General features: G+C 38.9%; 2 protein-coding genes across 7 annotated transcripts; one reads left to right on the top strand and one right to left on the bottom strand.

Moving 5' to 3' along the window:
- The first annotated feature begins 1,000 nt into the window (after nucleotides 1-1,000).
- rmnd5b (required for meiotic nuclear division 5 homolog B) lies at nucleotides 1,001-9,924 on the top strand. 2 transcript variants are annotated; one of them, XM_028460199.1, is made up of 10 exons: nucleotides 1,001-1,066; nucleotides 2,699-2,888; nucleotides 2,977-3,119; nucleotides 3,617-3,754; nucleotides 3,999-4,099; nucleotides 5,099-5,265; nucleotides 5,642-5,807; nucleotides 6,056-6,158; nucleotides 6,321-6,475; nucleotides 8,199-9,924. In XM_028460199.1, the coding sequence occupies exons 2-10, from the start codon at nucleotides 2,750-2,752 to the stop codon at nucleotides 8,260-8,262; spliced, it is 1,176 nt and encodes a 391-aa protein (XP_028316000.1). In that variant the 5' UTR covers nucleotides 1,001-1,066; nucleotides 2,699-2,749; the 3' UTR covers nucleotides 8,263-9,924. The 2 variants fall into 2 exon arrangements, with proteins under 2 accessions (XP_028316000.1, XP_028316001.1); XM_028460200.1 differs by lacking the exon at nucleotides 1,001-1,066 and adding an exon at nucleotides 1,073-1,389.
- Nucleotides 9,925-13,384: 3,460 nt separating this feature from the next.
- n4bp3 (NEDD4 binding protein 3) lies at nucleotides 13,385-46,408 on the bottom strand. Of its 5 annotated transcripts, none has more exons than XM_028460284.1 (10): nucleotides 46,235-46,408; nucleotides 21,381-21,661; nucleotides 21,131-21,302; nucleotides 19,615-19,827; nucleotides 19,247-19,368; nucleotides 17,954-18,146; nucleotides 16,829-16,921; nucleotides 16,486-16,737; nucleotides 16,157-16,406; nucleotides 13,385-14,730 (listed from the first exon to the last, which is right to left on the bottom strand). In XM_028460284.1, exons 2-10 carry the CDS (start codon nucleotides 21,626-21,628, stop codon nucleotides 14,372-14,374), a joined length of 1,902 nt encoding a protein of 633 aa, XP_028316085.1. In that variant the 5' UTR covers nucleotides 21,629-21,661; nucleotides 46,235-46,408; the 3' UTR covers nucleotides 13,385-14,371. The 5 variants fall into 5 exon arrangements, with proteins under 5 accessions (XP_028316085.1, XP_028316082.1, XP_028316084.1 ...); XM_028460281.1 differs by having other exon boundaries at nucleotides 17,951-18,146; XM_028460283.1 differs by lacking the exon at nucleotides 46,235-46,408 and adding an exon at nucleotides 34,077-34,331 and having other exon boundaries at nucleotides 17,951-18,146.
- Nucleotides 46,409-72,089: the final 25,681 nt, after the last annotated feature.

Consider the following 72,089-nt stretch of genomic DNA (forward strand, 5'->3'; position numbering starts at 1 on the left):
AAATGTGTCATCCATCCATCCATCTATCCATCCATCCATCCATCGTCAAACCCGCTAATTCCCGTTTATCAGGGTCGCGGGGGTCTGCCGGTGCCTATTTCCGGCTCTCAGTGGGCGCTGGGCGGGGGTACACGCTGGACAGGGCGCCAGTCCATCGCAGGGCGAAAATGTGTCATCTATTACACAAATAACAAAAACGAAATGTGTTTTTTAAAAAATTACAAGAATAGTAAACAAATGTAATTTTGCTGGCTAGAGTTGGTAAACTATTGAGCAATCGCAAATTTAGATTATATTAACTGTTGCAATCTATTACAAAAAAATAAATATTGCATGGGTTTTGGGGAAGAAAAAAAAAAAAAAAAACATCTACACAGATTCACTCAAAAACAGACAAAAAATATAAAATCTAAATTAATTTAAATGTAATTTAATATATGATAAGTAAGGTGACTCAGGAAAATTGTCAAAGTTCTTATTCTTCTGTGTAGTTTTAAGGCAAAGTTGACAAAGTTACTTTGGTTCCAATCAATCCATATGCGTATTTCTAAACATTGGTTTAAAATAATTACTTTTTTAAACATGTTTTTATATATGGATTAAAATAAAACCTTTATTTAAATTGAATGGCACAATGTCTTTATGCCTTTACTGTTAAGTGTGTCTTTGGAAATGCAAGACTCTCCTCTATAAAGCCCATAGAGTAAAAAGGTAATCAAAAAGTGAACATATATTGGACAAAAACGAATGTCCTTACCTCTAAAAATGAAAAGGCTGGTTCTCATCAAACTCGCGTAAGACAGATCAAGGGGCTCATTTATAATGCTCGCTTATGATCAAAACGGGGTCTTAAATTTGAGAGAATGTTATGATTAATATCAAAAATAAATAAAAAGTTAAAATAAACCTCATATGGACTGCTCGCCATATGTTTCACCTGTAAAAGTGAGATGAACAGTCGTAAAACGAGAGAACACGTGTATTTTATTTTGAAGTTCCAACCTACAAGGTGCTGCAACACCGGAACATCCGTCCTGCGACTGCTGGTCGAGCGTTGCCATAACAGGCAAGTGGCTAATGTTTGCTAATTGTCTGTAAGGATAGGGTTTTTGTTTTAACAGTGACTTGTATGTGTAGTTAACCATCTTTAAAGCTCCGACCCGTGTATGTAACATAGACGTTATGGGGATGAACGGGTTGTCATTGTTGGCTTTGTTACACAGCTGCTGGCTAACACCGACGAGCTAACTAGCTGCTAACGACGCAGAGCTTTTGTAACGAGCGGCTGTGATTCGGTTTGTTTACGTTAGCTGTGTTTTCTAAACTACGAGCTTCACCGGAGCTAATGCACCGTATGTTGTGTGGCGACCGGTCAACTTTAGTTGAGAGGTACGTGGCTCATGTTGAACTAAGCTGTGTTCATGTCTATGTTCAACAATAGGTGGACATTTTCTTCAAGCGGTGTCACAACTAAGACTCAGATGTTATAGAAATATTTTTTTATATATCCTGTTCAACATCAACACTTAACGTTGTAATAATAGTTAATAGTAAAGAATAGTATCGCTAACTAGAACATTGCGGAGGACAAAGTAAACAGCAGGCCCCATTAGAGGACACTGCGTGTGTGTATCAGGCCTGGCCTGGGTTCAGTCAGTGTCACTCCAGGACAAACTTCTAACAAGCGCAAAACATGCCGGTCTCATTATTCCTCTCACCTGCATCGCCACTGTTTTTGGATTTTATTGATCTATTGTTATTGTAGTCTGAGTAATGCATTGCATTGGTGTTCCTCGGACCTGGGTCTGGTTTGATTTGGAGCAGCCAAGCTCTCCAGATCCCTGTGCACACTGAATCCACAACAACACAAGCCTTGTTCACAAGTTAATTATGTCATCACAATCAAAATAAGCATTCTAAAATGATTTGCAAATAATACACAATGGGTGTTATAAATGTAAATATCTGACTGATTTTGGTGGCGTCATTGGCTGTGATATTAAAAACGATACCAATAACAACATGTTTAAATATTGGCATTCCCTGTTTTGTGTAACACAAGTCTAACTTCAAAATTACGTTCTGGCAATTATTTTTCACACATTTTTCTTGTTGTTTTAGATTAGTTTTTTTTTAATTTAATTTTATCCCACAGTGGGGATATTCACAAGTTACAGTAGCCAAGACACATAGAGGAAGCAAAACAGTTTAAAATTATCTTTAAAAATAAAAGAAAAGTTAAAATGGAAAAATAGATATTGGTCGAGATAACAGTAACATATATATATGTACATTTTAGATGTTTAATAGTAAATAATGTGTGCATTTTACAGGCATTTTTATTATTTTCAGACCTCTAATATTTTTTCTTGTTTTGGGCAACTAATTTGTTTTTTTCTAACTTTTGGGGATTTTAGGCAGGGCTAAAAATAATAAATCTGTCAGTCACATATCTGGTTTAAAAAAAAAGATAAATAAGTGTATTTGTTTATATTTGTCCATTGGAAACAAAGTAGAACCCCAAATATCAGCTTTTTATTGCGGTTTGTTTTTTCTCTCCTCTGCTTCGGTCTACAGAGGATAAGTTACTTTGCATTAGTTTGACACCTCTGATTTAGATGAAAACTAGTTTTACCTGTTTTACTGAAGTGTGAGAACAGAGAAGTTATCTCTCAGTAAACTTGTCTTGTTTTTCTAGGTGTCATCACTGGGGTGTGTGTGTGTGTGTGTGCCTGTTCCAGTCTTCACCATGGAACAGTGTGCATGTGTTGAGAGGGAGCTGGAGAAGGTGCTGCATCGCTTTGTAATGTACGGCCATCAGTCCGAGGAAAGGCTGGATGAGCTCCTGCGCAGCGTCTGTGAGATCCGAGGACAGCTTGTTGCTTTTGGTAGGAAAGCATCGTCCGAGTAAAATGTGTTTGTGTTGACTGCCTAAAGGCAATGATTAAAATAGTGCTTTTCCTCTTTGTTTAACAGGAGTCCAAGATGCAGACTTATCAGTTCTATCCCAGACCATGGCTCAGTGTTGTAAGAATATCAAAGAAACCGTGCAGATGCTAGCATCCAGACATAAGGACATTCATGGCAGTGTCTCAAAAGTTGGAAAAGCCATCGACAGGGTGAGTAAAAGCTATAATGTCCTATTCCATGTGTTTAATCTAGGGCTCAACGATTTTGGAAAATAATCTAATTGCATTTTTTTCCCCTCATTATTGCAATTGCGATTTAATATGCAAATATTTTTTCAAGGGCCTCTTGTCATGTAGTTTTCAATGAACACAAGCAATAAATCAATCTTTCATAATAAACAATTTCAGATTTATTTAAACTTTAAATAAATCTAAAATATACATTTTAAAGCACAGATTACAACAATAAAGCAAACAGATCAGTGGCTTTACATCTTCAACATCTCTAACTAACTTCACATTTCATGAAACATGTGAACTGCACTTCTTAAACACTCTCAACTTAACAGGACAGTACAAGACAGAACAAGGAAGAAAAGAAAAAATTGCAGCCTTTGCGATTAGAAAATTGCGTTTTATGATAGCGCGATCATATCGCAAATGCCAATAATCATTCAGCCCTAGTTTAATCCCTGCTTTTGTTGTAGAATTTTGACGCAGAGATCAGTGCAGTGGTGGCAGAGACAGTGTGGGACACTCCAGAGAGACAGAAATACCTGAGTGAGACAATTGTGGAGCATCTGTACAGACAAGGCATGCTGGGTGTAGCAGAAGATCTGTGTCAGGTAAACCACTTGGATTTCACAGTAGTTTCATGAAAAACAAGTAAAGCAAAGTAATCGTGGGGCTTTGGCGTGCAGAAAATTATTTGATTTGTTTATTTATTCAAGGGACAATGCATATTAAAAACAAGAAAATGCTAAGAAATAATCTACCTGTGAATATGCAGGATTGTAGCCAAAGCTAATTTCCATCCTCAGTAAAAATGTATACCAGCTTTTAAAGTGTATTTTATTTCCTGGTTTCTAGGAATCAGGTGTTGTTATCGACATGAGCATGAAGCAGCCTTTCCTGGAGCTAAACAGGATCCTCGAAGCTCTGAGGATGCAGGACCTACGGCCAGCATTAGAGTATGTTTTATGCTGAATCATATCAACCCACTTTGACCTGTGGATTTATACCTTTTCCTAAGTCTGCCTCAGGGTTCGGGTCAGTTACATTTTTCAATTACGTTTTCAATTATCCATGTTCAATTACAGCTCAATTACGATTACGTTGACCGGCATTTTTTCCATTTACAATTAAAATTATAATTATTATTTTTCCCCTGAAAGTTGATTTCTTAATTTTAAGTTCAATTACAATTATTCACAATTACTGAGCCTTTAATAAATAAGCCCATAAAACTCAACCTTCCTCTTGTGTTAGCTTTCCGTTAGTATCTCTTGTGACAACGGGTCAGTTTTGACCCATGTCTTAAATCAGCTGTGAAATACACAAAAAATATTATCTATAATCGAATTTGTTTTTCATCTCTTTGTTACCTTGTTGGACTTCTTTATCCCTGAAAATATATATTTTTGGTGTGGTCTTTTTGGTGTCAGTATACCCCTTTATTTCATTTTTTATTTTATGGTAAAATAAGAGAGAGAACTGAGAGGTAAACTTAATAGGAAACATATTTTAATTGCTAACAACATATGTTGTAAGCCATTGAATGGTAGCGTGGTTCTCCAATTTAATTACATTGTAAATGACAGTTTTTATAGAATTTCCGTGCCAATTACAAAGTCAGTATCTGAACTCCATTACAATTCAATTACGATTACAACAGTAACACATTTTTTTACAATTATAATTGCCGTAATTTTGATTAATTACAAATTACGCAATTAAAGTTATTATTGACCCCAACTCTTGTCTGCCTACTCCAGTGTATCTGATTTAAGTAAATAGCTTGTTTTTTGTTTTAAGACAGGTATTTTGATGGGTCATTAATATTAAATACTTGGTTTACTGTTGTGTAGAGTTGAAGGCTCAAATTTTATTCATTTTTTTAAATCTAAAAAAAAATCATCTTAATTGCAGTTCCTTGACTACTCCTGACTTTGTTATGTGTCTGTTATTAGGTGGGCTGTGACGAATCGGCAACGTCTTTTGGATCTCAACAGCAGTTTAGAGTTCAAGTTGCACCGCTTGTACTTCATCAGCCTGCTTAGTGGAGGGATCAGCAATCAGATGGAGGCCTTACAGTACGCCAGGCACTTCCAGCCCTTTGCCTCTCAGCACCAGAGAGGTAGGAAACACTTGGTTAAAAAGATCTCCAATGATACAAACATTCAGAACATTTACTTCTTACATTTGAGTTTAAAGGTGACATATTATGAAAAATGTTCACCTTTTAAACCAGTTCCCTGTGGTCTAAATGACATATCTGTGCTGGTGTTTGGTCAAAACATAACATGAATTAAGCAACAGAAGAGGTTTAATACTCTGTAAAAATTAGTTCTATGAGAGTGCTCTGTTTTTTTTTTTGGGGGGGGGCGTTTCCTAGATTTGCATAAACCTCCCCCTTCCTTGCCCCGTCCTTTACTGTGTGTAGAGCCGAGGCAACAGCCTCTCCCTCCCGCTCCGCTACAGTGACCTGTGTGGTTTAATATTCTTGATTATAGATATCCAGATCCTGATGGGCAGTCTGGTGTATCTACGTCATGGAATAGACAACTCGCCATACCGCAGTCTGCTGGAGACCAATCAGTGGGCGGAGATCTGCAACATCTTCACCAGGGATGCCTGTGCTCTACTGGGGCTCTCTGTGGAGTCTCCACTCAGTGTGAGGTTAGGAAAATACCATGTGATCCATGTATACCAGTTTGTCTGTAACTAGTAAAACTCCCACAGGTCTGAACCATTATTAATAGATAAACCGTCCAACACTTTAAAATATTTTTTTTCTTTTTTACAATATTGAGAGAGTGACATTGTACCAAGTAAAACACATTTTTAAGTTTTCTGTCAGTTTTGAAGTAGTTTGTCATTTGTAGGGCTGCTTTTACTGTAAACCTGCTGTGGTGTATTCTCTGCAGTTTTGCATCAGGATGCATGGCCCTGCCCGTGCTAATGAACATCAAACAGGTGATCGAGCAGCGACAGTGCAGTGGAGTGTGGACGCACAAAGACGAGCTGCCTGTAGGTCCTTTTCATAGTTTTTGTAAAATGCATATTTTACTTATTGAATTGAAGGCAAGGCAAGGCAAGGCAAATTTATTTATATAGCGCATTTCATACTCAATGTGCTTTACATGATAAAACATTCAATTGTTTAAAGTCACACTGTTTTTTTTCCTGCAGATTGAAATTGATCTCGGGAAGAAGTGCTGGTACCACTCAGTGTTTGCGTGTCCGATTCTACGGCAGCAGACCTCGGAGAGCAATCCTCCTATGAAGCTCATTTGTGGGCACGTTATCTCCAGAGATGCCCTCAACAAACTTACTAACGCAGGAAAGTAAGTCAACAGCACACAAAACTAATTCCAGCATGTTTACTTTGTCTACTTTTTTGAAATAATATGTTAAGTTTTCATTTATTCAGACAACTTTTTTTCAGGAAATTTGATCTCCTGACATGTTTCGACTGCCAACTGTCAGTCTTCCTCAGAGGTGATTACTTTGATGTATCAATACAAGTTCTTTCATAAGGACTCGTAGGGCTTCATCAAAGTAATTACCTCTGAGGAAGACTGACAGTTGAAACATGTAAGGTGATTTCCTGGAAAACCTAACATATTAGCACACAAATCTATCAAATGAACAGAAACAGCACAAGTTTGTTGTTAATTATTATACCAACGTTATCTGAATAAGAATTATTAAATTAACTATGTTTTCCTTAAAGGGAAAAAATTATTTTTGTTTTTCTGTGACAGAGATTTTTTCAAAGATATTAAAACTGTATTAACAAAAACCAAGAATAGGAAATTACAGACAATGTTTCTATTATCTGAACCAATATTTCTCAAATGGGGGCATGTGATGGCACTGCAGGGGGCACTTGAAAGAGAGTGTGTGAAACATTTTTCAAAGTGTCAGTTTTGGTCCTACCCCAGGGCGTGAGATGACAGGAAATGATAAAAACTACAGAAATAAATCTATTCAGGAGCCACTAAATCAGTGTTTTTCAACCTTGGAGTAGTCTTGAGTTCAAATGGGGTCGCCTGAAATTAAAAAAAAAAGAAAATATATTTTTCCTTTTTTTTTTTTCAACAGACCATGTTCAGTCACATAGATATGTTGCAACAATTGACATAATCTGTCAATTATAATAACGCAGAAGAATTGAAAAACACTCACAAATACACCCCCCCAGAAACAAACAAAAAAACAAACAAATGCAGAAACAACCTAATAACATCACAAATAAAAACGCACGTCATTACACAAAAAAAAGAAGAAAACTGAAAAGTTGAGACCTGCCATAACCTCTACCCTGGTCACACATCCTACATTTTAAGATGTCTAGGTCACTCTGAGGGAACTTAATCTTTTGGACGTGTTGAAGAAAAGGACCCCTCCAAGTCCTCGCACTTCTTTGTCAGTGCCTCGACTTGGGTGGTTAGCTTAGCAGCCTTTGCCTGGAGGTCGGCTAGCTGAGTAGCGTGCTCGTTAGCCGATAGCTTGAGGCCTGCTACAGTCTCGCCATGCGCTTTGAGTTTACTCTCCAAAGGTCCCAAAGCCGCGGATAGTTCCAGTTTTACGGTCGCGGAGATGACGAGTCAAACCTGGAGATTATGTCATCCATCATTGTCCTAATACTTGCCAGCAGGACCTTGTTGGCTCAGGAGACATTCTCGATTTAGCGCGACTCGTCTTAGCCAGGGCAGATTTTGCTCGGCTAGTCATTTTTGTTGTTGCAGCTGAAGAGCATAAATCTCAAAAGTATAATATGAGCAGTTATAATGCCCAGTGTACACGAATTGTATGGATTTCTGTGAAATTATATTATTATAAAGTCACATTTCAAGGAGCCACTCCGAAACATGTCCTACATCTTCAGTGCTCAGCAGCGCCTGTAAACAACTGTAACCACTGCTCTATATAATGTTTCTTTCCACTTATTTACAAAATGTGATTCTTTAAAATAGATGTTATCACTAGCTCCTGCCATTATTATGCTCTATAGTTTAAGAAGCACTGCTCTAAACTAACACCCTCTGTATCTCTCCTCTTTAGGTTAAAATGCCCGTATTGTCCCATGGAGCAGAATCCTTCACATGCCAAGCAGATTTACTTTTGATATCTTCGTGTTTGGAACGAGGCCACATGGAATCACTTTGCTTTTCCAGGAGCGTTACCTCCTGCTCCGTCTCTTGTCCCCGGCCCGTCTTGGCTTAAGGTTTGACAGCACCATGCGACCCATCTCGGATACTCAAACTTTTACGTGATACACAGCCCAGCAGGGTCATCATAACAACGACTTGCATTGTAGAGAGGATTGAAAACCTCTCACGAAGAAGCACCTGTGAAAAAAGGATTGTTCTTTGAAATTATATCCAAAAGCCTGCAGAGTGATAGGCCTATCTTTTTAAATTATGTAAGACTTTCTAATGTTTGTTCTCAGCTTTTTCTGGCCTGTTTGATTTGGATTACAGCTTTTCTTTTATTCAGAGGAGTTGAATGGAATCAATGCGTGTGAACGTAAATGACTTATAAAAAGCAGTTGCTGATTGCTGTTTGGAAATAAACTTATGTCACACACGTGAAACCCCAGAATCGCAGACTGTCTTGAAGTTTTTGTGAATTGCTGGTGAAGGAAACTGGAGGTCGAACCCTGAACTGAACTCTGATTGTGGCCAATTGCTTTCGGATGTAGCTCGATGTTTGCTGTCAGCTAAAAACATTTGATTTGATTTTGCCCCAACGGTGAGACAGCTTGTTCTTTCTTTCTTTTTTTTCTCCTTTGGGTGGTTGTTGTATCCGGGACTGATGGCACCAGCAAGATTTTCCCTCATCATAAAAGCCGTTCGTCTCAGCCTTTTGTTTGTGTTCACCAAACTCAACAAAACATTTACTACTGTGAAACGTGTTCTGCTTCTGTTTTTTTTTTTTTTTTAAATCACTTCCACCATCTCACAATAAGAATATAGACTTGAATAATCAACTCAAGCTGCTTAGCTTTCAGAAGTAATGACTTGGTTGTGCCATGGCTTCACTCTGCCACACGTCGTGTATCCTGAGCTTGCGTGTCATGTGACTTGGAGACGTAAATCGGTGTGTGACGGTAGCCGTGTGGTCTGACTTGCTGTGACTGGGCTTGTGATTGAGCTTTACTCGTTGTGGTTGGTGGGGGGGGGGGGTAGTCTTCTCTGACCCCTGTGGCTGTTCAATATGTACTTACAGAATGCCCTTGCTGCACATAGCGCTGGCTTTTTATTCACTCCCAAACAGTTTAAATCCATACGTATCCTCAGGGCTCATCAGAACAACTCATACCACACTTAGCATTCTAGTATTAAAGCTGTACATTTATATAAGGAGTCTTGAACAAAAAGCCACACAGTTTTCACTCTCGGAGCAGATAGTTTGTACATATTCAATCCGTAATGTGTCATCATTCACCTGGAGAAAGATAGTGATGTCACCTCTCAATCAAAGTGAGGCCTATTTACTGCAACAAGCAATGCACCAGCATAGCTCATCATCACTTACATTCAGTTTGAATTTGTTTTTCTCTGTGCGGGTGTGCGTTTTTTTTTTTTTTTTCTGGGTTGACAATCATTCATCGTTTCTCTGAGTGTTCTTTCAGGTTGACGCCATGCTTTGTATTTCTGTCTTGTTCTTTTTAATGAATGTTACATTTTTCTGCTTTGGTTTTGCAATAACTATTATTGTAAATATTTATCCTCTAACATGTTTCATATACTTGCATCTGAAATTCAAAATAAAATAATATACTCCAGTGTGTTTTAGAGGAATGTGCTAACAACCATTGGGGGGATGGATTTTTACATATTAAACATTTATGCATTTAATTATGGATTATGTACAAAACAAAGAGTACAGATGTTTTGCACTAGATTATGTTTTTACAGCGTCTTCTTTTACCTGCAGTCCCTGATGAGCAGGTGTGCAGCAATGGATAAGGTGATCTCCCTGATGATATTTAACCTTTTAAATAAGTCTGTCTTGTTATTTGATTAAACTGGAGTTACTCTTGATTAAATCATCTATCAGCCAGCCACATGTATCCATTTTCTTTCTGCAGATCCTTCCAAAAATAACCAACCTCACCATTAAATCAAGATGCAAAAGTTTTGATCTGCTGATAATTGTCTTTGCTAGTAAAAGTAATAATGTATCAAATCGCCACTAAAATTTACTCTTTAGTCCTTACAGACAGTATCTACCTCTTAAAACATAGGAGCTTAACACATTTACATGTTTTTTCTTTGTTTCTGCATGGAATCTCATACTGTTTAAACCCTGCTCAGAACGATCAAACATTTAAACAATTTTGTGGATTTTAACTTTCAACTTCTGAAGCCAAGTTTTTTGTAGGTCTATTTTTTTTTTTTTAGAAGACTCCACAAAATGGAGTAATATTTGTATACAACAAATGTTGAGCAGCTCAAACATTCAAATAATGTGGTGGATTTCTTTGATTGCAAAATAAATAGTTATTTTAAGCTAGAAAATTGGAAATGTCTTTAATCACAAGGGAACTTTTACATTTTTAAAAATTGGATTCCTTGAACATTATCAGAGATTCTAAACAAAAAGTACATAAACAACACTATATTCTTTATATTTTTTAATCCATGTTAATATCTTTCACGTCGAAGAAAGCCATAAGAGCCCCAACATTTATTATAAATCAAGTTTAAATAACTTATCTATCTAAATCAGGGGTGTCAAACTCATTTAAGTTCAAGGGCCAAATACGAAGTAGTTTGCTCTTAAGTGGGCTGCAGATTTTATGTGGGAAAATGAGAAATTTTAACATTTATGTCCACAAGTTTGTACTTTACACAACGTATAAATGATACATAAAGTAAGTGACAGATATCAGTCCCAGCAGGATTTTCTCTTTTAAATTTCAATGATTTTGTGACCAATTTTATGAATTAATTTCAGGGAAATTCAGTTCCTCCAAATATTGTGGAGTTTCATTGAATTTGTGTATCTTAATATCTGAACTGAGATATCTACAACTGAATTATTTGGTAATTTAGACAATCATTTATGTTTTTTGTCTTCTTAACTGTGGGCCAAATTGGATGGTCTAACGGGCTGGGTTTGGCCCCACTGCCCTTGAGTTTGCCCTTTATATTGTCAGAGATGGTTTCTCAGCTCCTTTCAGTCACCACTTGAGGGTGCTGCCCCTGCACTGTCAGTACTGCAGGTAAATGCTGGTTATTTATCCTGCAACACAAACATGAACTCTTATTACTGTGTCATGTTAGCAGTGATGGTGCTCAGTGCTGCATCACCAACACCACAGTGAAGGTGGTGTTGGTGATGTGGTCTTTCCACATCCCACTTCACTAAATCACTCCACCTCGGTGAAGCTGCAGTTATATTAAGCTCTGGTTTATGTAACAGTTTCAATGCCAAGTTAGAGGCTCAGTGAGTCAGCTACAGCTTGGATCTGTTCACATGACCCCACAAAAAGCAATTATTCATCACGGGCCTGTCGTTTTTCCTCTCTCTCTTTACCCACTCAGTGACAATATTGCATTTCTTCTCACTTCTGTATTAGAGGAATAAATCATAGATTTTCTGCCATACTTTTGATGGTTTCCATCAATGTGCTATAGCTTTTTCTACACCAAACAAGGACCTTCCTCTTTCTCAGTCTCCCTCCCTGATGTAGACGATGGTATGTGAAGGCTGGTTGAGTTAGAGACTGATAAGGATCCAAGGCTAAACCTCTAAAAGCTACATCAGTCAGAAAAGCATGTGCCGCTCTGTTGATTTTGTCCTTAGGTTTGCTTTTAGGAGCTGAATACCATGAGGAGCCATGATTGCATCTTAACATTTTATCAAGAGTGTTCAAGCATCGACACTCTAACTGAAGCTGCCAGGAAATCTAAAATCAAGTTTTAAGCTTCAGCTCAGAGTTTCAATTAGTTTTTATTTAACAACATAGTACTAAAAACTACCGGTACTTCATCATGGTCTAAAAGAAATTGTGTAGTTTGTTTTTAATTGTCACTCTCATAAAGAAACCGAAATTGCTTCAGATAAGTCTTATGTTTATGTTTAAACACCATCTGAAATAATGTAAAAACTCAATGGGCACAATAGAACTGTAGTCATCAGGTGAAAGACGCCTACTACTGTAGGTTCAAAGCTTCTTCATCTGTGATCCTTTGGAGAGCCGTTGTATAGTACGTGGCAACTGTTGCACTTAGTCATTCAGAATAACCACAAGTATTCTGCAGGTCTTTGACGTGGCCCTGATTGCAGTCGGTGGCTCTTTATCAGGCCTTTTTTAGAGCTGGATGAGAACCTGTTTAATCAGATCGAGGCTTTTCAGAGCAGAGAATTTAAAACGCAGCTGCCTTGCAAGGCACCAATTGGTCAAAAAGACCAAGGTTTTGTTCTTGAAGAAATGTTCTGCATCTGCACTACATCAATTTACTAAGTGACATTGCAGATTTATTGCGCTACCTAGCTGCTGCCACAAAATGTTATGGATGGACGGGTATTAAAGTATTGTATAAAACAATAGTTGCAAAAATGAATTTGTGTAGCGCCATGTCACTTGACAACAAATTAGACTATAGGAAAGAAATATAGGTTCTTCTTAGTTGGAGATATTAGCTGTAAGCTAACAACAAGCTAAAAGCACTAAAAGAGCTTGCGTTGCACAAGCAGCTGCAGAGGGAAATATTTGAATTTACAGGTGCATGTTTCTATTTTAACTTGGATTAAAGTGTAAGACTTAAGTTAGTGAACAATATTTTCCAAAGGGGCAAGTGTTGTAAGTTAGCACAAGCTATATATAAACACTGTGTCACCTGGTAGTGGTGGGACAATACACTAAGTTCACGATACGATAGAAAATATTGGGCATGCGATAACGATACAATATATAATAATATTTTTTGAAATGAAAAAAGTCACATACAATTACAATTGTAAAACTTCATTTTTACTTTAACTTTTGACATGCTCTGGGTACCACCTTTTCAACTCAAAAGGATACCAGTCGATACATCTTGTGACCATTTAATAGCGCAATATCTTGTCGCACGGTATATCGTTCCATCTTTAATGTACTACCTGTTCCTATTACATCAAACATGAATCAATAAGTAATATGTTTTTCCAGTGAATTCAAATGGGTGGCTAACCACAACCAAACAGATGTGTTAATTTGTCTGTATACATTTTTAGAAGTAAACCCACATTCATTCGTTCAAAAGTAGTACAAGTTTATTTCCAGTAAATAAACAGGAATCACAATAGGCTTATGTTGTAATGTTAAAGGGAAGCTGGCTTGTGAAAGTTTATATATTGATAAAGAGTATCATCGAACATGCTTTCACTAAGGCCATGCAATTGATGTTGTTGGCATGTTTAAGCAGGCCATTCACATTGTCAACACCTATTGCTTTCTTTCATTTGTCAGGGGAAGGTGGGCATGAATACACTTTAATGACAATTGTGTGCTCAGAATATAATGGCAAGTGTGAGATGTTTCTGGATCACATTACAGTCCTTTGGTTACTCTCAAGACAATATAGCAAAAAGACATACCGGCACTATGTACACAAAAATACTCAATCTGTGAATCAGATTGTTAATTTACAGTTTTGAAACACAATTTATTATCTTGGAAATATTTTATGTATTTGACACAGTGTGGTGCAGACAGTTTTTCTGTTAATCGAGCTTTTGGGCTCTGAGCCTTCAAATACCGCAGTAAACAATGGAGAAGGGAGATGGGGTAGAGAAAAAGGAATTAAAAGGCATCTGAAAAAGTATTTTTGCACTTAGAGAAAAGTAGTTGTTGAAAATGGACGGATTTTCTACAAAATTGATCAATAAAGATTCATTGGGACTCATTGATTAATCCAAGGTGTCAAAGGTGTAAAGGTTGAAACTACAAATATAACTTTGAATGCATTTGCATTATATAAATAGGATTTTACATCAGGCACCCCCAAAATGTCTTAGTTGCATCTTTATTTTGGTTTAGAAAATGTAAAATTTTGTAGTTTTTTTTCCCACAGGATTGGAATATTTTACATTTTGACTGAGGCTTAAGAAAACATGCCACTTAGTTGTAATTTCCCTGTTAGCCAATGTTGTATTGGCTTTTCTACACTTCCACAAGCAGCCTCAGTCTTCCATCGACTTCCTGAAGAGTTTGCATTGCAAAGCAGTGTTTGTGACATTTAAATCTCAGACGACTCCATCCTCTCTATCCACGGTAAACCAGGTGAATGTGTTTCCTCCTCCTCCTGCTGCTCTCCAGCTCTGGTGCTCCTCAGTTCAGGCACCTCTCTTTCCAGTGTCCCATTCCCACTTGCTTTAGGCTCCCTTAGCAGCTGCAGCTGCCTCTCCAGTGCTGCGTTGTGGTGGTACATGTCTAAGTAGCTGGCCTGCAGCTCCTTCTGGTACCGAATGACTTTGTCCTTCTCCGTCTGCCATGTGCGCCGCTCTTCCTCGAAAGCCAGGGCCTGGGCCTCACTCTGGCGCCGCTCCAGAAGCAGCTCCGCACGCAGTCGCTCCTCTGTAGGGGCTCCGCTTGATCCTGCAAAGGAACATATTTGCATGGATTCAATACGGTTAGATACAGCTGCTTTTAATACAGCAGAAATCCTTAATCTTTGTCTTTAAAAAAGGAAACACACATTACTGACATACAGTATATCTGCTGGCAAAGACGTGGGATAACACCATGATTCTGAAGCTCCAGGATGAAAAAGCACTTAAGTGGAATGTAATTTTGTTGGGAAGCAAACAAAAGTCTACATTGGATAGCAATAAAATATATTTATTTATTTATAAGTCACTGGACTTGCACACAGGAGGTCCCTGGTTCAAATCCCCACTGGGGAAAATGAACAATATACCATCTGCCAGTGTGGGTCCTTGGGCAAGACCGTTCACGCTACTGCCTACCTCATACAATGATGAGAGACAATGAAATGAATGACATGCCGGCTCAGACGTCGCCCGGCCAAACAAGGTCGGCGTCAGGTGTTGGGGAACCAAAGCACCTTGATGAAAAATGGGCTACTGGAACAAGACTGAAATGGGCGAGATGCGATAACAGGGCTCTGTTGGAATGCTACAACTCCAGTAACCCTAGTCAGAGGGGCTACATGCAAAGGATGTGGGAGAAACCCACAGTCCAAACTCATGGTGAAACACCTAGTAGCTCAATCCTCCAACATCCACAAAAGGCAACTGCTATCACAACTTGAGACTGACTCGGTACAACACCAATGCTATGGCAAGGTGGAGCCATGCGGCCAGGTCAGAGCAGAGTTAACACCAACCCCCCTCCAGAGATTGGACTTCTGAAAGTAAGTTTTACATATTATTTGGAAATCAAGGTCCCAGAGTCTAAAGGAAGAGTGGAGAGGCTCAGAATCCACGTTGTTTGAAGTCCAGTGTGAAGTTTCCGCAGTCTTTGATGATTTGGGCTGCCATGTCATCTGCTGGTGTTGGTCCACTGTGTTTTCTGAAGTCCACAGTCAACGCAGCATCTACCAGGACATTTTAGAGCACTTCTAAAGTGCTTCCTTCTGCTGACAAGCTTTATGGAGATGCTACTTCCATTTTCCAGCAGGACTTGGCACCTGCCCACAGTGCTAAAGGTTCAATGACCATGGTGTTACTGTGCTTGATTGGCCAGCGAACTGACCTGATCCCCATAGATAATCTATTTTTGTTTAAAATATCCTTTTTTTTAATTGATCTTATGTAATATTCTATTTTTCCAAGACACTGAATTTTGGGTTTTCTTAATCTGTAAGCCATCAAAATTCACTCTATGTGCCACGAGACTCAATAGGTTTGACTTTCTGAAATGAGTGACCAAAAATATTAAACCTTATAATGATCTTCTAATTTTTTTAGATGTATATTATATAAATATAAGACAAAGATTATTTTTCAATGAAAATATGGACCTTGGCTAAGAAAACACTGGGACAGGTGAACATCACTACCTGAGGAAGGAGGCTCCTCTGCTCCTTTTCCTTCTTCGGGGGATGTCTGAGAGAGACACGTGCGCTGTTGAGTCCACTGCTGGATGAGCTTCAGAGCATCCACCTGACTGTCTTTGTTGCTCAGCTCAGTACGAGTTTCTCTGAGTTGCTTCTTCAGCTGGAAGATCTCACTGAGCTTCTGCGTAACCTCAGCCTGAGAGACCCTCAGCTGCTGCTTCAACAACGAGATCTCTCCAGACTTTTGGCAAACCTGAGGAATAGATAGACACAAGTGTAGGAGTTAAGTTAGTACTTGAAGGCGTCACTGGCCTCTCTCACACCAGCCTCACCTCCCACTGGGTCTCCTCCAGAGTTGGGCTGGTTGGCTTTGGCACAGCTCCAACCTCTTCTTTGATCTCCCTCTTCAGGCCGTCAAGCTCCTCCTGCAGCCGATTCTTGTCCTGCTGGGCCTTGAACAGCTGCAACTGTAAGCTGCGCTGGGATCGCTGTGCATGCTGGGAAACTTGACGCAGTTTTGTTGCGTACAGGCTCTTCAGCTCTTCCACCTCCCTCTCCCACAGACGCTGTTTTCCTTCAAAGACCTGCATGCGGTGAGCAGATGGAGGGTCAGTGAGGCTTCAAACAAGGACGGCGGATAAGGGTCGATGGGAAAGAACTGGTGGAAATTTTCACCTGAGCGATGGCGCCTTCGCTCTCATCCAGGTTTCTTTTCATCTGTTTGAGTTCATGTTCTTTCTCCACCAGGCGCTCCTCCAGATCACGCACCTGGAACAGACAGCATCATTAAGTGACTTCAAGGCCTGCTGGGCATAAATCATCTGGAGATTTGGTCATGAAACAATCCATCCACTCACTCACTCACTCACTTACAACTCAATTATGATTACGGTGACTGGCATTTTTCCAATTACAATTATTATGGATCCCCTAAAAGTCAATTACAATTACGTTCTCAATTAGTAAAATGCAATTACGTTTTCAATTAATAAAGTACAATTACATTCTCAATTAGTAAAGTACAATTACGTCCTAAATTACTAAAGTTATAGGTAGGGTAGGCGATTTTCAAAAGCTAGCATGATTTTGAATGTAGCCTCCCCGACGGCTTTAGCAGCCTCTCTCATCCCCTCTGTGCTCCGTCTCACTCACATGCATGCGCACAGCTGCTCCAGAAGCAGGCCTCAGCTCATCTCTTGCATTGTGTAGAAACGTCGTTGTCTCATGTCTCATTCAGCAGTAAGTAAACAATAAACTTAACCATTATATATGTTAAAAACCTGTTTTAACTCTTAGCACTTTCAGTGTGAGGTCGTGCATGCAAGGGATCGAGAACGAGCAGGGAGACAGAGAGACGTGATTGGTTGAAAAGTTTGACCCATGTCTTGAAATATTATCTATCATCTAATTTGTTTTTCATCTCTTGGTTACCTTGTTAGGCTTCCTTATCCATGAAAATATTGGTATTAATATTTTTGGTGTGGGCATCTGAGCCTTTTTTTGTCTGTATAAACCTTGATTTATGTTTTTTTTAAATAGTAAAACGCACCTGAAGAGAAGTGACAGGTAGTTAGAAAAATTGATATGAAACACATTTTAATAATTATTTACTACATATGTGTAAGCCATAGAACTGTAACATGGTTTCCCAGGTTTGTGTTTAATTAAATCATATAGACAGTTTTTATAGAATTTCCATGCCAATTACAAATATAATTACATCATAACTGTAATTAATGCTCAATTACGCAATTACAAATTTAATTGACCTCAACCCTCACTCACTCACTCACTCACCACCTCTTCCACAGACAGGGACAGTGTCCAGTCATAAGGAGGAGGAGCCTCCCCTCCGTAGGGAGCCAATCGACTCAGAGTAGCCATGCTTCGACACGCCAGTTGCCCTATGGCCAAACCCCCTGACGCTGCTGGCTTTCGACAGAGAGGGCCACGGTCCACAGTGCCGATAGTGTTGATCTGACCCATAGATGCACTTCAAAAACAAACAAATGCTATTAAAACATGTCTAGTGTATAATCTTCATGTAGAAAGGTCATGGGTTCAAGCCTAATTTATTCAACAGATTTACGACACGTAGAGTGTAATGCACTAAAAGAAGAGAAGATTAATGAGGAATATATATTATATGAGTAAATAAATAACAGACAAAACCTGAGTAAACAGGAAGAAGATAACTACAGAAGCCCTAACAGGCCATGCTTTCATATATTTTATTTCCTCAGTTTTACAGTGATAACGTCTTAATGTTCTCGAGATCTCGAGATAACGAGACTTTGTTTTCCCGTGATAACAAGTTAATCTAATTTGTTTTCCGGAGATAACAGCATAATAAACGAAACAACGGTGTTGTAGTATAATAAATCATTGCAGGAAACATCATTCAGTGAAACAATGTCAGAGGAGCAGGAGCATATAGATCACCGCATCAGGTTTCATTTCAATCAAGGCCTGACACAGGCTGAAATAGCAATACGCCTTGCTATTACAGATAATATACACGTACTGTGCGTACTGTAAAAAGACAGTTAGCAAGGCTTCCGCTTTATCTGCGGCGCGATCTTAGTGCACCATGTCGTCATGTAAGGTTAAAAAAACATTGGCACATTTGGATTTATGAGTTCCATAACTTGCGATAAAAAAAAAGTGGTACAAGCACGATAGACACCTCTGAGTGAAGAAAACAGTTCTGTCGTATGTGCTCTGTGTTACAGTGAGTAGATAGAGGTGTAGATCATGCTTGTATCACATTTTTATTGCGAGTTATTGAACTAATGAAACGAAATGATTTATTATACTACTACACTACTGTTTCGTTTATCATCCCGTTATCTCAGGAAAACAAATGAAATTAACTCGTTATCATGGGAAAACAAAGTCTTGTTATCTCGAGAGAATTAAGTCGTTATCAGGAGAAAACAGAGGAAATAAAATGTATGAAAGCATGGCCCTTTAGGGCTTCCGGAGATAACAACTAAAAGAAAATAACTTAACACAGATCAACATCAAAGCTCGCCCTATTACCATTGGCCATTAGGTTTACAACAATGCTCCTCAGTTTAAACTGTAACACACCTGATTTGAGTCAGGTGGGGGCGGAATGGCGGCCGGTACGGTGGCAGGCTGCTCATCGAGTTATGACCTGAGTCGGACAAGTTTTCATCTTCCTGACTTGTCCCACGCATTGACGAGAGCCCCTACACAGTCAAATGGACACAGTTCATCACAACATCTTAGAAAAGTTTGTTTTAGGCGACATCGTGGCCCAAAAAAGAAAATAAAATGAAAGAAATGGTTAGTTTTGCTATGTCTGTAATTAATGTGCAAAAGTTTGGTCTTGATTTATAAACTAGCTAAAGGATACACTTCGGTTATGCACCAGGAGATGCAACAATAATAGGAAATTTGGCTTTATCCGTAGAGCTATAACACTAAAGAAATACCTTGTTTGCACTTGAGGTCGGTCCTCCATGACGGGACGGTGAGGATGAAGAAGAGGAAGTAGATACGGTTTTAGAGACGTGGCCGTACGTTCTATGTAATCCATTCGAAAGGCTGTGATCCAAATCTTCTGACTTGGAGGTTGGATACAGGTTCTGCATGGAGCTGAAATTTTTTGGAGTAACAGGCTTAAAGGCCGAAGACCTGAAAGGACCCTAAAGAAAAAAAACAGTATATCTTAAAACCCAACCTCTCTTAAATTCTATACTGCCTTCCATGTTCAGTGTTGATTTTAAACAGGAGAAATGTGATGTTTCGATTGTGTTGCCAATAGTGATGGGAATTGATAAGAATTTAGCGATTCCGATGCCATTATCGATACTGCTTATTGATTCGATTCCTTACCGATTCTCTTATCAATTCTCATTGGGTGAGGGAATTAAATAAAACAAATAGATTTGTTTGCTTTAACTCTTTATTATATTATCTTTGTCTCTTTAATTTCCTGCAGGTATATCAGCTCTCTTTTAATCCACCAGGTATGGATTGTTTTCACTGGATAATAAAAAGCACTATACAAAATTGATGAATTATTATTAATATTACAACATATGACACATTTTGGCTACAAACATTTGAAAATATTTACAGTGTTCCTTTTGAACTTCAACAACTTGATCCAAAAATAATTCAGACATTCTTCTGTAAAAAAGAACATATTAACCAAAAGTACAGCTGCACTTATCGTTATGCATTTAAACAGTAAAGCTTTAGTTTAGCCTTTCTTCACATTTCTATAAATCGACATTCAGAGACGCCGTCCCCGTTGTTACATGTGACATCATCAGCCGTGTGTGTGAACGTGTGAAAGAGCAAACTAAAGACAACGATCAGTACCAGTCCGTCTCCCGTGTTTGATTACTTGTTATTAGGACATAAACTGGCGATGAGTTGTGTGTTCTTGTTGAAGTTTGTTGTTTTCGGAAGAAAAGTCAGTGCAAGAAGCAACTTTTGCGAGAGTGCACAGAACCCGGAAGTGACTAGTGTAGCAACAAAGACACTATAAACGCAGCACGGAGGACAGCACAGCTGCAGGTGGAGGAGGTGGATTCTCTGTGGTGGACAGCAAACTATATAGTGGAAGGAGCTTCACTTGGTGCTAGCATGAACCCACAATATACAGGACCTGGAGGAGTTTATTCTTACGTATTTGCGACGTAAGAGGAACCGATAAGCGTAATTGAAATACAAGCAAACAAACGATTCCTAGGAATTGGATTACTGGGAAACGGTTCACAGAAAGAACCGGTTTTTGATTCCCATCCTTAGTTGCCAATCATAAAAAATGTTGATACTGATTAGAGGCTGTGGGTGTGGCTTCTCATATGATGTACATCATTAATAACACATTGGGCACTAGTCACTTTTTCTCCATCTTTTTTCTCTTTGTTTGAAATGTTCTATTTACATAAATCACAGTAGGGTTGAATATCTCAAGTTTTATTCCAAAAGACTCACCTTTTCATACTTGCTCCCACTTGGCAGAGAGTTCTTTGTCAAATCTACCTCAGAACCATCTTTATGGTAGACTTTGGCAAAAACTCTGTCGTCCTCATGGTTGCTGGCTGAGCTGATGCCTGAGAGGATATCATTGTTGCCGTCTCTGCTTGGATTTGCTTTAGACTCTTTTCTGTTTGGAAACAGTAGTTCAAGTAATGTCACCTTAAAGCCATTAAAGCCTTATTTATCCTCTAAAAGCTCTGCCCACCTTGTAATGTTAAGGTAGTTGAGGAGCTCTCGCTGGGTGAAGCCTTTTTTTAGAAGGCCGTTGGTCTGTTTCGGTCTCACCTGAGGAACAGCCCGATTTGTTTTGGTTGGAGACACATCTGGCTTCTCCACCAGGCTGCCAACACTTCCCATAGTGCAGTGGGGGGAAAGGGGCGTTGTTGGGAAAGGGTTGCGTAAGTTTTTGCCAGGGCCACGGGTCAGAGGAAGAGTCTGGACTGAGGTTGCCATTGATTACAGGATTCCGTGAGGAGGTAGGGTCCTCTGAAAGGCAGAAATATGTGAAGAGCACAGACGTAAGTAGGGCGAGGCAGTTACAAAATAAGTAAAGGCACATCTTTAGATAAAAGAAGGAATCTCAAAACTTGAGGTCACCATATATGAAAGGAGGACTGGAACAAATTTAAAACTGTGCTAAACTTTGAAGACCATCCTCTTCACAGGCCTTTTAATGAACTAAGGAGGTCTTTAATTAAGTTTTCCACTGAACCTGCTCAGAAGATATTTTATTCCGGCAGCAGTCAGGAGCCACTGAATCAGAGTTTTTCAACCTTGGGGTCGGGACCTCAAGCAAAATTTATACGAACAAAGCAGTATCCACGTGCACCCCAAATTAAATATCAAACCACTATTGCTATTATTAATGTAATTACCTGTTATGGACCGTGGCTTGCAATAAACGTTTGTGAATAACTCCAGCCCCAATTAAAGAAGCTCCACCCCCTTTTAAATTGGATCTTTATTCTCAGAGGATAAGTCAACACGTGCTTTATCAGCTGTGTTTTGTGCACTGACAGCTGCCTCAGAGCACAGCCAACACAAAACATCTCCCTAAAAACCCTTCATTAAAAACACAACACAACCTGACCCCCATGCAAACTCCAAAGGTAAACGATTATTGGAAAAGGTCATGCAAAACAGATGAACAAACCTTGTTTCCTTGTTGCATTTAATGTTACACAATCAGCTTCTTCTTCCTTTTTTTTTTTTTTTTTTTTTTACACAATCAGCTTCTGAGCAGATTTGTTGTTGTTCCCATGGCATGTGAAACCTGAGCTTCGTGAGGATAATATTTTTTTTTGTTTTTTTCTGAGGTACAATGGCATATGTCACACCATAAGCCTGTTATACAACTCCAAAACAGCGAGGCTGCAAAACCCATTTCTTTAAAAAGAGGAGGAACAAATCACATACAAGTGCTTTGGTGAACAATAAACATGATGACATTTTAATCAATTGTGGTGAGATCTCATTTTCTTTGCTGAGTTTATGATAGACACATTTAACAATTAGCGTGGGTGACTTCATGGGTGCTTTAGTCAGTCACAATGAGCACAAACATTTTAAATACTAATTTAATATTATATACTTACTTTTTAACAGAATAATACCCAAATACCCACGTGAGATTCATTAGTACTTTATTCGACAATGATGTTCATCAGTCCTTTGCTACTACCAGTCATGCACTCACACACGCCGCCATTTGTCCTGCTAGGCCTTCTTTTCTATACAACGTCATTAAGGATTACTATTGATTTCACCTCTGTGACCCTCTTTCTACACATGCATAAACACCCACAGCAACCATAAAACATTCTCAAGACCATAAAATACACTAACAGGCCAGAGGGCTTCCGACAATAAACAGGACCAGAGGGAAGCAGTCTCCCTTTAGGCTGATGTAGCACCACGGGGACCAAGAAGACATCATCATTATTTTAGCCTAAAACATCCAATTTTAAAGTCTTAACAACACCCTTAGTCGTCTTTCCATGCATTGGTTTCTTGTTAGGATGTAGAGCTCTTTGCATTGGTACCAACTACCAACAGTAATTTCTGCAGCAATCTTGAGTTACTAAATGTAGCAAACCAAAAGTATGGTTGGGAGTATGCTATGCTGAGGGAACTTCTCAAAAGGATTGATATAGTTCTATCTATTCTAATCTAATCTATTTACAAGGAGCACATAAAAGCTCTGATTTATTGCAAGTAAGTCTGGTGAGGCAAGTTCTTCATATAATGCTCTAAGCTGTCAATGAACAATATGGTTAGTAGGGTTGAACCTGATACTCGGCTGGAACTAGTGACAAACACGTCTGAAAAACAATGTTTTCTTGAGTTCGTAGAGTTTCATTTTTTCAGTATGACCCTTATGTTGCTGCATGTGCATTCGTGAAAAACACTGCACGAGTTTATTCATTATGATGCTGTTCTGATTCCATATGGGTGGGCCTCAACTGAGAGTCAGATAGCAAAATAATAAGTGACATGTAGGTCGTAGCAGTGCAACTTTGATCGCAGAGCTCAGAGGGAGAGGAAAGTAGTTTATGAGACAGAAAATGGCGCAACGAGAGCTGATGTGGATGTTCCTACCAGTGCACAGCCGACCAGAGCATGTGTGGAACTTTAGCGGATTATTGGAGTGTGGCGATGGTGAGATAAAACAATAAAAAAAACAGGGCTAGCAGTGAGACTCGGCATGTCCGCGAGGAGGAGGAAGTTGCGTGTGTGCAGACTGACGGGAGAGAAACTTGGAGGAATGCCAAAAATACAGTACGAAATCCATTCAACTCTCACCTAGAGATCAAAATAATAATAATTTTCTCATCAAAAGCCTGGTCTCAGTGTTTTTTTGTTTTGTTTTATATAAGGAAACAATGTTCAGATATTAGAGTTGTCACTAAAGCAAAAAAAATAGCTTTAAAGTCACTGACAGGGTTTTTTTTTTTTTTAGAAAGAGGCTGTTTTCCCAGCTTTTCGCTCTGAAACTGAAGATTTGTGTTAAACTTGCTCTATTCAACGGCTGATTACAAAAGAACAAAATGAGCCAGAAACAAAAAAAACATTTCTGACGAAAGTCGAGGCTTCAATCTTTCAGAATCTCAGATTTCAGATAGTCATAGTACAAAATGTTCTGTGGGTCTTTAAAATCAGTCAAATTGCTCAAAAAAGGCTGGCACTGAGGGGGGTAGAAATTCTGAAAATGGCTGGCACTGAACGAGTTAATGCTCATTTATAACAACAACACACCCCTTAGCGGCAGGGCGGCCAATCGCATAGTGAGGCGTTCCCTACACGCAGAAGTAAAAGGGCCAACCTCCAAGTTACGTTGACGGTAGGTCCTGACACTGAACCTTAAACCAGGCTGTAGGCCTTCTCAAGCCATGTCTTGTTATAAATTCCACTGAAATCTGTTTATGTCAATGATATGCTATCAATTAGGCATGAAGTCTGACGGGTTTTAGAGAAAAAAAGTAAGATGTATGTGCTAATTCCCAAGCAGGCACATACTTGGAGAACAGATACGTCGACACATCCGTACAGAAGGCCGACATTCCTGCAGCTTGGAGCATACTAGTATGATCGGACACACCTGCCTTTCATAGTCTCATGGGCTGAGCCAATAAAACGAACAGGCTTCTCATGATTGGGAATGGGACAGGCATGCACTCCTTGGCTGAGCAAATGACATCATGACAATGACATCACTGCAGTGGATACATTGGCTGAGGGAATGACATCATGACAATGACATCACTGCAGTGGATACATTGGCTGAGGGAATGACATCATGACAATGACATCACTGCAGTGGATACATTGGCTGAGGGAATGACATCATGACAATGACATCACTGCAGTGGATACATTGGCTGAGGGAATGACATCAAGACAATGACATCACTGCAGTGCAGCTAACCCACGTCCTAAATTAGTATATTTATAATATTTAATTATTAATTTAATAATAATATTAGGTACAAGTGAATATATAATAACATCGACTCATGAGCTATTATTAAGTATATAAAATATTATTTCGTACCACCTTCACTAATTGTTACGTGCAGGCTGGGCCTGACAGGCCTGTAGGTTTTTTCTGATTTCTCTCCCTGTCTTGCAGTGACTAACGAGTGATTGGAAACACCTGATCGATTCTGTGTGTGGCTGCACCAATCATCTCTGGAGCCAGTCTTTATAAAGAACTGTCAGATTGTTGGTCTCTCTTTGTCTTAACACTGCATGAGCTGGTAAAGAAAAGTTCTGTTGTTCATTGTGAGAAGGTAGGGGTTCAGGCAAGTTGGGTACCCTACATTTGCAGCACGTAGGTAACTTGGTGTCTATACACATTAGGTAAGAGGCTGGTGCCACCTGCTGTACTTTTACCAAAACTCAGCTTTTTGAAGTTCTTTTTGTTTCTGGTGAGTTCAGAAAGGTTAATAGACTGGGTTTTTTTTTTTTTTTTTTTTTAATTACATTGATTCGGCACAACCTATGGGTCCCCACCCCCCCCCAAATATTCATTTAAAAGTGTACTGCCAATAAATAAAAGGTTTGTTTGCACTATATCATTGTTGTATGAGATGTAACCAAGCAGAAAGTACCACCTTTCACAGTTAAGTTTCCACTCCATTAAAAAGCAGCACAAAGTGCAGCATTCATCCTTTTAAAAGGAGGATTTTCAGGGACAGCTATATTGTAATCAGTTTTACTGAGAGTAGAAGTAGCTTTCAGTGAGATAGTAACAGCGTGAAGAGGAGCATCTCTCTGGACACACTGGAGAAGAGAAAGGGGAGCCAAATTCCAAAGATGCTTTCAACAACACATGCTTAAGCTTGTCAGTTTATGATGCACTAAACACTCACTACCACTGATGCTTTAGTGCATAAAAACCAAAGTGTGTCTGTGTATACCTGTGTGTGTTACTCAACACAGTCCTGCAAAAAGTATTAATGCATCCTCTTCCCTGCATCTCTCTGCTGCCTGTGATCAAAGTTTTATTTGTGGGGCAACTTTGGAGGTTACATCTAAAACTCCCACACAGACACACATTTGGCCACATTATATAAGCTGCATCCGAGCCTTGCTTTCTACTTCCCCATATCAGTTAGTTGTGTTATATGCTAAATATGAGCATTTACCAAAACAACTTGGAGATCTCTCCCTGCAAAGAACTGTAGGGACCTGACAGCTTTCATGGGCACATTCTTGCAACAAAAGACGTCTACATTTACTGCAGAAACAAGCTTATTAGAAAGAAGTATTAAACCAGACCAGGCGGTCTATTAGGTTTTTAAATTTAAAAGCATTAAGAATTGTAATTTGTGCATGAATCAGACAATAAAACATAACCTCATGTTACAATAGCAAATTATATCAGTAAAGCATTAAGGCCTAATTGATGCATTGATCATGTATCCTTAAGTTGCTTATTTTTCCAATAAATAATTTATATAAAGCAAATTTGCCACAGAGTTTAATTGAACAGTTTCATCGTAAATAATCAAGGTTTGTTTCAATCCATTATTTCAATAGTTAAATCAACAACCAGTGTTTTCCCAACCCTTTTTGTCCCATGTACCCCTTATCTTTTCAGTCATATCGCAAGTACCCCTTAGTTCATGTTATGCATTGTTTATTTGTGTCAGCAGGCTCGTCTGAAACATTAACCTCAGATTCAGGCCTTTTATTCAGCCATTACTGATGTTTTGACCATTTTCTATTTTAAACTTTACCTTTTGATGTAATTTTTTTAACAAGGTTGTGCCACAATTTATTCACGGTGGATGTGGAAACCATCTGTGTGGGTGGAAAAATGTGTCATATAATGTCAAAAATTGAATTTACAAATCTGGGTATCTCTTGAGATATACTCAAGTATCCTTGAGGGTACATGTACCGCTGGTTGGTAACCACTGTATTAGAATAATTAGTAAGAATGTACAAAAATGAAATATATTGGCGGTAACTGAAAAGGCCAAAAAACAAATATGCCAATTAGTATTATCATTGCATTTATGGCTATGACTGCATACTAACCACACTAAAATCAAAGCATTGCAATTGCATTAATTAATAACAATAATAATGCTTCAAAGAATAAATCCAGCACGTGTCAAACTCAAGGCCCAGGGGGCCAAATCTGGCCCTTTAAAGCTCTCACAAAACATGACTCGTGTATATTAGTATATTACCAGTTAATTCAGTCTCTCCAAATACACAAATTCAATTAAAAATGCACCATTTCATTCCTGGGCTCACAGTTTTTTTCTTTTCACCTAGACTCTAATTCTGTCAGCACTGCAGCAAGGTCAGCCATGCCTGAGGCAAACCAGGAAGGACTCAAAGCATTAAAAGAAAGAAAAAAAAGAGCCTCACTCTGTGATTGACTTTTACTAGTGCTAGTAGGTAATGGGGGCGTGTGAGAGACATTGGCTGGAGGGCAAAGCAGCACCAAAGTGCTGTTCCGTGCTCTCTAATTTTTTGCAGGTTATTCATTACAAATAGTTAAGACAGACAGTATTGGTCTCTATCAAACGTAAACCCTCATGAAAGGACCAACATGTCAAAAAGCACCTCATAAAAATGTGTTCTTTCTTTCAGTATAGAACTAGATGTATGGACACAGATCTTTTTGGTTTTTACCTCAAGTGAATAGGTTTAAGCGGATTTTTGTCTGTTGATAGAGTAAACACAACAGCACACAACAGGTCAAGTCTTTACGCATGACTCGATACATAGTTCCCACATTATTAGCCGGTGTGGGTTTTTCACTTCCGCCCACCATTTTGTTTGGCATTTCAGCTTAGACGCATAGACAAATTAATAAGAAGAAGCTTCTCGGAAGGATGCATATGTTAACAACGGGCAGCAATGATCCCTCAAAAGTTAGTCGTACAGGGAGAGGTATGTAGCTCTCGTTTGTTCCCTGAATCAATAATCTGTAGTTTATTATTTACAATAGATTCTTACATATTTTTACACGTGCAAAAATCTAAACAATAGGCTTAATTAAAGAATAAACGTTAGGAATGCAAATTTTTTTTTTACCTGTAATGAAGTGATCTGAGCACACCTTAAAGTATTAAATAGGTGTATCCTTTCTGTTGATATTGGCTAACCACAGCCGACGACGGTCCTCGCTGAGCGATTTGGTAAAATCACCTTCATGTTCTTGGATCTTTGGGATGGAGTAGAATCCTAACTAATCAGTCCCAGCTCTGTTAATATACCCACGTACCCAACACGAAATAACCATTCAAGTAACGAAAAAGAGCACTTATTTGCTACAAATATGACTAGAGCATTGCAGTGTCCATAACCGTAACCTACTTTGCCAAAAAAAAATAGCAGACACAGCAACAAACCGGACGTGATGACGTCACACGAGAACTATGTATATGATGAGCTGCTGTTCAGAAAAAGTGGAAACAGAAGATTCAGGTTGGATTCACTAGATCTGAAATAAAGGGTGGTAAACCAGGTGCATCCCTAAACCCTTTGGTGGCGCTGTTTCTTCACCTGCTGTGGGTAATTCACAAATATTAGCTACGTATATAGACTGCCCTATTTAAATGAACCCCTTTAGTATTATTGGGCTTCCTTCCTGCATCTCTGAGAAATCCTCGCTAATCCTGCCCTCTGAGCTGCTGCTCTGGCCTCTTCTGAAAAAAAATGAGCGGTCAGACTTTTGCGACATCACAAAAGTCTGACAATGACAAATGACAATATTCAAAGCTAGAGAATACAAAGTAGTGTCAAAAGTATTGGACATTCTCCAAATGGTGCATTTCCCGATCAATGTCTTGGCTACAGATGTATTCAATCCATCATCCAGCCATAGAGAAAAAAGGATGACCATCAGTGGGGTGCCTTTGCAATCTGTGATTCAATCAATACTAAATTTTCCACCACCAACTGTTGGAAACAATTACTCAGCGCTTAAGTAGGTGGCCACGCAGAATGACAGATGCATAGATGAGTCAGGGTGTTCACGAAACTTTACTTGCCATTTGATTCAATGAAGATATTGTCTGCGGTTTTTATTCAGTGGTTGGGCTCAGCCTTTCAGTTCCAGTGAAATGAACTTATGATACATCTGATAACAAAGATATTTGAAATAATTTAGTGCTGCCACTTGTAGGACTAATCATAGGTTGGCAGAAATTGCCCCCTTTCTGGACAGACATAAGCACATTTGCAAAAAGAAAAGTCCATAAAAACACAGATAAGAAAATTTGGTGTTGCAGACAACAGGTACACTTTATAACTTTTAGCCTGATGTTATATAATCTGCTGCTGCTTGTTACTTGGATTCAGGCAGCATATATCAATTGTGTGACACAAAAGTGTGGTCCAACGCAAAATCATAACATTGTGCGTCAGTTACGGTTTGACTAACCTCCTAAAATATAAAAATAAAATTTTTTTTTTGATAGAAATCTGTTTTAAGAGGATTTCTGGTTTTAGGAGATCCATCTCTTTACAGAATTAGGTCAATGCTGTGGAATTTGCTTGTTTGGACAATGAGGACATCTTGGAGTAATCGCTGTTATCGCCATTTTGATATAATCTATTAAGTTTGTTAAAATGAGTTTTTCCTTTCAGATAAAGAACATTATTTGCTCTTTATAACCCATATCCAACCTTGCATTCATACTTTTTTTTTCTCTTGGCTTTAAAAAACACACTGTAATCGCACAGATACGTTTTACAGTGTATAGTATATTATGCCATGCTCCTTAATCATAGATTTTTTTTTTGTTACAAAATCCAGTCAAAACTGCAGTGACCGATGTATCTTTGGATTATTTGTCACAAATCATGTAGCCTTGAATCTTGTGAATGTCTGCCTTCCTACGAGTCTCTTTATTGTATACTGACACAGACAAGAAACTCCAAAAACTTGAGAAAAACTGAGAATCATCTCCCTTGGAGAAAAAAGTGATTTTCCTTTTCAGTAAATCCTGTTAACTTTGTGAGAACACTTGAGCTGTGTTTGGCATGATCTTGACTGCATGGATTTGGCTGTAAGTCACTAAATCAGCAGTTTGACTTAAGGTGAGGTTTTCTTCTTTGGCATCTGTTCATTCATTGATGGAAGGCTGCGTTGTGCTCCAGCTTCTACTGCCAGTGTTGACTTTACAGTATTGTATTTCAGGCACAGAATTCTATTACTGGCTCTTTCGACAGGAGACATGATGGGGTTATCTGGGGGTAAAGGTTGCAATGGTGTTTCATGGAAAGCTATTGATTTGTATTTGACTGCTGTTACGTAAACCTGCTTCGTTATGAGAAAACAGCACCTCTGGGTGCGCTGTAACAACGCCCCCCTCCTACCTCAGATGGTTTGATTACATTTCTATTTCCTTTTTTAAAATTTTACCACAATCATTTACTCTTTTTAGTTATTCAAACAAAAGGGCCACGATTAACACCACAGCTCGATTGGATGGTAAACCCGTCTGTGTGTATGTGTGCACGCACACGCATGGCAGAGTTAATCTGAGATAAAAAGAGATAATGCCAACAGCAACACGGATAAGTATCTGACCTCAATATTGTTTTGCATGACATTTGCTGGCCCTTCACTCATTAGAAATACACGCATTATTAAGCCCTAATTGCAATTAAACTTTAAAGGTCCCATACTATGAAAAACACTTTTTTTCTGGTCTCTACATCTATAAATTGGTCCTCCCTGAGCCTGCCAACTCCCAGAATGAGGAAAACAAGCGATTCATGCATGGTCTCTGCAGCCCACCCACTGGTAAAACGGCGCTCCTACAGGCTGTTCAGATTCAGCTCCTGTCGTTACGTAACCAAAGGAGTCATTTTCATAGGCCGACCGAGGTGAAGTTTGGTGTGTCCAGCGGTGAGATAGCAGAAGTGTTTCGCAATGTCGTCGCTCAGAGCTAGACATGCAAATTGCTCTGTTGTTGGTTGTACAAATCAACATAAGTGCCTATATTATACTAGTGTAAGCGGCATGTTCTCCGTAAGAGGGGCGTGTCGCAGGTAAGGCCACTGGACAAGTCTCTTCAAGTAGGCGTCAACAGACGGAGCTCATTAGCATTTAAAGGTGCAGGCACAGAGCTCATTTGAGCAACTTTTAGACAGCTGATTTCAGGACCACGGATGGGTTTGGGGAAATGCCTATCAAATACAGTGTTGTTGGACCTTTGACAGCTGTGTGAATTTGATGAAAAACAGTATAATATGAGACCTTTAACAAAACACATCTGCTTGTGCTCTGACTAGTATTCTACCGCCATCATCAATTGAATAAAAGGAGTTTAGTATGCCATTATTTGTTTTAATAAATTATTTGTATATACAGTATTATTAGGTTACAAGGCAGAAAGCTTCAATGGACTAATTGATAAAAACAAAATACGACAAAATGTAGCCAAATTGTTCTTACATTACTTTGATTGGCTACTAAGAATGAAGACTGACAGTGACCAGTCTGTTTAGGAATTTTAAAAACGGTTTGTTGTAAAAATGGAGTAGACCGCAAGGACTTCAAATGACTACTTTTTAAGGGATTTTGCATTAACCAAAACTTAGAATATCAAGTAGATACTCATGGCTATAAGAAAATATACTCTATTTCTAAATAGACCTTATATTAATAAGAGGAGAACTGCTGGATTTATGTTTGAGTTATGCTGGGAAAACCCACATAAATATATCAACAGGAATCAACTGTGAACAAAAAGATCTATTTGGGTAGTTCCATTGGAATCCGTGGGAAAGCAAATAGCAGAGGCGTGCTGTTTATTCCACTTACTCTTGAATTCATTTCAAGTTCTCGCTGGTTTCTGTTCACCTTATTAGCAGAAAAAAACTGTACAATGTTTGCCAACATTTGTTATCAGCAGCGCTGAGCTCACCACATAGCACAAGTTCAGTCGGAGCCATGTGAAGAAGCAAACCCTGCATTCCTCACATTGCTACTCGGGTAATAATTAACGTGCCATGATACGGACACATGCAGCGCCGAGATAGTCCATGTGGATGGTTTCTATTGCAGGTCTCGGCTTTGATCTAAATCTTGATTATAACCTTACAGAGAAAAGTAATGATGAAATAACGAAGCCGTATAATCAGCATGCATGGCAATACACAGCTAATTGAGCGAATAAAGGCAGGGACATAAGAGGCCCAGTTCCTTATTATATTCTTTACATGGTGGAGGGGGTACAGAGATCCTCCTCTCTGTCTTTGGCTCCTTTGTTCATGTCAGAGTCACTGTGCTTGTGATTCCTGTGATGCAAATCAAGTGGTTCCCATATCGACTCACACCTGAACCAATTCCACTTGAATGTGCACACGCCTCCAGTGTTGGCACATGCACACACGAGTGCTAACACACCACAAATAGAAAAATGTGTGGTCTGTAGCTCAATATTGATCAGGATTCAGCGCAGACGCAGATATGGACCGATTAAAACATCCCCTATCGATAATGCAGCCTTAAGTAAACCTCCTACACAAGCTTGGCTTTGATTTCCTCTGCACTCTAAGACCAGAGGATGATCTGAGCCCTGATGCTAATGCGGGCTGATGCTCAGTGAGAGGATCAGCACTTTTCTTGAGTTGTTTTATGTTAAAGAAGGCAACTGTCGAATGGATCAGCTCACAGGGAACTATTCTTCAGATAAAAACAGAACTTTGCAGTTAAAGGTTTCAACAGACAACAATGCAAAACAAAAGTGACATACCAAACAAAAGAGGAGACATTTATAGTGTGGTAGTGGAATTTAGGTTCAAGGAAATCGAAAAAAACAAAAAAAACAAAAGTAATTTTACTTAGCAAAAGTACAATAAAAAAGTACCGGTATTATATTGTATTTTAGAGCATTTCCAAGAAAACAAAAACACAGCAAAAGCTAAAACAAGGAACAAAATAAAGATAAACCTAAATAAGTTACAAGATCTCAAAAAAATGAAGGCACTTGATTGCCTCAATTTTTTTTTTAAGATGATTAACTTAAAAGTCAAAATCTTCCGGAACTTAAAAGGTTGGATGACTAGATACTTCTACTTTTTGATAACAGTTAAATTAAAGTGCTATATGAATTAAGTTTATCTTTTAAATAATCCTTATTTAAAACAATAGGACTTTATCATTATTAGTTTGCGATTAATTAATTCTGTTAAGTTGTGTTTTCAAGTTATGCTTACTTAAATGTACTCAAAAATTATTAGTTAAAGACACTCAGAAAGGAAGAACATGTCAGACCAATTGACATAATTAAGTTTGTAGAACTTATTCTATAACTTTGAGTATAAACTACCTAATCTATTTAATTACTTCGGGTTTGCAGTGTAATGCTCTGCATGCATCATGTCATTTTCCCACAAGAAAAGCTTCAGTTAACAAGTTTGTGAATTAAATTTTAGCTAAAGAACAACCCTGCATTCCTTATGGCCAAAGTAATGAACAATCTAGCAGCTTTCCCCTGGCTCTACAGCTCCTTGTCCATACAACATCAAATCACTACATAGAGTTTAACGCAATGGCACCACAACCCTTAATGGAAAAAGCTTAGTTACATTTAGAAATGTATGCATTGTGAGTGTCAAGCTAAAGACCATAAAGATGTTTTCCTAAGTATATCCAAAGTCATGTTTTCTTTAAAGACAAAACACCAAAAAGGAAGTACATTTTCACAAAGATTAAATAAAAATGTCTAAATATGAATAAAACCTTTGTTTACCTGCGTTTGTTCACCGCTCTGCTCCTGATCCAACACTTTTTAATTTAATTCTCACTATCTCTTCTTTGCCCCTACTGATCCTGCCACATGACTTCCTGTTTCTCAGCATCTGACGGCAGGTGGGAGGTGCATGGATGAGGATTAAACAAAAAAAACACACAACCACTCACCTGTGGGCCACCACAGGACAACCTTCATCTCGGTGGAAGATTAAATTGATTTAAAGGTGTGTGTGTGGATGAATTCCATACAGGCATCCATTCGAAGATACAAAGCAGAGACAGTTGAGCTGCACTCTGTTGGTATTTTTATGTGATCTCAGAGAAGAAAGGCAGAAGGATGAAAGGCAAGGCGTACTTCCCCGTCCAGAGCACACCCTCCACTTTCCCTCCTGCTCATCTCTTTGTGCGCTCGGAGCCCTCTTGGGGACCTGTGTGGTCAGACTTGTTTCTCTAGTTCTGGAAACAAAGCCCCGCATGTCAGCCACATTTGAGGCCTTCAATTTAATCACCACGCTCAAACACCAGCGCCAGTTTCATTGAGCAAACACAAACAGTGCATCCATTTTTCTACAAAAGAGAAACACAATCACGTGTGACAGCAAGAACAAAAAAAGAAGAAAAGTGCAAAATGGAGTGGAAAGAGGAAAAAATGACAGGAGGGGGTTGTGTCAGTCAGAGTGCACCTTCTGGACAATAGTCCATGTGTAAGACATCCTTATGAAGGCTGGGGAACTGGAAAGGTTCTGCACTGTTATCAAATTACGTAACTCAAAATGGCAGGGATTGTTTCTGAGAAAGGAGAAGAGAGAAGACATTGTTCTATACTCCTTTCTTCAGAAGAACACAACTCCTTTCTTCCGTCTTGAGCCAAAGAGGCATCGAGTCTTCTTAAAGCTACAATGAGCAGATGTGGAAGAATCCGAGCTAAGCACCTTTCAGTGAAGGGGGGCACAGTGTAGTGATTGCAAATTTATTAAAGGCATTCCTAAGCAGACGTCTCATGTTTTATCTTTGCACTTTGGCCTGCTGTGTAAAATAGAAAGAAAATCTGATGGAAAATGACAACAGAAACAACCCTCAACCCACATTCAAACAGGTGCCAATGAACATCTGTCGTTACGTCTTTAGGCCTCACATGCATATCCAGTCTCAAATTCCACAGATAGCTAGATTTGGGTCACCCAGCTACCTGGTAGCGCTGAGACAGAAAGGAAGCAAGATGAGGGATTAGAATGGTGGCTCTAGTCAAGAGTTTAAAGATCATCATCCCAGGCAGAACCTGAAGTAATAAAAAATTTCACCCATTTCCGTTTAATCATCTGTCCCTATTTAGATGACTTTACTGACAATAAAATGTCCCAAAATTGTACCAAACGTGGAAAATAGGGTTATAAGTAATCAACTACTGTTGTTAATTTCACATTTATATGCTTCAGATAGGCTTTCGGACTCTGGGAGCGTTACTCTGAAATCACACGAGATTACGTAGCGAAAGCTTTACAATGTCTGTTCGTCACACTCTTGAAGTCACTCATTTGAAGCTCATGGGAAAAATACCATGGAAATGCATGATATGGGCCCAAAACATTATTTGTGAAAGCTTTAATTACCGCCACCCTCACATTCAACTAATACACCATCAGCTAAACCTGTCTTTGTACCAGTGCATTTTTAGATTCAAAGGCCGTCATAGTAATCTGAAGCACTTTCTTTTATCCCAACACATTAAAAACACACTTAAGATAGAGCTCTGCATTAATTTTCAATCGCACGACAACATGATCACTAAACAAACCGTAACACACAGGGAACAGAATCCAACGGGATTATGACAGAATTGGTTTTATTAGTCCGTTTGTCAAACTTCAATCCAAGTTCCCCTCACACTTTTTGCTTCCAAGTGTAAAGGGAAGAGTTAAAAACGTCCTTTTCTCGCAGCAACATAAGCAATGCATCTTTGGCCTTGGTTCTTGTAACACACAGTTCATAACTGCTACACATCTTACTCTACAAGCCCAGCCGCAAATCGTGCAACAGGCGAGACCTTTGAAATAAGCATTGCAAAGTAGTTTAGCGATGCAAGATCCACCACAAGTCGGGTTTATACAATGTTAACTAACAGAACTTGGTAACACGTACATTGAAACGGTCATGAGGGATCTCAAGACAGCAAACTGCTAAAAACATTGGAGAAATTAGCCTGTTCGCTAACATTATGACATGGAAATTATCATAAATGTGGAATTTTGCAAAGCCTTATGGAGCTATTTGGGGGTAACATTTATGATTTACTTGAATTTATTACAAAAAATACAATTTTTTTTAATGTAAAATGGAATAATCTTTATAGAATTGCATTTTTTTAGTCCTCATTAACCAAAAGTAAAACTTTGTGATTGCTGCTTTCAAGGAGGAGGAAACAGTATCATGATGACAGAAGAAGAATGTGGAAATGCTAAAGAGGAGGACAGAAGAGGCTAAGAAGAAAGAGATGAGTTCTTTTTCAAGACAGTGTAATGTCAAACCATGCAGTCCCTCAGACAACATGACAGTCTGGGCTGGACTCATTTCCTCAGCCTAAGCTTTTGAGGACAGAAGCCATACAGGAAACAGCGGTGGGGGGGCTTACTGGCTCTCTGTATGTGTAATACCTTCATCCTGTGTTGGTCATTGTCTGTCTCTCAGGTTTGTGTTCAGGTAAAAATAAACTCAGGATGTTGGCGCGTAAATGCACGTGTACACGTCGACAGCATTGGAAGTACGTTTAAAATCAAAAAGTACACAAAATGGACAACATAAAATCATAGCAACCCAAGAGTAGCTAATTAAAAGCTTGAACAAATAAATGAGTCCTAAGTTGGCTTTTGACAGTGTCAACTTGTAGTCGACTGCCAAAAAACAAGTTGTTTATTTGTTTGTTTTAATATATTTGTCTGTAATAATTGAACATCAGCATGGTTTAAATAAATGTAGCTCAGTGCGATACATATGAAAAACACACCCTCACATGCAGCTGCTGTGCAGTGATAAGATGACGGCTCAAAGGAAAACTTGCGCTGCCTGGAAATACTTTTGGCTAAACAGTGACAATGTTTTATGCAAACTGTGCAACAGAAAGCTTTCAGGCTATTAGAACCTCATTAAACATCACCTGAACGTCAGCATACGTCTTTGAAAACGGTGTGTGTGTGTGTGTATGTGTTCATTAAAAGGTACAAGGGACATTAAAAGTGATTATTTTTTATTTTGTTGCCCTATGTATATTGTTGTATAGTTGACGATTTCTACTTTTCTGACACTCGTGAGACAAGCAATGGTTCGACTGTGTTTTAGGACCAAATCAATAATAACAAATGTAAGACTTCGAGAATAAATTTGTACTATTACGAGAATAAAGTTGTAATATTATGAGAATAAAGTCGTAACATTATGAGATTAAAGTCATAATATTCAGGGTTCACACCAGTGCTGTTGAGCGTAGGGCCCCTTGACATTGTAAATTTGCTCCCCTACGGAGTGATGTCGCCCCCTCTGTTCAGTTTTCAGCAACGGAGGGGGGGGATTTTCTCGTTTTTTCAATTTTTAATCGGTACCGTTGTAATAATTGTTGCACTTGGACACAAAAGCAACTTCCAGGCCCGCACGGGTTGTTTTTGCTCTTTTTAATCTGCATAACCGAGAAACACATACTGTACATCAGCCGCACCGTCTATTTAATACAGATGATTTGCTCAGATGCAGCTGTCTTCACATGAGGACCCCAAGGACCCCTGCCACCACTTAGTTGCCCCTGATGTTGCCTGTGTGATTCTCCGCTTGGTCACCGTAATCACTGTCCAATATGAGCAGTGTAGCTTCAACCGGATGTAGCATATAGCGGCACGTGAAGATGCTCGTCATGTTTATAACTCGAAACTGGTCTTTTTTTTGGGAGCGATTAAAGCTGTGTTGTGTGCATCCTCTCTGTGTGTGTGTGTGTGTCCTCCGCATGCGAGTGTGTGTGTGTGTTCCAATTTTTCTGCATTTTGCACACAATATCTAATTTAAATTTGAAAAGCACATATTGAAATCAGTCTTTTGAATAAAATGTTATTGTTTGTCTCTACAGTGTGTGTGAGTATTAGTCGAGGACCTATACTAAGCAAGACTAACTGACCCTTCACCAATCCAACAAATAATTTTTAGCTTTAAAGTAAAGCTGGAACAAAGATAAAAAAAAAACAACTTTAATTTTACTTCACTACATTTTGCCACACAATCCTAATATGCTGTGAAAAATTCTTGGTGAGAACCTTGATATTACCAGAATAAAGTCATTAAAGCTTATTGCGAGAATAACCCTGTAATACTACGGGAATAAACTTGGTGAGTCGAGAGCACGTGAACATGAAGGATTCTCCTTAACTGACACATTTTCTTGCATATTTTAAGGGATCTTCAATGTTTTTTAGAAGTTTGGCCTGCATCTTTTTACATGTACCTCTTAGAATGTCTATGCCTACTGGTTACCGCCTGAAAGTTTGTTACTTCATTCCTAACGTGATTTCTGGTGGATATTTTGCAAGACACTGTAAATTGCCTGACGGCTTGGTTGACCGAGGATTTCGGAGTGGAGGCTGGCTTGACCACAGTGCTGCAGGTGAGGAGACGGTGCACGCTCACGCAACTTTGCTCCGGGTAATGCACCGAGTATAAATACCAATGTGCTCCTTTGGAGTGAAAGCGGTCCGCCAACGGAGCCAGGAATAACGAGTCCTTCACTGAGTGCGCACTCACATTGAGGGCAGCAGTAAAATGGAAAAACGTGCGATAGAACGTACGCGTTCATTAGAACCAGCATGGATGGACAAGAAATGATGGACTATGATGCCAGGTCAGATGTTCAGCTGTGGTTCTCCCAGGGCAGGGGTCTGCAACCTGCGGCTCTGGGGCCTAATGTGGCCCTTTGACTCTTTTGCAATGGCTCCCTATAGCTTAAAAAAAAAAACAACTATTGAAATAGTTAATTTTTACAGAGGCTATTAATGATTAATGACAAAAAAAAAACAAGATATAACAATTTGTTTGCCTAAAATAAATGACATTGTGCAATGACTGAGTTTTGAATCCCTGGTAAGATAACTAAACCAATAAAACACTATTCTGGAAGAAAATAGAGATTTTAATTATGTGGGAACAGATTAATTTAACCACCAATGTGCCAGTTAAAAATGCATGCTTTATGTGTGGCAAGAAAAGAGCAATTAACATGTGTTGTCATCAAATTCAAGTTATTTTTTGTAGCCTTTCAAATACATTAACTAAAAAAAAAACTAATTTATATAACATTGTGTTCATGTTAACTGAGATGTGTAAGAATTTTAAGATGCAAGATACTGTTTTATTTCTTGATGTCAATTTATTTTATTTTAAACCATTTTTAAGTTTCCATTTACATGATCAATATAAATCACATCAAATTAAATCAAACATTATTCTATATCATTTTAACTGTATAGAATTTAATACACTATTGTCTTCATTGAGAAGGTATTTTTTCGGCTCCAGGAGGACTTTAATCCAGGTGAGATGAGGTTAAATGGTTCCTTGTAGAGTAAAGATTAGGAGACCCCACGATAAGAGCTGGACCCTCTGAATTTAATTCCATGGGGTGAAGGAATGCAGATGCTAAGTTGGTTATGCTACTGTTAAGTTAATTCAAGTACAGCATTTCTGCAAAATAAAAAAACAGAATACATGTAACCTGTTGTTATGCTTTGCTGTTATTTTTAAAAAATGTTACGTCTTCTTTTAAAATTATATAAAAGAAATGACCTGTTATTTCAGCCACTGAATATTGACACTAAAACATCAAAACATTTAGCAAATATATCTCGAGTCCTTGTCAATCTTTACTTCATACAAAACTACGGTACGCCAGTTAAGTCAACTATTCAGTAGCATGCATGTCTACGCTGTACAATCTCCCCACCCCGCTCAAAAAAAGGTGCAACCAAATTCTGTGCTGGTGCGACCAACTGAAAAAGTTAGTTTAGAGCCCTGCATGTAGCTGAATAATGTCTGATTAACAGGGGAAATAGTTGTAGTGGCCACATGGCAAGGCATTATGTGAAAAAGTGTATTAGTGAAGTGTTGTTAGAAAATAAAATGCTACAGTTACTTTACGCTTCATTCTCATTATTAATATGATTGTGCCATACACATGCACGCACACTCTTTCTTTCTCTCACACAAGCACGCACTCACACACATTAGAGGTCGTCAGATCTGGTCGTTGCCTGTTATTTATTTGTTTAAGTATATTATACTTAAATGGTAAATGGTAAATGGACTTGATTTTATATAGCGCTTTATCACCACACTGAAGCAGTCTCAAAGCGCTTTACACATCAGCTCATTCACACACCAGTGGGACAGGACTGCCATGCAAGGCACTAGTCGACCACTGGGAGCAACTTAGGGTTCAGTGTCTTGCCCAAGGACACTTCGACACATAGTCAGGTACTGGGATCGAACCCCCAACCTCTCGATCAGAAGACGACCCACTACCAGGTGACAAGATACGACAAGATATTGGGTTTATTCATTTTAATGGTATTGGAGAGAGTAGGGTCATCAGTTGGAGAGCACATCATAGTATGGACATTATCCATTAATTTAGGCCTATTAATCAATGAATAAATAATTAATTATCCAATTATTTTCCAGTAAATCGCAGAGTGGTACTTTGGACAGCTTCGTACAGAGGGCTCCATCATGTTCAACCGTGCAAGCTGCTGAGTTCACAGACAGCATTCTGAACATGATTGTCACAGACATGTGCCCACTGTCCATGGTGGCGGATGAAGGATTACAGAAGATGATTGCCACTTTTAATCCAATTCAAATGCACTCTTTTCTTTCTTTAAAGAAGCAGCTACCAGTGCAGTTATGTTAAGTCTAATAAAAATGTTTATCTTAAGAGGAATTGAATAGGTTGGTCATTTAACTGACTTCTTTTATTTGTATTACTATTGAATTAAGTAATTTAATGATTTTTTTTTTTTTTAATTGGATCCGATTACTCGATTATTCGCCAGAATAATCGATAGAATACTCGACTATTAAAATAATCGTTAGCTGCAGCCCTACTTCCAATATGCCACAAATTGATGCCTGGAGTTTCAAATTGAAATTGAAATTGAAAATTATTTTCTTTTTAGTCTCCTCTTCCTTCGTCTCATCATCTTTTCTCTTATTTGTGGGAGTTGTAGTGTCATAGCCTTGCATGTGACCTATCATTTCAGATGCCATTTGAAAAAACTACAATTACATACATATTAGGGGTTGAACAGACTAATCAATTAGTCGACTTTAGTGTTGTCTCACGACTCTGTCCACGGGACGTCGACTAGTCGCAGTACCTGACTTTTACCCAAGTTGGTGGCACAACACAGCAAACAAGGGTCCTAGTACCCCTGCACGGTAAGGCAGCACAACATCAAGCGTTTCTCGCTCCTTCCTTGTTTGTGCTCAAATTGCAGCTGGTAGGCAGATACTAGGGCTAATGTACATGCTAATGTTAGCTGTAATGTTAACATGTCTATGTATTAAAGGTAGGGTAGGCAATTTTCAAAAGCTAGCATGATTTTAAATGTAGCTTCCCCGACGGCTCCGCCTTTACCTCCCTCCCCCCTCCCCTCTGTCCTCCGTTGTTGTGCCAAAATCTGTGACCCATAAAAATCTTACTTCACCCACCGGAGCAGCATGTTCAAGGTGGAGTAAATAGCTCCTGAAATGCTACGAAGAGGTTACGCACTTCACGAAGCACTCTTCTTCTCTACCGCAGAGAAGCCGTAACGGTCACATTCCCCCAAATTATGGCACGGAAGCAAAACAAGTTTGCCATAAGAACATTGCAAGTATGTGACAATCTAACCAGGATGGTCACATACTTCCACATGTCTTCTGCTATAAAGAAACACCTGTCACTTTGGAATTATTAACCTATCTGGGTGTGTTTGAGAACTTCCCTCCAAACGAAATCTTGAGCTTGTAACTCAATGTAACTTGATCCTGTTAAGAACTTCAAGAAATGAGTCACTGTTTGAGCGTGGGAACAGATAAATGATCACTTGGTCCAAAGCTCCATTTAAACCCAATTTGAGAGCAGTTACCTGAAAGGACAAAACCAGTGTTTGACCCTCCTGATAGATAAGATGAAGCAAATGATTGTCCTTTGCTGGGATAGTTTTGATCCGCAAACGCTGAAGATGTAATATTCAACTGAGGCATATTTTAGACCGGCAGCTCTGTCTGCATGGCTGGCCAGGCAATGAAGTGATTTTCTAAACCCTGCGTGGCTTTAATCACATCAACATACGGATAAGAGTGCAGATCAGGCCAACGAAAGGCGAAAGGGATGAGTGAGAGTAAGCAGAGGAAATGCATGTGCCTGAAACGGTTTCTACAGAGTGATGAGTTATGACTCGGACAATGAAGATAGAATGAAGTGAAAACACAGAGAAAGAAAGGTTGGAGGATGTCGTTCAATATAAGTAAATAAACAAGCCAACTAAATGTGATGACTAAAAAACTAAAAGCATGAAGTGAAACAGTAGAATGATGTGTTTGATTCTGAAGCTGAAATGAAGGAAAGCATCTGTAAAGGAAATGTCATGAGCTTTGTGTCAGCCACAAACTGACTTGCATGACTAACATACCATCAATGCTACAAAACAAAACGCTGCATTGTCTGCTGCAGTGTGACATCCAAACAGCAATCCAAAATTTATGAGGGGAATTCATCAGACGAAAATCAAAGCCTGTTCTATTTAAACCAGAAAAATGTAGGCGTCACTCAACACTGCTACGCTTTGGTGAAGCAGAGCTCGGATCCTGTGGTGTTTATGTTGAAAACGCAGAGCAAATGGTCAGCACAGCTCGGAGCGTCAACAGAATCACCGTTTCATCAGCTGTCAACTCTTCAAGCAGACATGTAAAACGTGCACTTAAATGCACACACATGCACGCAAGGAATTGCAAACCCCCGAGGAGTTTCGCAACAGCTGAACCAAGACATCCCGTCAGCTGTCTGCTGAGAGCAAAGCTACAACGAGACAAACTCTGCAAACGTCAAACATCTCATCCCAGTATAGTCTGACCTCACAGTCGGGATAGAAATTATATTTTCCCATAAATTAAAGACTAACATCAAACTTTTAATGATTGTCACATTTTACATCTGGACATTATTCACATTTTAAGGAAAAAAAAATGACAAAAATTATACATTACAATTAACCGCTCTCAAAACCAAGCATTTGTTACTTGGAGGAAAAAAACAACATGCAACAACATTTCAGTCTAATGCTCATTATACTATTCAGCAATATTGATGAGCAAATAATTGAAGTATTGTCTGTTTATTACAGTATCCCACACAGGTCATGAATTGCATGAAAAAAAATAGAATTGACTGACATGTTTTAACTCTCCAAACAGCTTAGTCTTAGTCTCTCTAAAATGTTGCAATAAAATACATAGCACATTATTTCTTCATATTCTAGTCCACAAAATCCAAAAGATGCTTAGACAACCAGTTTTCTGCTGCATTTCTTTACATCATTAGCATTGTATAGAGACAATTAAATAGTCTGTAGACAAAATCCAAATTTTGGAGAGGTTAGTAACCAGAAGTGAAAGTAACAGATTACAAGGACTCACGTTACTGTAAATGAGTTGCTTTTATGGGTAGTATATTTCTAAATCAGTCATTTAACTTGTACTTAAGTACGTTTAAAAGTAAAGTAATTTGTTGCATTTCTACACCGAACCATTACTGAGTAAATTACAATTTTTTTGTTTTAAAATGATCAACGGACATTGATAAACTACAAAAAATTAAATGACCAGACAACAATTGTTTGCATCACATCATAGCTGACCAACCAGATTTAACGTAATGCACAGCACCAAAATAGCATTGAATAACGGTTATTTTCTCAGTTTTAGAATTCATAAATGTAGCTATAGTTAGAGCCTGATATATTTTTTTTTTTATATTGCATTGAATTCATTTGTGTTATTTATTTAAAAAATAATTTTATTTAACACATATGCATTTGTGGAAAATAAATTAAGTTCCAATTGCACAAGATCTCATCTCTTCCTTTTTATACATGAGATGTTTACTGTATGCAAGGGAACTGTGGCAAGATTTATTATCAAAATAAACGTGGGGGGTGAAAGTAACTAGTAACTTTTACTTTGAGTACTATTTAATGGAGCTACATTTTATTTGTATTTGAGTATTTTATGTATGACTTACTTGTACTTGTAGTTGAGTACAATTTCAATCAAGTAACAGTACTTCAACTTGAGTAGGATATACCAGTACTCTTTACACCTCTGTTAATAACACACTCACACCTATGCTAGGAACAGTTTAGGGCTGGGCAATATATCAAGATTCAAGAAATATTGGGTTTTCTTTTTTGGGGATATATAAAATTACAATATCGCCTATATCGATTTATATTATATATATATATATTTTTTTTTATGTTGTTATAAAATACTTACAAATAAATACACACGTGCCGTCCCTTACAGGAGAAAAAGCCAAAAGTGACATATATTGTGCAGCTGTTTGTTAATAAATGCGCCTTTGTGGCATTATGCATCAGCAAATTTAAATATGAATTGTCTTTCTGGTCAGACTTTATTTTAATTCAAATTATCGAGATTTATATCGTTTATCGCCATTTTGAGGAAAAATATCGAGAGATGAGTTTTGGTCAATATTGCCCAGCACTAGAACATATGATCCTCTGAGGAAACCTTAGTATGTTTTTGAAAAGCACCCCACACATTTAGGGAGAACATGCAAACTTCCCCTACCTGCAGAGGTAGCGTTGTTTGAGTTTTATCAGAGAGATACGCATTTGTGTACATATTTTGTTTCAGTGGAGCTGTCTCACAGTAGACAGCAGAGTCCACTCCCTGAATTCCTCCATGAGCCATTCCTAAATCACCGTCCATGGTTATCACACAATCTCCAACAACATGCCCACACATCCATTGTTTCTCTATTGTCACATCGGCTCCTTCACTTGCGTCATTGCACACCCATAACAGAAAAAGCTCAAAGCCTCCTCCTGCAAACTCCAAGAGGCTGAAGGTCAGAGTTCATCTGCCTGGCCTCTGGTCTCCACGACAACAGCCAGGCAGTTCCCAAAACTGAGCAGGAGTCAGCCACCCACCCACACAGAATGAGTGTTTTTATTCTACACAAACTCCTGAGCATCAACACTGTGTGTGTGTGTGTGTGTGTGTGTGTGTGTGTGTGTGTGTGTGTGTGTGTGTGTGTGTGTGTGTGTGTGTGTGTGTGTGTGTGTGTGTGTGTGTGTGTGTGTGTGTGTGTGTGCGTGTGTGTGTGTGCACTTGAGCTGGGCAATATATTGTTATTCAAGATATATCGAGTTTTCTATTTTGGCGATATAGAAAATGACAATCTCGCCTATAACAATATATTTTTCAACTTGTTTTTATTAATATAATCACACAGTACAAATCACATCATACACATATTTAATATCATTCATAGAGTGCAGTCAAACAGTGTCCTTTATACTTTTTCCATATTTCAGAGATACATATTTCATAGCTTATTTTGTATTAAAATACTCATTTTCGGATTCGCTGCTTTCGTTACTTTTCAGAACAGCATGGAAAGCACGGTTAGATGGATTACTGTGTGTGTTCTAACCCAGACCTTCCCCTGAACAAGTCACACTACAGAACTCACTCACACGTGCTGTCCCTTATAGGATAAAAAGCCAAAAGTGGCGCATTTTGTGCAGCCGTTTGCGAATAAATGTGCCTGTGTGGTATTTTTTATCAGCAATTTTAACTTAGAATTGTCTTCGTGGTCAGACTTTACTGAGTTAAAAATATTGAGATTAATATTGTATATAGCCATTTTGGGAAAAAATATAGACATGAGTTTTGGTTCATATTGCCAAGCCATAAGGTGCACTAAACATTTAGCAAAACACTTGACTGCAGTGAGTGGAGGTGTAGCAGATCAGACCACCAGGGCTGCTGCAGGGAGACAGGAGAATAATGGCACTAACATGCTGCTCCACTTCACGTTTTTCATATCAAGTGAAAATATGAAACACATGAATAAGAGAAATGTGAGAAGTTTAAAGGCTGAAATTGCACCTATGAAGCCTTCCTGTGCGCACTGGAGCTTCTTGTTTCCATTCTCTGCAGAAACTTTGCAGAGTTGATCGTCTTTGCACTGATAAAGAAAGCAGACAGAGGTAGAAAGTGGAGCTCACCGTGTTCTGCATGCAGGACATCATCCCTCAGTCCGGAGCTGCAGGTTCTGAACCACAAACAGTGTGTGCAGGAAGGTTTCCAGCAGAACTACAGCAGACCACGATCAGCGAGGACACGCTGGTTGAACCGGACTGAGTGAGCCACTGAGTCCCCGACAACACATGCCTGGCCCACCGACACTGGACAGCAGGGACTGGGGAGTGACAGCGCCATCTACTGAGCACATACACCCTACACAACTTTCATCCTGTAAACATTTGAAAGCTGAAGACCACTAAATGTTTTCCTGCTGTTTGTTCTTTTTATTTATTTTTCATTTAATTTAATTTTAATAGTTGTGTCGTTTTCTTTGTTCTCTTTCCTTTTATTCTTAGTTATTGTATGTTATCCTATTGTTGTAATGTAAAAAAAAGATTAAAAAAACAAACAAACTTACACAGGGTATTTTCAATATGATAATAATAAAAACTTCACTACCATCAAAAAACACATTTGAATCAAAGGAAAAAATGTTGAAATGCAAATTTTTTTCAGTGTCAATTTTTTTTTTTTTTTTGCATTCGAACGCTTTTTTTCTGACACAGGAAATAATTTCTGCCTGTGGCGATCAAACTTTACAACGCCTCACTTTAACCTGACAGCATTTTGAATGTATATCATATTTGTACTTTTGTATTTCGGCCCGTGCGCCATAAGGGCCTCTTGCTCTCATAGTGGCCATACTCCGAGGGAATTGGCGGAGCCTATGCAAACACCACGTGCCCGTCAGTGACCAGGTACTCTTGTCAAGTCGTAGGCATGCCCCCGCACTTTCCGAAAATGTATAGTTCATTGTACTCAAAAAGGGGGAAACATTGTTATTGGGTTGGATTATTATTTTCTTTCTTTTGTCTTTGTTTCCCGGTGTCGGAACCAACTCACCTACTTTTCACCCACTCAAACATATTGTAGTCTCAAAAATTCAAACAAAATTCAATTGCGTGCTTCTCTAATTTCTGGCAATTTCTGATTTTGAAAATGCAAAAATTTGACGCGCCAGCGCTCCCTAGTACGCCAAAAATGCATTACGAGATAGGAATTGCCAAAAAAATTAATTCATTGTAGAATCATGAAAATTGACACAGAAGTAGACCATGACAACACAAGTAAAAAATATTATTCAGACCACGCCAAAAAATACACAAGAAGTCCAGAATCTTGAATTGTTATACACCAATAACAATTGGTACAACGGTGAGCTAGTCTCATGTCACTGCTCTCCTGATGTAGACATTGTTCTCCCTAGTTTGTTTTATATTTAACTTTGCTATCTATAAAACTCCACGTTTTTCACGGTCTGACTTATTAGCACAGCCAAAAACATGACAATAGTTCACCATTTTCTCTTAAAATACAGGATTTGCCTGTGGGTGTGCGCTGTTTGTAAACCTGCTGCTTATCTCCTCCAAAATGACGATTTCCAGGTTGATGACGCACCATGAAAACCCTCTATTGGATAATAAAGAGAGTATCAAGTTCTACTGCTTAGTAACAATGTCCATCTCATGAGGGCTTTAAACATGAACACCCGCCAAATGCGAGTAAATATTAACTTTGGTGGGTAACATTGTAGTGTTACTTCACCTGCCTTGGAACGAAACAAATACCACTGCATCTGTTTGAATCGGCAGGCTGCAGCAATAATAAGCCAACACTTTTATTGCCAAATTGGGCTGAAATTTGAGGGTTTTTGTGTGTGTTTAGATTTTAAAACATAATGTGTATCTGGCAACTGGGTTGCGTGCAGTCGCGTGACTCTGCTCGACCAATTAGAAAGTATAGCAAGGCAAGGCAAGGCAAATTTATTTGTATAGCGCATTTCATACTCAAGGCAACTCAATGTGCTTTAGATGATAAAACATTCAATTGTTGACACGGCGGACACACGCAAGATACGCTTTGAATGTTGTTGCTACAGGTAGGTAGACTTCAGTTAATGATAAAACTGTTGTGACAAACCATGAAAGTGATCTAATTAAGCGATAACTCATAAGAGCTGACTGCCAAACGCCGACCACCGCGATCAAGTCGCTCAATATGTGAAACGGAGCAAAGTGGTAAGTCACTGCTTAGCGTTGGCATCAGCCGGTCCTATAATGAGCACTTGTTTATGCCAACCATCTCATTTTCCTTTCAGTCATGTTGTCAATGGAATTCAATCAATAATTATATTAGTAATTAGTGTTCAATGTGGATCAGAGTTATCATTAAGCTATGTTGTGGTGTGTTTTTAGCAAAACATTGTGTTTAATGGTTCCAATGCGTTTTGTTTTGTAGCATGTACTGTGAATTGATGGTATGTTAGTCATGCAAGTCAGTTTGTGGCTGACACAAAGCTCATGACAACAGATGCTTTCCTTCAGGTCAACATCAGAATCAAACACATTATTCTACTGTTTCACTCAATGCTTTTAGTTTTTTAGTCATCACATTTTGTTGGCTTGTTTATTTACTTATATTGAACGACATCCTCCAACCTTTCTTTCTCTGTGTTTTCACTTCATTCTATCTTCATTGTCCGAGTCATAACTCATCACTCTGTAGAAACCGTTTCAGGCACATGCATTTCCCAATGGTGGCTGGCAAATAGAGGGCGCGAGGGCACCGGCCCACCACTTACCACTTTTGTTTGAGTGAGACATCAAAAATAATAAAGATTAATAATGAATTAAAAATACTACGAAACAAATGTATATCTGTATTTAGATAATCAGAATAAATATTATATAGATAATAATGATGATGTATGAAGTTGTTTCGTTTAATCTCTGTCTGATTGGTGATGACGTGTTTCCTGTGTAACCAGGCGGTTAAAGTGTGGTAGTTTCCCACCGTCAGATAGCCCGTGGACGCATCATCCCCGTCTACCGGACGCTTTCTTAACCGCACCCTCTGATTAGAAGGATTATAAGCAGGTGTGTACGCCGTTATGTCTGCGTGTTCGGGGCTCCTAGGCTGTACTGTCGGATGCTAAATGTGAATAATAGTCTCTGCAAGTTTTTGTGTTAACGTACCCAATAACTAATTGCTGCCCTGTCCCTGGGTTAGGCTATCGATGGGAGTTTGCATAGAGGGGGAAATGCTGCTCTTGTGAGGCGCCCTGAGCCCCTGTGGGAACCGGGTTTCCAAGTGTGGAAGGTAGCTTTCACCTCCATTTGTAGTGTGATTTGTGTAATGTGCTCATTCTCTTGTTATTTTATGTACGTGGTAGTTTTCATGGCGTGTAAAGACGGAGAGGAGAATAAACGTCTGTGTGAGAAAACAACCTGTCTGTGATGTCGTGGAAGGAGCTACAGGGCTTATGTTTAATACTTTGTTACAACGGGTAGCCTATCTGCTGAGGTCTCACAAAACTTACTAACTTTGTATCCTCAACCTGTTACTACACGTTGGTTTGTTGTGCTAATATGTAGCCTGAACTCGTGTCTGCAGGAGCTGCAGTCCTTGTCTGGACACACAACATAGCACTTTTCCATCAGAGCTGAGGCGTGTACCACTAAGCAAGGTATGTTGAGCATAAAGCCAGAGTTTTTCGTGTCACAGGTGTCTCTCTCTTAAAACTGCGAGATCACCATGCTAACTCAGACCGTGACACCGTTGTGGTAGGTTTTTTAATGGTTATTTTGACATGTGTAACGCATGTTACTTAAATTGCTTTTTTTCTTGAAAACTTACCAGCCCACCACTGTTTTCCGCCTCCAAGACGGGGTCATAGTTTTAGTTCCGGGTGATTGGCAACCCAGCCGTAAGATCCTACCGTGAACCGGCACAAAAGTACCAAATTAAATGACTAGATGGACGCTGAATAAGTGACCGTTAATCGGATCGGAACGTCTTCCCTTAATAATATTTGGGGAACTTTTAGGCTAAAGTGTGCAAATGCTCAACTCATTGTATTCAGTCAAACTCAATTCATGCATAATAATGAGTCTATAGAGTTTTGTTTACAACCTTGTCTTTGCTGGTTTGGAGGTGGTCACGATGTTGTGTGTGTGTAAGAGAGAGATAGAATTGAATATGTATATATTTTATTATCACATTACATGGATAAATGGTCTTACCGTGGGCACAATTGTGTATTTGAATAAACATTACATTTCATTAAACACTGAAAAAACATCTCTAGCAGTGGTCTTTTGACATTCACTTTCTCTATTCAAGATGGGAATTGTGACACTGTGGTCAGCTCTCCCAAGATAAGCATCTTTAAAGTATTGGAACAGCATATTAAATTTTTAATTGGTTACTCTATTCCACATAGGCTCCTACACCTTATTTTAATGAATTTTAATTAAAACAGTACAAAGTGCAGATATATCCTCTTGTATATTGTGTGCTTATCGCATGTTGTATGGTGGTGGGCCACTATGCTAGGACTGCTCCCCAGGGATGGGTTAAATTGCAGAGGACAAATTTCAATATATGTGTAACAACATATACATGACCAATAAAGGCTTGAGACCCAATTGAATTTTTTTTTTAACTTGTTTTTTTTTTATCCCAGTCCAGCCCTGAGTAGCTCACTGTATGTATCATGTTGCCAAGGGAACCTATAGTGAGTGACTGGTGAAGTAAAATAAGTTGAATGTGAAAAGTTTCAGTCCATCTGCTCTAAAAAGATGACGACGTTCCCAAAAAAATCTGAATATTTTCTATAAAATTTAGTGAAAGGGCAGCACAAGCCGAAGACAAAAATTTATTCAGAGTGTAAATCCTTGAGAATTTCAGATCTCCTTTGCGGACTGGGGGTCACTGATGAACACGTTTGGCTGCAAACAGCTCACGGTTTTTAGCAGATGCGTGAAATCCTGCTCAAACACCTCAGACTCCTCCTTGGCTAAATCATTCAATCCAAAATGAATCACAACATTTTTCAAATGTGGGTAATCTGCAACAATATGCAAGATTTTGTCAGCTAGGTCTGATACTGTCTTTGGGTAAGCAGATAACTTTCACGTTGTTGCTATAAATCTTCTGGGCATCTTTAACAGAAACGTCCCCCACTATCAGTGTTTGAAGTTGATGCTTTGGCCTACCAAGTCGCTTTTGTTTTCCTGAAGCACTGTCAGTCCTTGCATTTCCAGAAGGTTGTGTGTTGACCTCATTAGAGCAAGATCCTAGGTCATTCAGCAGTGGGGCAAATCGATTATCCAGTTGTACATGAAAATGGGTTTGTGATTTGGTGAAACTCCTGCCTTCAACATATGTCCACTTTTTTGCCTGGGCAGACAAGTGTGTTGAAGTCGAGGCTGCAGTCTGAGAAGGGAGTACAGGCCAGTCCGTCTCATTAGTCTTTTAAGTGTGGATCAGAAAATTTTGGCTAAGGTCCTGGCAATGCGTTTGCAGCAGGTTTTTGCCTACACCAGTGTTTCTCAAACTTTTTCAGACCAAGGGCCACTTAACCCATAAAAAAACACTCACAGACCACCTAACTCAAAATAGCCCCAAAACAATATGCCAACTTCAGTTCACAAATTAAAACATAAAATGACAGTGTGATGGCAAAATTTTATTTAGTTTAGAATAAATCAGTTTTTATAACTTCATCATCTCTCCAGCCTGGTCTTCATCATTTATCACTGCAGAGAGTGTTTTTTCCAGTCAAAGACAAGGTAACCATAAATTTCACCGTACCAATTGGCGTCACCGTAACAGGATCCATCTTCTGCTCTGAGGGGCTTCTACCGCGGACCAGTACCGGAGAGCGGACCCGCTTAAAACCCCAAAGCCAGCTTTTAATGGTATGGGACTCCAAGTCTGCCTCTCGACAGAGACTGGACCACGAACCATCGGTTGATCCTCAACACCAATTCGGACTAATAAGGTAAAGCTGCCTTTTTATATATATATAGGGATATTACTGGATAAGTTAGTACTATTTATAGAAAATGAGTTCTTAAATATGAAGAATCTAATAAACAAATAATATATGTATGCGCATATACAATCTCGGTGTTAGGGTTTAGTAGTTTATTACCCAAAACAGACACAAGACAGGAGTTAAAGTTGACAATTTATTTTTTCAGTTCCAGCAATGCAGGTCTCAGGTCCTCGGAGTCTTCCCCACACAGGCACTAGGAGCACAGGAGATGAAAGTAAGTTTCAGGTTATCAGACACAGATAAGTGTAGTAAGTCACTTAGTAGCCGACTGCCAAAATCACCATCAAGCTGACGGAACAATCTGGCAGAGTCTGTCTGGAGAGCTGGGTCTTTCACTGCAGCAGCTTGATTGCAGATGGCCAACAGGTGTGTAGCTCCAGCAGACTCCACCAATCACACAAGCAGGGAAGAAAAGGGAGTGGGGAACACAGGAGGACCAAAGTCACGCCCAGGGGCGTGACACTCGGTATGATGTGAACTCAGATCATGAAACCGGCAAGCTTTCGGTGAGTTTTACTTTTTTTGTTCTTTATTTTTATTTTTTTAAACGTGTGAATGGAATCGAATTTCTCCCTTTGTTTGTTTGGCTTTATTGCTTTCATTTTGGATCGGCTGCTCTGTCTTCTGTGCGTTTTGGTTTCTCTCTCAGCTGAACGTACGGACGTGTGTTGTCCCCCGTGCGCATGTATAACACACGCACACACGGAGAAAACACACACACACAGAGAGAGAGAGACAGGCACACACACACACACCATACACACACACTGTCGGAGACACTACATACTTGTAATTCGGTCTGCTATTAATACATAGATTCCCAAAACTAACTGCAGAATAGCTAAGCCATTACAACACAAACACTTTTATTATTTTTTTTTATTTCATTTTATTTCATGTTTGATAAATTTGGGGTCCACTCTAAAATGCCTATGAACAACACACACTCAAACACACACACAGATGATTACAGTATTTAATTTAATTTTATTTTAATATTACTGTTATTATCATTATAATTTTTTTTATTTTATTGTTAGTTTCTGTTGGCTTTGCGGTTGTCCCCTGAAGAAAACGACATCTTCAATGAAAGCCCTTAATGAAAGAAACCACCTTCAACCCTTATGCTAATAAAATGTCAACAGCATTCAAAGGACCAAGCTTCAGAAGGAAATCGACTATCAAAGGACTCAACTCTCCCATTCAGCAAAACAATGCTGTAACGAAATAACTCGCTCAATCCCGAGTTGGTTGGACACTCCCCCCACCAATGAGTTGGTGGGTTGGACGCCACGATTACTGCCTGAAAGTCACGGCAGCAACTGCTGCAACTCACATGTCTCACGTCTGCTGGAACACCTTCACCAAAAAAGACCCTGTTTCACAAGCCACGAGGATACCTAGCCATAAGAATGTTCACATGAAGTCCACCACAGCCTTTGGTGGTAGTGCTATATCACTTTCGCCTTGAACTCTGGTGGTGGGGGGGACAACTAGCAAATAGCCAACAAGCTTCTCCTTTGATAGGACAATACTAACCCCTCTATTTTCTGACTATACACAAGATTATTTTGTTTTCATTCTTTCTCTGACACGCTTTGAGATACACTTAAAAGGAGGTGAGCTCTAAGCAGACAGATCAGACATACAGTCACACTGAACTGAAACACAAGACTGCCGTAACTTCACACAGAACCCTCCTGTTTGCCACATGAGACCATGTGTGCCCATCATTTATCTTTGCTTTTATTCATTATGTTGCTAATTTTTGCCTTTATGAGAAAGACCAACAAAAGGGAGGAAAATAGTGTTACTAATGGTTTTGTTTTTGCTTGCTTTTCTTTCTTTTTAAATTCTTATTGAGGGGAGGACCCCCACAATGCAAGATATGGTTACATCCATTGTAGACAGCGCTCTCTGTTGTACTGCTTCAGCTTTTGGAGCTGAAGTTCTTATTTATTTTCTTGGCCATGATTTTTTTGAGCTCACATGTTTTTCTTCTTTTCAATTCCCTTGTTATTTCTGAACGATTCTTCTTTTACCCTTTTGTTTTTACTCAATTTCAGGAAAATTGAGATAGACATTGAGGACTGCAGCCTCAACCAAGTTTACATTTTGACATTTTTTTTACCGATACCCTCGTAAACAATCTGTATCCTTACCCTTTTTGAAGCTGCTTGCGACAGGCAGCCTAGTTTAACATTTATTGTTTTTATTTTGCGCGCCTCCTTCTTACCGCGTCGAACTGTCTTGCCGGCCCGAAGCCACTGGACAGCAGCGGGGGACCAAATTTTTCCGGAGAAAACTGTCCTATTAGTTGCTATGAGTTCATAGGCAATTACTTTTCAAACAAGCGGTCCTGGTTTTAATGTGCAGAAAAAGGATAAACCTTGCGAGGGGAAGTGCTCTTTGGGGGTCTTTCCTTTCTGACAGGCGGAACAATTCCTGGGGAAAGCTTCTCTCTCCCGGACACCATCCTTGACTCGCTGAACATGCATCATACTGTATTGCCAGGGGATGGCAGTCCACCTGATTTGATACATGCTTGGTAACCGAATTTCGTTCTGAACAAATTTCTCAGTCTAAGATATTAATATTGTGTGTTCCCTTAGAATGAGGGTTGTTAGAGGCTGGCTCCAATCCTGTTAATTAATATTACAGTGCCCAGAGTCCTGACGGTCTGTTATTAGGGTTTTGTGTTAATGCTCCCAATCTTTTGTTTTAAAAAGGTGTACGTTGAGTGGTTTTCCGGTTGCTTGGATTTTTTTTTAAGTCTGGAACATAAGCCGTTGAGAGGGGTTCCTTCAGTTGTTTCGTGCGACTTTTAGTTGAACCGGCTATGTCATATTTGTTTCTGGCCGCGTGCCAGAGGTTCCCCTTTATTTAGAGAGAAATAATTTTCCTTTTCTCTTCTAACGACTGGGTTGAACAGGGCTCTTTTGTTGCTTCAGTTGAGCCGTGTGTGTGTTATTACGGACGACATTCCGAACCACTGGCCAGTGTAAAGTGCCTGATCAGCACAGAACAGACGGTGAGGAGAATTATGGGCAATAATCAAAGTTAATCGTCCCCCAAAGGGGAAGTGGATTGAAGGCGCACCTCTTATTAATCAGATGAAGAAAAGATATGATGAATGTTGTCAAAAGTAACCTATTTGAGTTGAATGCCAGTAAAAAGCAATTAATCAACGCTAAAAGGTTGCCAAGCATGGGGGCCAATAAGAGCTCATTGACCCCGAGAGAGGAGGTGGACTGGCTATCGCCGCTGGTGGGTTTAGATGAGGCCTGTACTCTACTTAGACACTGCACAGCGAAACCTTGTGAATGCATGGATGTGAAAATTGAGGCATGAACGTGTGCGGTGCATGAATGACTGAATGATGACATGTTACGTATGCCTGAGAGAACTGCGTTGTGGGTGCGAATGTGCCGCGGACGTGTCATTGAGTGATTGATCGATGAATGGCTGTTTTGACTACACATGTTCCTTTGTTTCACCTTCCTGTCCTCCTGGGTTTTGATGCACTAGATCTTCTCCCTGTTTTTGCCAATTATGTAGTGGGGTGCTCAGATTTCACTGCTGCTTGTCAATGGAATTATGATTTTTGGCTTTGGGCCTTCTAAATGGTTTACCAGGTTTTAAAGGTTATTTTTTCTGGGTGTTTAAAAGCACAAAACGACGTTCATTTTTATATATAATACTAGGGATGTAACGATTAATCGTAAGGCAGTTAAAAACCGATTCATAGGTATCACGGTTGATATCGATTTTCTGAAAATTGAATCGCAGTACTTTTTTTAACCAGCAGAGGTAGTATCCACAAGTGTAGGCGGCGGGCGGAGTCTGCTAATACTTTCTTTCTGGCCGCCTTCTACTCTTAAATATGTTAATAAATGATTCATTGCCCCTGTAGCACTGAAAGAATATCTGTAATATTACTTGAATATCTGTAAAAGTCACGTTTTTCGATTAGCTCTGTCTGCTAGCATAGCTTCTCTTCTTCACTGCAAGAATTTCTGCATGCCAACCGACCACTGGGTTATCAGCGCCCTCTGCTGGTCCAAACAAATATGGCGTAAATCAGTGTAATCACGGTTTTTTTTTTTTTTAAAGTCCAATTGTTAAGGCACAAAATACATTTTCAGTTGCACTTTTAAAAAGAAAAAGAACTATAATGCAGTTTTGCATTGTTTATTATAGAGCCAGAATTTAAATTAATAGGCTTCATTTTCATTTGTATTATTACTTTATTTATTTCATTCAAGATTTATTTTTAGTTAAATTGCATTGTTTTGAATAGTTTATCAAGGGATTCTTTTGACAATGAAATATAAAAGGAAAAAAATACAGTATTTTCTAGTTTTTTTCCCAAAAAAAATTTGTCTACAGTCCCAATTTGTAAAATAAATCGTGAGAGAATTGTATCGTGAACCCAGTATCGTGAATCGAATTGTATCGGGAGTTGAGTGAATCGTTACATCCCTATATAATACCACTTTCAGTGGAATGACTTGCTTTGACCTTGACTGATCTTACTATTCATGTTCAGTGTCCATGTTTTTGTTGTTGTATGTGTATATTCGTTGTTGTGTGCACTTGTCTATGTCTTCGCCTTCGTTGTTATTGTGTTTTTTTTTTCCAATATACAGGACGCTGGCGGTATATTTGAAGGAGATGAATCAAATCCAACAAAAGAAAAGCGATATTTTAAATGATTCATCTAAGTGTTAATGTTTCCTCTCTTTCTGTTTCTGAGTTTTTCCGAACAGAAAATGCCACCGCCTTTTCGACTCCGATCCTGCCTCCTACAGCCGTCATGCCTGGTCACTGCTTCTTTTGACGAAGGATAAGAATTAAAGAGACTACAGAGACTTCCAATCCAACTGCGAAAGTGGGGACAAATCTTAAAATTTCCAAAAGGAGCGCACAGTTGACCCTGGCTTTGACCTTTATGGCTGAGGAGGAGGAGGCACAAGACAGAGGAAAATGGAGACACATCCGAAATGATCAGATAAGTGATTTTCCAATGATATTTATCATATAATTTTAAGAATCCCTCTGATTTTTGATTTGTATTTTATCATAGGAAAATGATATACCTCAAAACCCTCCAACCTTTTTCTTTCCCCACCAGCACTTAGCGTGCAAGGCCACAAAACACTTTCACTGGGTTTAGACATTTTTAAGAGTAAAATTAATAGTTCTCAACATTGGGTTGGTGGCCCAATCTGGGTCGCCTGAGATTTAAACAGGGTCCTCCTGAAATTCTTAATAATTGATTAATATAAATGAGATAGTTTAAAGTTAAGTAACTTCCGAGCATTTAAGGAAGCTCTCCAAACCGTGCTATGGCTCATCACTCCTACGAATGGGATAAATGCAGAGAGAAAAAGACAATATGATTGTTCGACTCAACCTAACTTTAATTCTGTTTAACCTTAAAAGGGCCGATAATCTTGCTTAACACTGGTTCAGACGCAGAATAGGAGACACTTTTGCCACCAATTTAGCTTAAAAATTAAGTAAATTAAGTCTCAAATAACAATTCTAGGGAAAATAATGAAATAAATGAACTGACAAATTCAGCGCTATAAAATAATTAGGTTATGTTATTAGGTGTGGAATGTTAACATTTTTCAGAATAAATAAAGGATAGAATACGATTTCTCCTTCATAAATAAGAGATAGCAAAGAAAAACAAAAAAACAATTTAAATAAATAAATTTTTAAATTTATTTATTTATTCATTTGGTAAAACTTATTTGGCTTTCTCACATCTCCATGTCTCCCAATTGGATGCATTCATCTTGAGAAGACATGTAGTCACGCTCCACACTTCTCCGTCTGACTTGCTTGTCCTCCTCCGTCCGACTGTTAACAGTGGTTCTCAAATTGTTGCATCTCACCAGGTATCAGCGTACCACAGTTTGACAATGACAACAACTCCAGCTACGTTTCTCCTTGCTCCAGGAAAGGAGAATCTAATTAATACTTCCTGCTTTTTTTTCAGCTTCATATTTACCCACTCACGTGTGAATGGGCTACAGATAACATTGAGCTTGGCATGGCTAAAAGCTCACTAACCCACACCTAACCATTGTGTGATTGTGCAGCAGCACCTTTTAGGATCTGAAAAGCTCAGATCCTGACCTCTGACCTGTCTCTGCCTTCCTGGAAGCTATAACTGTGCCATGTATATTCAAAACATAAAACTTAATATTTATTGAGCAATAGTACTGTTAGTTTTAGGTGAATTTGCCCAAAAATAGCCCGAAAATAAACGAGGAACATTTACCGATTATTTTGAAATTAATTGTTAAATTGTTCCGAGTACCCCCTGCAATGTGATTCTGTACAGGATGTATGGGACTCGACCCTTTACCAAGTAGTCCGGTGTCCCCCGAGTCTGGTGTTGTTTATTCTATCACCCCTACAGTCCACGATGGGCCAGTACGGCAAGTGCATCGCACTGAGTTGAGAGGTATGCCCACAGGTGGACTGAGGTTGAACACAGGTCAGGGTTTAGTTGAAGAGAGGGTTGATATAGGAAGTGAGGAGGAAGGAAATCCTGAACCTTCAGAATTGTCATTTTCTGAATCGTACAGTGAGGAGTCTGAGTCTGAACTTTGCCCAGAGGTTGAGGTTGATGTGAGAGAAGAACGGTGTATAGAACCAAATGACCCCCCAGTCTCAGAGGGCCCCCGGAAATCTACTAGAATTACTGCAGGCAAACATACCAATCCCTATCGTTTGCCGCAATCTGTGGGAATAAATTTATTACATTGATGTTTCATAATAACTGTAATTGAAAATTACTATTATGACATGGTATTTTATTTGTTTTACTCTGGAATCATTTCAACGTCGAGGCGCCGATGCATTTTGAGGGGGTAAGATGTGACAGGTGTTAGGTAGGTGCACTAATTAAGAACACTACAAATAGTGACCTGCAGGAGGAACACAGATATGCCAGCTACTGGGTTGTGGAATGTGGCAGGTGCTCTAATCAAGACTGCTGCAAATGATGACCTGTAGGAAGAACACAGGTTGTTCAGCTATTGTATGAGGACCGTGGAATAGGGCAGGTGCACACCTTATTTCACATGAGCATGCAGAAGGTGCAGGAAAAGCTGGTAGGAAATTCTGTTTGGTGTGTATATGGTATGTTGTGTTAGTGTCTAGCACATGACATTTACCATCTTTATTATTTCAGATGTGCTTCCCTGCTTGTTCCCTGCTTGAGTTGAATACAGCTGGTTGTTGGTAGAGTACCGACGGACCAGGTATTTTAAAGTTTGTTTGTAGTTCATCTTTTATTGATGTGTTTTAATGTTTTTTGTATTAAAGTGTTTTTATGGTTATTAATGTTTTTTTTGCAGAGCATCGGGGTCCATACGCTGCTCTTGCTGAGAATAATTTGTTTGTTTTGTTTATTCGTTAGGCTTTGTTTCCTTTGCTCTAGTCTGCCTTGACACGTGAGCCGGTCAAGGGCAAATTGCTGGGTTTTGCCCATGGGGCGGGCTAGTTCCTATTTTCTTCTTCTCTTTATTCATTTTTTTGTTTTGCGTTTTATTTGAACTTGTGCTCCCCCCTTGTCACCAGTACCAGGTAAGCTCTGTCTGGTTTTAATAATAAAGATTCTATTTCACTACCTATTTGACTGTTTTTTTTTTTTTTTTTTTGTATTGTTAATCGTTAAGTGGGTGTAACACTTACATTGCTGTTCTTAATTATTTTCTATTTTTGCACTGTATAAACCATATAATGCTCCAACACCCTGAACGGGAGTTGAGCAGTTTTTATATAAAATAATAATCTGCTACAACACAGTTCACACCACCTTCTCGGTTTTTTTATCCAGTGTTGTTTTCACATAGACATGGATCATCATGTTCTCCATGTGTATGACAGTCAGACATAAAAGCGTGTGTATAAAACTTCAACATACAATTACCATACATTGAGACATTGTTCTATGACTGAGAAGTGGGATACAATTAGCCTTCTGGCTTTTTTTAACCACGTTTGTTCATGGGTTATATGAAATTGCACTGTCCCCTTTCAAATAAACCAATAAAAAACAATTCAAGGGATAAACTTAACTTTAAAACTCTTAGTGTACAGACAACCACAAAAAGCTTTTGTGTCAATTAATGAAGGGAAGCTGTGGCACAGTCTGGATATGGAACTTAAGCAATGTCCAGACATAAAATGGTTCACAAAGGGTTATAAAAATACAATTTTAATAAAATACTGAGAAGGGCTTTGAAAATCACCAGGTGTTTACAGGGATTATTGCTTACATATTCATTCATTTAAAAAGTATTGTTTTATTGTTTTCTTTTTGTCTTTTCCTTTTTTCTTTTCCTCTTCTCTAAAAAACAATGCCTTTGTATATAGTTGTTTAATGGTATGTGGGTGTTTGCACATGCACGTGTGCATATGTATATACTGTATGTATGCAGGAATAAGGTACAGCCGTACTGTAAAATTTATATTTCATATAAAAACATGCATTTGTTGGAAACTTAGTTTAATGGATAATGTATGAATTGATGTAGAAGGGGTGGGATCAAATAAGTTTATACTTCTTCCCACTACTTTACGGACATGTACATTATAATTTGTATGGAGGGTATTTGAGAGCTTGTTTTGCATTGTTTGTCCATACTACTTTTCTGCATTTGCTTTTTAATTTTTTTATATATATCTCTTATTTTGACATGTTCAAATAAACTAAAAAAACTGATTAAACATAATTAACATTTTATCAGTATTAAAGTGCAGTTCTATCACTTATAGTAACAGAATGAGAGGATGATGATGGGATTGTGTTTTGCTTTGACTGTTTGATAGTGACAATGTCCATCTCATCCATCCATTTTCTGACCAGCTTGCTCCTATCTTTTTTTTCAGGGTCGTTAGGCAAGGTCCACCCTGGACAGGGCCTCAGTCCATCGCAGGGCAACAAACAATCACTCACAGTCTCTGCTACGACCAATTTAGAGACTCCAATCTACCCTAACAGTCTTTTTTTTTTGGATGGAGGAAGCCTGAGTACCCGGAGAAAACTTACACAAGCATGGTGAGAACATGTAACCTCCACACAGAAAGAATCCAAGTGTCCACCCCAGGGCTCTAACCCAGGACCCTTTTGCTGTGAGGTGGACGTGCTGACCACTACATCACTGTGCACCCCCTACTTCCTGTCTTTTTTTATTCATTCATTAACGTTTTTTTAGGCTATGTTGTGCCCGGTGAAAACCCTTATGACAGTGATTCTAAAACTTCTCCCAGTCCCGTACCCCTTCCCCTACTCCTGCACACTTAAAAACATAATAATGTAATGTCATATACAAGTGGTTCCCAATCTTTTTTGTCCTGTGTACCCCCTTCGTATTTTTGTCAAATCATTTGTACCCCTTCTTCATCTCATAAGTACCCTAGTCAATAATTTCATATGCCTTTTATTTGTGAAACAGTGGGTTCTCCCAAACCCCTAAATGTGTCTTGAACATTGGTTCCCTAACTATTAATCTACAAATTCAAAACGAGTTATTCAAAGTGGATATTAGTTTAACTACAGGTTTTATGTAATTACTTCAATAGTAATTATTGTCAGAAGTGTGAAAAAAGGCCGCTACAGCATAAAATAATGCTGTTTTAAAATATCACAATAAAACATAATATTTATTGAGCAATAGTACTGTTAGTTTTAGGTGAATTTGTCCAAACAACTTCCATAACTTAAAGAGTAACTAAACCCCTGCTTTCTCCTGACCTGCCACTAGGAGGGAAATTCAAAAAATGCCTTGATTATGGGAAGCAGTTAAGACACCTTCGCCAACAATGACATAAACTCTTTTTTTATCTTTTTGAAAAAGCTTGTCTTCTTCCTGGAGCGCAGTTCTTTCAGTATCTCCTCTTGCTCAAACAGCTCCTCCATGAGTTTTTGTTCCCTCCTCTTAGCGCTACGAGCTTTTTTTAATAATTCACAGGCTTCCTCCTGTGAGCGCTTCAGTTTCTTGGCCATATACTCTACTTCCAGCTGATTTTCTTTGAAAGTAGCATGTTTAGCAGCCAGTATCAGGATTTGTTGCCTATCATACTCCTGATCCCTCTCAATTTCCTGCAGTTTTTCAAACATGTTCCTCTTTGTTATTTGTAGCTGCTTTCTGTCCTTGTGAGACTGATTCTCCCTCTTTGTTATTTCCTCAAACTTCTTTAGGTGCTCGTTCTTAATTTCTTGCAGTGAGAGGTACTTCTCCTTCAGGTGTTGTTCCTCTTGCTCCACAATGACTATTTGCCGAGCTAGCTCTTGTGAGGTTTCCTGTTGAATCCAGTGGCGGCTGCTGGTCTTTCATGCAGGGGAAGCTCATTTTCTGCCTACTTCAGAAAATGTATCTGTTTATTTAAATGTGAATTCTAGTAGAATTCACATTTTGTTGTCAACAACTATTTGTAGATTATCACGCACGCACGCGCGTAGCTGCTGCGCGCTGGAGTGTGAGTGTTTGGTCAAAAGTCTCACAACACAAGCAGTAACAGTCTCCACAAACACCAAAAACAGACACTAGGTTTGTCAGAAGTTAATTCGCTATGAGAGGATCAGCAAAGTCTCCGTGTCAACACAGAGCAACGGACTGAAATATTTGAAAAACCCGCCTGTGTGCTTACGTCATACTCTCTGATTGGCTCATTTCGCTGTCAATCAAAATTGAATTAGCCTGAGATAGATCATCCAATCATCATCCATTATTCCAGCGTCCGGAACAGACAGATCCAGCCCACTGCTCCATAGACCTCCTGTGAAGCCCGGCGTCCGATGGGCGGGACTAAGTGCGTCATAACCGAGCATTTATCCAATGAGCGTCTAGTTTGACTGCAGTGGATCAACCCCTAAATCCTGTCCCATTGAAGTCAATTGAAGCTGAACTTCACCACTGTTTATTAACACTGTGACGCTGCGGTAATGAATGAAGAACGTCACGCTGTCACTGTCAGTTTCCTGTTATAAGAAGCTGATTCTGAACTAAACAGTGGCGGATGCTGGTCTTTCATGCAGGGGAAGCTCATTTTCTGCCTACTTCAGAAAATGTATCTGTTTATTTAAATGTGAATTTTAGTAGAATTCACATTTTGTTGTCAACAACTATTTGTAGATTATCACACACGCACACGCATGCACGCGCGTAGCTGCTGCGCGCTGGAGTGTGAGTGTTTGGTCAAAAGTCTCACAACACAAGCAGTAACAGTCTCCACAAACACCAAAAACAGACACTAGGTTTGTCAGAAGTTAATTCCTATGAGAGGATCAGCAAAGTCTCCGTGTCAACACAGAGCAATGGACTGAAATATTTGAAAAACCCGCCTGTGTGCTTACAACGTCATACTCTCTGATTGGCTCATTTCGCTGTCAATCAAAATTGAATTAGCCTGAGACAGATCATCCAATCATCATCCATTATTCCAGCGTCCGGAACAGACAGATCCAGCCCACTGCTCCATAGACCTCCTGTGAAGCCCGGCGTCCGATGGGCGGGACTAAGTGCGTCATAACCGAGCATTTATCCAATGAGCGTCTAGTTTGACTGCAGTTGATCAACCCCTAAATTCTCTCCCATTGAAGTCAATTGAAGCTGAACTTCACCACTGTTTATTAACACTGTGACGCTGCGGTAATGAATGAAGAACGTCACGCTGTCACTGTCAGTTTCCTGTTATAAGAAGCTGATTCTGAACTAAACATACATGTGTTCTGTCATATATTTAGTCAATGAAATGTACACACAACACTACATATTTGACCACTGATTTTAGGGGAAGCTGAGGTTCCCTTGTAGTCTTAAAGCATCCGCCACTGGAACTAAACATACATGTGTTCTGTGACTGTCATATATTTAGTCAATGAAATGTACACACAACACTACATATTTGACCACTGATTTTAGGGGAAGCTGAGGTTCCCTTGTAGTCTTAAAGCATCCGCCACTGGTTGAATCTGGTCATTAAGTGTCAGCTGTTTAGAACGCTCATTCAGCATTATCTTCCTCTGCTCATTTTGGCGCTGCCTCTCTACATACTCATTCTGCCTTACTAGCAATGACATGGAAAACTCCTGCAAACGGAGATCTGTCTGTTCCTGCTGTTCAGCTCTTGTTGGACTAAATTATTATGAAGCTGACCCTTTTTTAGCTGATCATTCGTCATTCGTCCACTCCTGCAGCAGATTAATATACATTAATTTCTCCGCTTCCTCTTCTCGTTTCGGCTTTTCTTCATGCAATGAGAGGGACAACTCCTCCTGTCGTATTTTCTGCAGCTGTTCAGCTTCTTTTTTGTTTAGCTCTACTTGAGCAGCCTGCTGCTCCTCTTCCATAATTTTCAGAAAGTTAGTACGGAAATCCACCAGTAACTCCCTGTCTTCCGACTCCTGGTGTTGCCCCATTTCATCCTCCATCCCCCTTACAGTTTTTGGAGCTACTTGAGCTGCAAGCTGTGACTCTTCCACATCGTTAGGAAAGTCAAATGGGTTACCCAGCAGCAACTCCTGGTTCTCTAACCCTGGCTGTGGACCCATTCCTTCCTTCATCTCCATTATAGACTGTGGAGTTATTTGAGCAGTCTGCTGGTCGTCTTCCATAATTTTCAGAATGTTAGTGGGGAAATCCAGAAGTTTCTCCATGTCTTCCAACTCCTGGTGTTGCCCCATTTCATCCTTTATCCCCCTTACAGTTATTGGAGCTACTTGAGCTGCAAGCTGTGACACTTCCATAATTTTTTCAAAGTTAGGGCGGTCACCCAGCAACAAACCCTGATTCTCTAACCCCGGCTGTGGACCCATTCCCTCCTTCATTTCCAATTTAGATTTTGGGGCTAATCGAAGAACCTGATGCTCCTCTCTCACAAAGTTAGTGTACCCCACCAGCACCTTCTCATTCTCTAAATTCAGCTGTTGATGAATTTCTCCCATATAGATTTTGCAGCTACAAAATATCTATTTTTCACAGACTACCTTTTAAAGCTCTCAAACTTTTAAATACAGGAGGGATTTTTCTCAACTCTTGTGACACACCTGTGTTTGTTCAAGGTTCAAAGCCTTTGCAGAAAATGAACGGTACATGAACAACTATGCCACGTGATGACGTCAGACAGGAGGCTCCGCCCACAAATACAACTCTCCATTTAAGAGCGTTCCATATTTTGGAGGCAGGTTCCTGCTTTTTTTTTTTTTCATAAGTTCTGCTTCACAACTCAATAAAAAATAAATAAAAACATTTCTTTAACAAACTCTTTTTGGTCATTGTATACCATTTCAAATTTTTATATTTTCATAGAGACCTTTCTTATGAATAGCTCTTAATTATAACTTTATTGTTCTACTTTCTGGAAACAGTTAGCTGTTTATTTATTTATTGATTACATAACTTCACTATACAATCAATAAATTGTCTCACTGGAATATTTTTTATTACACACGTCCGTGTGGACACCGCAGGTTAACGTGCAGTCTGACATGCAGTGAACCAAGTGCGCCCTCTGCTGGCACAACATGTAAATGCATGTATTCAGTACGGTGGCTCTGAAAGGACAAACATTACAACCATTTAGCAAATGATCTACATAAAAAAATTAATATTTATTTAACTGTGATTATAATTAAAAATAAATAAATGTATTCAGGAATTATTTATTACATTTTCGCTTTTTTTTTTTACAACTCCTATGATTAGAATATTACATAACACATGTAAACAATTAGAGATATCTTTAGCCGTCTGTACTTCCTCAGAAGGCTGGCGTCCTTCAACATCTGCAAGAAGCTGCTACAGATCTTCTACCAGTCTGTAGTAGCGAGCGCCCTCATGTATGCAGTGGTGTGTTGGGGGGGCAGCCTCAAGAAGAAGGACGCTGGACGCCTGGACAAACTGGTGAGGAAGGCAAGTTCTGTTGTTGGCACAGAGCTGGACAGCCTTACATCTGTGGCAGAGAAACGGACTCTGAACAGGCTACTGTCCATCATAGACAATCCACACCATCCACTGCACAGCGCCATCTCCAGGCAGAGGAGCAGCTTCAGTGACAGACTGCTGTCATTGTCCTGCTCCACTGACAGACTGAGGAAATCGTTCCTCCCCCACGCCATGCGGCTCTTTAACAACTCTGGGGGGGGGGGGGCGATAAAATCAACCATAGAACACTGGACTTAATGCTAATCACACCATGCACACTCTGTCACACACGCACTTTATCACACACACACATCTACTGTATCTTGCACACTGTCATCTGCACAACTGCACTTCAACTGGACTGGCACACACTATACTGTATTTCGATATTATACCATTATATTTTACCTTAGTACTTTCTTTGCACTGTTTTAAATTTTTTTCTTAATTTTTAAATTTTTAAATTTCTACATTGTACTTTCCCTGCATGCCCCTGTGTTCCCATACCTGTAAGCTGCTGGAACTGTGAATTTCTCTTGGAGATGAATAAAGTATCTATCTATCTATCTATCTATCTATCTATCTATCTTTAAAATCCTAATGATTAAAACATCTAAACACTATGCAATATTTATAATTAGATTTTTTTTTTCCTAATTTCTGAAAGCGACATGATTATCAACTATATATGTTTGTGGATATATTAGCATAATTTAGCATTTTTCTTTTTAAAAAACGACCTACCATTGGTTCAGCTGTGTTAATGTATATTTAGTAAGACAGCGACATATAGAGGCATCTGTGTTTTGCAGATTAATATTATTGTACTACCATCTTTAACCGTAAGATGGCAGTGTTGGCCTCTTCATTCAGCCTCTAAAAGAGCCCCCAACTTACTATTAGTTACTTAATATTTATATTCAAAATCACAAAATGTTTCCATGAAAAATGGCAACTTACAGCGACATTAATAAGAGAATTAATACTTTTTTTTTTGTGTTTTCCTGACTTTTTGCCCATTAATGTAAACAATTCAAATCTAGGGGTGTAAGTATACACTTAAAGTCCTTTCAATGTGAATACATAGAGATCATATTTTGGAGAAAAAATACAGATTATATATATATATATATATATATATATATATATATATATATATATATATATATATATAATTTGAGACGCATTGCTGTTCTTAATTATTTTCTATTTTTGCACTGTATAAACCATAAAATGCTCCAACACCCTGAATGGGAGATGAGCAGGTTTTATATAAAATAACAATCTGCTACCACACAGTTCACACCAGCTTCTCAGTTTTTTATGCAGTGTTGTTTTCACATAGACATGGATGATAATGTTCTTTGTGTGTTTGACAGTCATACCAAAAAGTGTGTACATAAAACTTTATACAAACTCCAACAGTTGCCATACATTGATATACATTGAGACATTGTTCTATGACCGAGAAGTGGGATACAATTTAATGGATAAACTTAACTTTAAAACACTTAGTGTACAGACAACCACAAAAAGCTTATTTGTGTCAAGAAGGGCTTTGAAAATCACCGGGTGTTTACAGGGATTATTGCTTACATATTCATTTATTTAAAAAAGTATTGTTTTATTTTTGTCTTTTTCTTTTTTTTTTTACTTCTCTAAATAACAATGTCTTCACATGATACTGTTTGTATTTAGTTGTTTGACGGTATGTGGGTGTTTGCACACGCACATGTGCATATGTATATGCTGTATGTATGCAGGAATAAGGTCCAGCCGTACTGTAAAATGTATATTTCATATAAAAACATGCATTTGTTGGAAACTTAGTTTAATGGATAATGTATGAATTGATGTAGAAGGGGTGGGATCAAATAAGTATATACTTCTTCCCACTCCTTTATGGACGTGTACATTATAATTTGTATGGAGGGTATTTGAGAGCTTGTTTTGCATTGTTTGTCCATACTACTTTTCTGCTTTTTCTTTTTTCTCTCTTTTTTTCTATATCTTTTATTTTGACATGTTCAAATAAACTAAACTAAAAAAAACTGAATAAACTAAATATATCAACATTTTATCAGCATTAAAGTGCAGTTCTATCACTTATAGTAACAGGATGAGAGGATGATGATGGGAGTGTGTTTTGCTTTGACTGTTTGATAGAGACATGCTTTCTAACAGAAAACAAACACTCCTTTTCCTGGTGACATCCATCACACTTTCTTCAGTTTGCTTTTGGGGAGCACTTTAACGGTGGTGGACACTGATTTTGCTCCTTGCAGGTTGTGGGTGGTGCAGGTGTACATTCCCTGGTCCACATCTCTCACCTCCTCGACCAGCAGAACAGACTGGGACTGCTGGCGTGCAGCTCCTCCACTGACTGGGCTGACACTCTCCAGTGTGTATGGAGGCCTCCCAATCTGCAGCAACACAGAGCCCTTGGTCAGAGATCTACACTGTACTGCAGAGCAGGAAGACTCTCAGTATTTTACTCACTCTTCCCATGTGTGGCTGTCCTGTAAGCAAATCATTTAAGAAGGGAGAATCCATAGGTTGAATGCTTGATGACAAACAATAAACTGGGTACAAGCCGTTTGCACTGGTTGGACTTTTTTTTTTTGCCAACTTTAAGTAAATTAGTTTGAAACCAACTGTGTGGCCCAGAATGAGTCACGGTATGTAACTACTGCTCTGTAAAGTAATGTTACGGCAAATTTGCGGTTGACCTCATTTGGAGGCATGATTTATTGCTCTGGTTGAATGATGGAGTCCAGTCGGAGCATTGATGATTTTATAAAAAAGATTTATTATAAAATAAAATAAAAAGGAGTAAAAAAGAAGCTTCCATCCTGAAAGAATGAAAGGCAAAAGGCTCGTGGCAGAGCAAAAAGGCAAGACCCACTCTAACTAAAAGTTTCACAGCATAAGCTTTTATACAGATAACAGAAAAAGTTCCACCCTGAGGTGAGGAGAAGGAGGGAGTCAGATGCCCAACAGTGGAAACATTTGAGGATGATGAAGACGTGTATATTATGAGGAAGATTGGGCACCACTCTTATCTATCCTTGATAGTGTGTGTGTTCGTGTGTATGGCCTTCAGCAGAGACTCTGTGTTGCACTGAGTACAATACGATCTGTACTGTTTAATCTAACATGATTCAGCTGTTCAAAAGTGCGAAGAGTAATGGAGTCATCATGTATTAAAACATCACAAATTGTACACATGAACATACATTTGACGATATTATGATGAATATAAAAATTGCCATAACAGTAACAATTGATGATTTAAAACAACAAAACAAAACACAATTCTTTTAGAATTGTATTCTGGATTTTGGGTTACCTCAGAGTGAGAATCTGCTTTTTTTTTTTTAATTTCTTTTTTTTATTAAACACATTTTTAGAAAATAATGTATTTCACAGAATAGTAGCTATTGCTGTTGGTTCAATGCTGTATTCTTCACAAAGTGAACAAAAGCCTTTTTTTTACTGAAGTGGGTCTAAAATATTTCTGAAATGCTACATATAAGCGCTGTCATCCTCCTGTCATCTGCAGGAAACTCTTTGAACTTAAATGGATGTTATGTCTTAAAATTTCATCTTCAAAATAAAATGATCGACTTATATTCTTGAGATAGGGCCATGTTCACTGAAAAATGGTGTTGTCAACATTATTTTGCAGTACAATGGCTCAGAAAATGTAGCTCATATTTATCTTTGAATCACAAACCAAATCTTAACCTGCAGCATGTATTGGACTAAGTACTCTCTACTTTGTGCTTTGAAGAAATTTGGTCAAGGCAAACATATACAGGATCCACCAGTGTAAGGCATTATGTCTGACCTCCTGTCCCAGGTACTCCCAGGTTAAGTCTACAGCCACGTTCTGTTCTGCAATCACAGTGCAGCTCACACGCAGGTTAGAATAACAACATGCTTAAACTCTGAGAGAAGAGTGAACTAGATCACTGTCTGAAAAAGCTATAGCTAGATTTAAAGATTTACCTCCATCACTGCTTAACTCTGATCCATATGATACCTCAACAGATGTAGCTGTTGCACTTAAAAAGAAGATGATATGTCCTCAAAAGGTCGCTCCCTGGTATAATTCTGAATCGCGTCTTCTAAAACAGGCATTGCAAAAAATTGTTAGAAGGTAATATAGTCTGGAAGAAGAGTTTGTTAGCTTGTAAATAAGGTCTCCGCAAAGCTAGAACTTCCTATTACTCGACTTTGATAGAGGAAAACAAGTAAAATCCTCAGTTTCCATTCAACACTGTAGCCAGGCTCACCAAAAGCCACAGCTCTGTTGAACCCTCTATTCCTGTCAACCTCAGCAGTTATGACTTCATCAATTTCTTTACTGATAAAATTCTAACAATTAGAAACAGGGCTGGTGTCCCCTCGGCAGGTGTGCTCAATTATGTCTTAAACAAAGCAGCTCCTGAAACATCCCCAACATGTTTGTTTGCATTGTTTCACTGACCTCGGTAGTTGGTGCTTCTAAATCAACAACTTGTCTTTTAGATCCAATTCTAACTCCACTATTTAAAGATGTTTTTTCCACTAATTAGCACTAATATACAGTGTGGGGTCTATTCTCCCATCTGGACATAAGGGCTTTTTTTGCGCGCCTGCAGTTACGCATTTCTCTCCTATATGCGTATTTTCCGGTCCAGGTTCCTGACACGCCCATTGTGCGTAAGTAGAGCAAAACTGCGTAGTCTGTGAATGAAGGCGGGCTGAAGGAAAAGAGGCGGCGATGTCAATTTTTGGGCTGTCTAGAAATCACAGAACATGGAGTTTTCCTAATCCTTGTAAATGTCATTGAAATCCGTGAAAATGATAAAGTTCAGTTTTAATTTGAAACGCCTTCATTGATAAACAATGTAACAGGTTGATTTGATCAGATTATTGCAGTATGACTGAGGATCAGCCGCATTCTTCTGTCCGAGTCCCAGTTAAAATCTCTCTCCTTGATCATCATCATCATCATCATCATCATCATCATCATCATCATCATCACTGTAAAGTGTGACCAAGTTATATGAGCTGGAAATATGAGGAAATAACCCGGCCGCTTAGCGTCCTGCTTTAATACAGAGGGATGTTTGCAGTGAAACAGAACTATTGGCTTCCATAATACGCAGTTTTAATTATAAGTTGTTTAAAACGACCTGAGCTGAGCCCCAGGATGGTTTGTGGTCCATCCTCATCCACATATGACAGCTTGTTTCACTCTGTAGTGGATCAAACTGTGACTTTATGTTGAACATAGTATGAAAATAGTTGAATCACTGTGACCAACGTGGATAGAAGTCTGCGCCTGTCAGAGTTTTAATTAATTGCATGAGTCTGTGTGGCTTCAAATGTAACAAAGTCCATATTTCTAGTGCAATAAAATGTTTCAGCTATTGGGGCACTGCACTTATTCCAGGGTTAGAAGCGCGTAAGAGGAAAAAGACTTAAGCACACCGGAGATTGCGCGCAAGGGCAGATTTGAATGGGAACACCCACATTTCAGGGTCGCTCCACCCACAGTGCATAACTGGGATGAAGGCATGCAGCGACTGACTGAAGTACAGGGGGAGAAGAGCAGCCAAAAACAGTGCAGCTGCGTGGCTTTTTGGACTTAAGCATTAGTTCATGGTATCAGTCTTTACATGCAAATTGGTTGAACACGTTGTCATAATATGTCAAGAATATTTCTATACTTTTTCATTACTTTTTTCTAAATCTGTCCTGACTTGGTAAAATGCTCTGAGGTGAATCTTGACTTTCTCTAACAAATTAATTAACTGGCAAGTATATATATAGATGGAGCACAACACAATGTTACAGTTTTTCTCAGTCACTTTGATACATTTTTCAGATCAGAATTGAAATTGTCAAAACTATCTGTTCAATCTTCACATCAATGTGTCATTTGTGCACATCAAAAAAGCAGTTTCTCATTTCTTTGAACAAGTTGCAAAT

Source organism: Gouania willdenowi, chromosome 10 (genome assembly GCF_900634775.1).
Source record: "Gouania willdenowi chromosome 10, fGouWil2.1, whole genome shotgun sequence".
Taxonomy (NCBI): domain Eukaryota; kingdom Metazoa; phylum Chordata; class Actinopteri; order Blenniiformes; family Gobiesocidae; genus Gouania; species Gouania willdenowi.

Coding starts and splice junctions, on each gene's coding strand:
- rmnd5b (XM_028460199.1), top strand. CDS start 2,750: ATGGAACAGTGTGCATGTGTTGAGAGGGAGCTGGAGAAGGTGCTGCAT. Junction 3,120..3,616: donor TTGGAAAAGCCATCGACAGG/GTGAGTAAAAGC, acceptor CTTTTGTTGTAG/AATTTTGACGCAGAGATCAG. Junction 6,476..8,198: donor AAACTTACTAACGCAGGAAA/GTAAGTCAACAG, acceptor TCTCCTCTTTAG/GTTAAAATGCCCGTATTGTC.
- n4bp3 (XM_028460281.1), bottom strand. CDS start 21,628: ATGGCAACCTCAGTCCAGACTCTTCCTCTGACCCGTGGCCCTGGCAAA. Junction 19,828..21,130: donor GTGGGAGCAAGTATGAAAAG/GTGAGTCTTTTG, acceptor TTTTTTCTTTAG/GGTCCTTTCAGGTCTTCGGC. Junction 16,407..16,485: donor TGGAGGAGACCCAGTGGGAG/GTGAGGCTGGTG, acceptor TCTATTCCTCAG/GTTTGCCAAAAGTCTGGAGA.